At 44.8% G+C, this 72,089-nt stretch overlaps 1 protein-coding gene across 1 annotated transcript; it reads right to left on the bottom strand.

Moving 5' to 3' along the window:
• Positions 1 to 31,090: 31,090 nt before the first annotated feature.
• Positions 31,091 to 61,983, bottom strand: PTGES3 (prostaglandin E synthase 3). Its single transcript, XM_044285640.1, has 8 exons — positions 61,769 to 61,983; positions 54,010 to 54,123; positions 40,160 to 40,229; positions 38,962 to 39,060; positions 37,564 to 37,653; positions 37,362 to 37,424; positions 34,586 to 34,610; positions 31,091 to 32,365 (listed from the first exon to the last, which is right to left on the bottom strand). Coding segments are annotated over exons 1-8 (483 nt in total). The 5' UTR covers positions 61,771 to 61,983; the 3' UTR covers positions 31,091 to 32,345.
• Between the last annotated feature and the right edge of the window lie 10,106 nt (positions 61,984 to 72,089).

Raw genomic sequence — 72,089 nt, 5'->3', positions numbered from 1 at the left:
GTACCCCCCCTCCTACGCAGTGGCGTAGGGATCGCCATAGCAACCATAGCAGTGGCTATGGGGCCCTACGCCACTGGGGGCCCGTCCGGACCGCATAATTATTATTATTTTTATTTATTTATTAATACACACAAGCAGCCAGGCCCGACCGCCCGCCCAGTGTAGTGGGCGGGGAGCGGGCGGTCCGCGGCTCGGGCCTGGCTGGGGGGAAGCCAAGGAAGGAGGAGTACTGTAGGCCTGGAGCAGGCGGGCCCGGGGCGCACTGCCGCACAAGGAAAACATGAGGTAGGCGGTGGAGGGGGCCGGAACGGGGGTGTAGCGGAGGCGGAGCCAGGCTGGCACCAGCGCCGCAGTGCAGGAAATATTTCCTCCGGCTCCTAGTAACTAGAGGGAGGACTCAGGAGGCGGACTCAGGCGGTGGAGGGGGCGGGGCCGGGCGGTTGGGGGGGTACCTGTTGTGGAGGGACTAGGGAGGGAGTAGTCCCGCCGGCCGCACTGGCGTCAGTCAGATTCGGCGCTATGCGGCTATGCTATCGTCAGGGCAACAGATATCACCCCCCCAGCCTGTGTGTGCGAGTGCGGCTGTGTGCTGGCTGGGCCGCCCGGCCGGACTCGTAGTCAGGGCAACATAGCAGCAGCAGCTAGGCAGGCAGAGCTAGATGATCACAGATGAATGATAGATATTCATTCATTGGCTCAGCAGCGCGCCGCTCTGGCTGCCACTACTAGTGACAACTCAAGTCACCTGACCTGCACAGGGGGGCATGAGTAGACAGTCACACAGGCAGCTCTAATCAGATTAATCTGATAATTCTGATTCAATTTCTTGGCGGGCGCGGGCCGCGGCTGCCGTCTGAGGTCTGACTCTGCTGTCTGCTGAATATATTATGTCTGAGTGACTGAATGAATTCTGATCTAATTTAGATCAGAATTCATTCAGTCACTCAGACATAATATATTCAGCAGAGTCAGACCGCAGCCGCGGCCCGCGCCCGCCAAGAAATTGAATCAGAATCAGAATTATCATCAGATTAGATCAGATCATAATTCTTCAGTCAGTCATATATATTCAGGCTTCAGCAAAGTCAGTCAGACCTTCGGACAGACGCACACTGGCACTCTGGCAGGCGGCAGCCAGCAGCAGCGCAGGAGACGGCACTCGGCAGGCTTTCAGGACTGGACAGGGGTCAGGACTTGTTAGGGTAGGTTCCAATTGAATTTTTAATGTTATTTTATAATAATTAATATGATCATTTGATTTAAAATTAATTCAAAATGATGAGCGCCAGGGCCATGTGAGCGCAAAGCGCTAGGCTAGCTAGCGCCCACACTGACTAGCGCCAGAGCAGAGGCGCTCAGGATTAGCACAGCATCAATGATGTGTTAAAAAATTTTTATGGGGGGGGGGGGGGTGATGCCGTGCTAATCCTGAGCGCCTCTGCTCTGGCGCTAGTTTGTGTGACCGTGACACTGACATGATGGAGCCTGGAGGGAGGGCCGGGGGGGACAATGTAAATGTCTGTACTCTGTATGTGACATAGGAATGGGGCCTGGCTTCCAGGAAGGGCCCGCTGGAGGGGGGGGGGAATGATGTGCCATGCGGATGGAGGGGTGTAAAATGTGACACAATAGGGGGTAATGATGTGATCATGGATGGGGCCAGAGCCTATTGTGTGTCACATTTCTCCCCCCCCCCGGCCGACCCTTCCTGGCGGCCTGGCCGCATCCCCATGAAAAGAAAAATAAGGTAAAAAAACATCTACCGTATGCACAGGAGGTGGGTGCGGTAGGTGCATTGAGTGTTTGCGTGGGAGCTCTGGAAGGGGTGGTGGGAGGCCCGATAGATATGTGGGGGATGTGGGGGCCATACAAATTTTTTGCTATGGGGCCCATGCATTTCTAGCTACGCCTCTGCTCCTACGGGTGGCCTCAGGACACCCAGGACCGACTTTATCAGGATGCGCCCTGTGAAAGGCCCTCACAAGGCAACTGGCATTCACGTTGGTCGCAGGAACCCACATTCTGTCCTCTGGACCGTAACCCTTCCAGTGCACGAGGTACTGAAGAGATCCACGAAGAATACGTGAGTTCACTATCCTGGCAATCTGAAACTCAATATTACCATCCACCATGACAGGAGGTGGTGGCAGGGAGGACAGTTCAGCAGGTTCAACATATCTTTTCAGCAATGACTTGTGAAACACATTATGACTCTTCAAAGCCTGCGGAAGCTCAAGACGAAAAGCAACCAGATTAATAATGGCAGAGATCTTGTATGGCCCAATAAACCTTGGCCCCAACTTCCAAGAGGGTATTCAACTTAATGTTTCTTGTGGACAGCCACACAGAATCACCCACTCTCAGGTCCGGACTACTCACACGTCTCTTGTCAGCCATACATTTATACTTTTCGCCCATTTTATTTAAATTGTTTTGAATCTTCCGCCAAAAAGAATCTTTCCTCTTCAGGTATACCAGATGTCTCAGTACCAGAAAATGTACCAAACTGTGGATGGAAAACATATGCACCAAAAAACGGCGACTTATTAGTGGACTCCTGTCTACAGTTATTTATGGAAACTTGGCCAACAACAAAAATGAAGAACACTCCTCTTGATTCTCAGAGATAAAACATCTCAAATAAGTCTCCAGATTCTGGTTAGTGCGCTAAGTCTGCCTGTTCGACTGAGGATGAAGAGAAGGACAATTGGACCCCCAGACGAGTATAACATCTTCCAGAATCTGGAAACAAATTGAGTCCCTCTATCAGACACCACATCAGAGGGAATGCCATGCAGTTTCACTATGTTATCGACAAACACTTGAGCGAGAGTTTTGGCATTAGGTAAACCTGATAATGGTATAAAGTGCGCCATCTTGCTGAAGTGGTCAACTACCACCAGAATCACAGTTTTCCCAGAAGAATTAGGCAAATCTGTGATAAAGTCCATGGACAAATGAGTCCAGGGTCGGGATGGGATAGACAAGGGAAGTAGAGATCCTGAAGGCCGAGTATGAGCCGCCACCTTAGCACGCGCACAAGTCTCACAAGCTGCCACAAAGCCCTCAATACATTTACGTAACTCTGGCTACCAGAATCTTCGAGAAATTAAATCCAGGGTGCCCCGTAAGAACAGTATTGCAATGTTCCTTAAACACCTTGTGTCGTAGTTCTGAAGGGACAAACAACTTCCCTGGAGGACAGGAATTGAGTGTCTCTCCCTGGGCCTCCAACACCTCTGCCTCAAGTTCAGGATAAAGGGCGGATACAACCACCCCATCGGCCAATATTGGGGCAGGATCTTCTGAATCCCCCCCACCGGGAAAGCTATGCTTGACGTTTTTAATCCATTTGGCCTGCCTTGGGTTCAGACGTTTAGCCGACTGCAGGTAGGCCAGATTTTTGTGATCAGTAATTACCGTAACGGGATGAATCGCTCCTTCCAACCAATGACGCCACTCTTCAAAAGCCAATTTAATGGCCAACAACTCTCTATTACCTACATCATAATGTCTTTCGGCAGAAGAAAGTTTTTTAAAGAAAAAAATCACAAGGGCGCCATTTGCTAGGAGAAGAACCTTGCGACAAGACTGCTCCAACCCCTACCTCTGATGCATCAACTTCCACAATAAATGGTTGTGACACATACGGTTGCATCAGAATAGGAGCAGAGGCAAAACATTATTTTATTGCTGGAAAAGCATGCAATGCTTCTTCAGACCAGACTGAGAAATACGCGCCTTTCTTAGTCAGTTAATCGTTTAACAACAGTTGAATAATTCAAGATAAATTTATGGTAGTAGTTGGTGAACCCCAAAAATCGCATGAGTGCCTTCTGATCTTTGGGTCAATCCCAGTCCAACACACACAGACTTTTTCCGGATCCATACGAAAACCCAAAGATATGAGTAGGTACCCCAGGAATTGCACTTCAGGGACCGCAAATTCACACTTCTCCCATTTGGCATACAATTTATTCTCTCTTAGTATCTGTAAGACCTGTCTCACGTGATCCTTATGCGTCTCCATATGAGGGAAGTAATTTAAAATATCTGCCCACCAGATGATGAAAGATGTCCTTGATGAAGTGTTGAAAAACCGCAGGAGCATTGGACAAACCAAAAGACATGACCAGATTCTCAAAATGACCCTCAGGAGTATTAAAGGCCACTTTCCATTCGTCCTCTTCCTTGACTCTTATCAGATTATATGCCCCCTCAAATCCAACTTTGGCGCAGAAAATCTGATTGAAAAAATCTGGGATCAAATAAAGGGGATAGGGATCACGGATAGTGAAGCTCACGGAAGTCCAAACATGGCCTAAGAGTTCCATCCTTTTTTTTAACAAAGAAGAACCCTACCGCCATTGGTGATTTGGATGGTCTAATATGACCTTTAGCCTAACTCTCGGTGATATACTCTCACATGGCTACTCTTTCGGGTTCAGAAAGATTATACAACCGAGACTTTGGCAATCTAGCTCCGGGAATAAGGATGAGAAGGCAACTCCTGGTCTCCACCCTTAGAGAATACATCTGAAAAATCCAAAAGGAAAGGAGGTAACATTTTAGTAGTTACAACAGAAAGCGACGTGCTAAGACAGTTGTCAAGGTAGAAATCACTCCAATCGAGAATCTGTCTCGCTTGCCAATCGATAGTAGGGTTATGTTTGGTTAACCATGGTAAACCTAACACCAGAGGAGCAGGCAAACCCTACAGCACAAAACATGAAATGGATTCAATATGAGAATCTCCCACCTTTAGGCGAATGCCCTGCACCATTTGAGACAGACACTTTTGAGAGAGAGGGGCGGAATCAATCGCAAACACAGAAATATTTTTGTCTAATGCACTTGTTGTCAAACCATGCATACGGACAAACTGGCCATCCACTAAGTTAACCCCTGCCCCACTGTCAATAAATACTTCAATTTCCACAGTTTTGGAATCTAGCGCCACCTTGGCAGGCAGAGGAAATCAGGTACTACCGGTAAAAGACAAAAGTACATTCTCAACTTCCCCATCCACACTACCAAGAGTAAGAAGAGGACTAGACACATTAGGACTTTTTTTCCCCTTTTCACATTGAAGTTTAACATAAGGACATACGTTAACAAAATGTCCTCCTTGACCACAGAAAAAACTGTCTTTTCCTAACCCTAAAGTTTTTATCACCTGGTCCAGGTGTGACATGACCCAATTGCATTGGCTCATTACCAGACACGAGCGCGAGTGTCTCTTTGCCCAGAGTGTCAGAAAAGACCGCTTCCATGTATGATAATACGGCCCGAGCGAGAGGAACTTTAGATCTCTCCCTCAGGCATCTATCAATACGCACCACCAGAGACATGACGGCCTCCAATGACTCTGGATTTGTGTGAAATGCCAAGGCGTCCTTCAGGTTCTCAGACAGTCCTTGACAAAATTGACTACAGAGAGCTGGGTCATTCCACTCCTTATCAGTTGCCCATCTCCGCAATTTAGAGCAATAGGACTCAGCTGAATGCTCTCCCTTCAGCAAGCAACGCAACTTAGATTCGACCAGGGAAACCCGATCTGGGTCATCGTAGATAAGTCCCAGAGCTTTGAAAAATTCATCTACCGACCGGAGGGATTGTGAACCAGTCGGCAAAGAGAAAGCCCAAAACTGAGCGTCACCTTTCAGCAACAAATTAATAATCCCCACTCTCTGACTCTCGTACCCAGAACAGCTAGGACGCAGTCTGAAATATAATTTGCACGATTCCCTGAACCAAACAAAGTTGTCACTTCAGTAAATTTAAATAGTACTTTGCACTACTTTACTTTATTGGTTCTTTGCATGAACCCATATGTTTGAGTGCCGGTCCAGTACTATTTAAATTTACTATTTAAATTTACTGTCTTTGAAGGGGTGATTCATTTTTGGACATTGGCACCTATCCGTGTACACTACGTGCAGAATTATTAGGCAAATGAGTATTTTGACCACATCATCCTCTTTATGCATGTTGTCTTACTCCAAGCTGTATAGGCTCGAAAGCCTACTACCAATTAAGCATATTAGGTGATGTGCATCTCTGTAATGAGAAGGGGTGTGGTCTAATGACATCAACACCCTATATCAGGTGTGCATAATTATTAGGCAACTTCCTTTCCTTTGGCAAAATGGGTCAAAAGAAGGACTTGACAGGCTCAGAAAAGTCAAAAATAGTGAGATATCTTGCAGAGGGATGCAGCACTCTTAAAATTGCAAAGCTTCTGAAGCGTGATCATCGAATAATCAAGCGTTTCATTCAAAATAGTCAACAGGGTCGCAAGAAGCGTGTGGAAAAACAAAGGCGCAAAATAACTGCCCATGAACTGAGAAAAGTCAAGCGTGCAGCTGCCAAGATGCCACTTGCCACCAGTTTGGCCATATTTCAGAGCTGCAACATCACTGGAGTGCCCAAAAGCACAAGGTGTGCAATACTCAGAGACATGGCCAAGGTAAGAAAGGCTGAAAGACGACCACCACTCAACAAGACACACAAGCTGAAACGTCAAGACTGGGCCAAGAAATATCTCAAGACTGATTTTTCTAAGATTTTTGGACTGATGAAATGAGAGTGAGTCTTGATGGGCCAGATGGCTGGATTGGTAAAGGGCAGAGAGCTCCAGTCCGACTCAGACGCCAGCAAGGTGGAGGTGGAGTACTGGTTTGGGCTGGTATCATCAAAGATGAGCTTGTGGGGCCTTTTCGGGTTGAGGATGGAGTCAAGCTCAACTCCCAGTCCTACTGCCAGTTTCTGGAAGACACCTTCTTCAAGCAGTGGTACAGGAAGAAGTCTGCAAGGTAAGAAAAACATGATTTTCATGCAGGACAATGCTCCATCACACGCGTCCAAGTACTCCACAACGTGGCTGGCAAGAAAGGGTATAAAAGAAGAAAATCTAATGACATGGCCTCCTTGTTCACCTGATTTGAACCCCATTGAGAACCTGTGGTCCATCATCAAATGTGAGATTTACAAGGAGGGAAAACAGTACACCTCTCTGAACAGTGTCTGGGAGGCTGTGGTTGCTGCTGCACGCAATGTTGATGGTGAACAGATCAAAACACTGACAGAATCCATGGATGGCAGGCTTTTGAGTGTCCTTGCAAAGAAAGGTGGCTATATTGGTCACTGATTTGTTTTTGTTTTGTTTTTGAATGTCAGAAATGTATATTTGTGAATGTTGAGATGTTATATTGGTTTCACTGGTAAAAATAAATAATTGAAATGGGTATATATTTGTTTTTTGTTAAGTTGCCTAATAATTATGCACAGTAATAGTCACCTGCACACACAGATATCCCCCTAAAATAGCTAAAACTAAAAACAAACTAAAAACTACTTCCAAAAATATTCAGCTTTGATATTAATGAGTTTTTTGGGTTCATTGAGAACATGGTTGTTGTTCAATAATAAAATTAATCCTCAAAAATACAACTTGCCTAATAATTCTGCACTCCCTGTATATAGAGAGTGAGCCGTCCCATTATTATTCATTTACCCAAAGTTGTCACTTCCCCCGGAAAACCTATCTCTGAAACTGTGCAACAGCCGTGTGGAGGTGAGCCACCTCCAAAGACAGCCCCTGCATATGATCGACCAGTGCAGAAACAGTATCCATAGCTACACTGATAAAACAAAGGATACCGGTTTGGGCGGTTGATAATGTCACAGGTTAAGGGGAAGGGAAAACACCAAATACACACCACAACGAATAGACACCAATCTAGGCCTCAAAAGCTAAGGAAGAGGAGATGACGTCGGATGACGTGATGACGTAGAGTACGTTGCGCTCTCCGCCTCCCCACGGCTCAGCTGTCCTGCCGCCTTGAACCTCCTGGCGTCCTCGTGTTGATTTTTGCTACCACCCTCCGTGCGATAAGCGCTACTGCGACTGCCCCGACTGTTGAGTCCGGACGTGGGGCCTGCTTTTAGCTTCTGGCGATCCTGCTGTTCCTGCCGCTCCTGTCGATCGCTTTTTTTCCCCTCTTCTCCTCCTTACCGTCCCGTCGAGGTCAGTCCTGTGTGTGGAGCTCGTCTCTGGAGTGTGTCTTCAGTCCTTGCTGGTCCGCTGCTCTCCTCCTGGTGTCAGTGTGAGTAGCTCTCTTGTGCTTCCTCTACCCGATGGTCTGCGGGACAGGTTGATGAATCATACTTAGGATTCCAGGACTGCTGCCGATTCTCCCTGCTCTCTCCTCGTGCCACAGTACCTGACCCTCTCCTTGTGTCTTCAGCTTTCCCTGATTTGTTCCCTCTCCTCCATGATGTCGTTTGTGACTAACTTCCATGTGATTGTTAATTGTTAATTCTAACTAATCTTGAGTGGAGATCGACAGGCTGCTGGAGGACTCTTCAGAGGGCTATGATTCCCGTGATATATTTGAATCTCTCCTTGTGCCTCTAGATTTTGTCCATTATCCTCCCCTTTTCCTCTACACTACTGGGATTAACCGCATGAACCTTACGCTGATAGGCTGCTGATGCCAACACATTTGAAATAAAGTGAGGTGCCTATGAATATAAAAGGACTAAACTATAAAATATAAAGTATAAAGCGGAAAAAGTGGAAAAAAGAGAGGAAAAAGGAAAAAGAAGGGGAGTAAGAGCATAAAGAAGAGGGGACAAAAAAAAAAAAAGGTAAAAAGAGGAAAAGAAAAGAAGAACAAATAAGAAGGGAGAAAGAAAAAAAAAAAAAAGGAAAAGAGGAGGGAGGGAAAGCGAAGAAGAAGCGATACATACTCAAAAAGAGAGAGGGAGGAGGAACAAAGGGGAAGGGGGAAAAAAAAAAAATCTGTAAAAAAAAAAAAAAGGAACGAGGTATGGCTCCAAAAGCTAGTAGGCGCTTGACTGACCTCTCAAATCAGAAACTCGGGTCCAAAACTGTTGAAACAACAAAAATAGACCAGTTCTTGAGGTCTCCGAGGGTTAATACGAGGGGCGGACAAAAGGAATCTGTCACCAAAAAAAATGACGACTCAGAGATGACTGAGTTAGAAACACAAAAAGCCTCTAGATACCCCGAAGAAGAAGACGGTATAATGGGGGAAGTTATCCCTAATGACAACTCCTCTCCGCTAGAAGAAATACTGCTAGCGGTAAAACAGAACGGGGATTTAATACAGGCGGTCACAACCCAACTCGGGTTTATCCAAGTCGATGTGGGACTAATAAAAGACGACTTGTCAAAAATGCGAGACAGAGTTAATAACCTTGAGAGCTCCGTTGCCCTTATACAGAATGAATTAAAAAAAAAATATACTGAAGTCTCCACATTTAAACTAGAATATAACCTTCTGAAGAAAAAGGTGGCGGACCTTGAGGACAGGTCACGGAGATACAACGTGAGAATAATAGGGATTCCAGAGGGTGCGGAAGATAAAAATCCAATCCAATTTATACAGAAGTTAATCCTTGAGAACTTTGGGAAAGAATCGTTTTCTTCCTTTTTTTTGATCGAAAGAGCTCATCGGGTCCCAGGGGGAAAACCAATTCCAGGGAGACAACCTCGGACATTCCTTGTTAAGCTATTGACTACAGGGGACAGAGACATCCTTTTGAGAAGGGCGAGGGAATGCTCACCGGTTGTACTTAATGGGAATAGACTGGCCTTTTTTCCTAGACTTCTCAAAAGACATACAAGAAAAGAGACGCACATTTATGATTGTTAAAAAGAGGCTAAGAGAAAGGGATATTAAATATTCTCTCATATTCCCAGCAAAACTGCGGATTTTTTTCAATGATAAAACTCTTTTTTTTGACACCTCGGAAGAAGCCGCGGACTGGCTCGATCGAAATAATCGATGATTTAATTGGTTTATGACTTGGCGGGAATAATAATTACTACAAGGGGCTTATACCCCTAAATGTATTTCTCTTTGCTTCCTAATGGGGGTGGCTGAGTGGGGGGGGAGTGCGGGAGGGATGGTCATAGGAAAGAAATCTACTACAATATGTGGTGGATTGTTTGGATTAGGGGGGGGGGCGGGGTTGGGCTGTGGTGCGTCAAAATAGGTGTGATTTTCCCTTTTTTTTCTTTTTTTTTTTAATCTGTTTTTCTTCTTTTTTTTTCTTTCTCTTTTTCCTTTTTTTTCTCCATCTAACCGTTATTGATAATGCTGACTAGAATTATTGCTTGGAATATTCGTGGTTTGGGAGATAGAGGTAAGAGACAAGCGGTTTTTGACTTGACTCAGGTCCATTTACCAGCAATAGTATGTTTGCTAGAGACCCACCTCACTGAGGAGACCTCTAGGGTGGTCGACAGGGGATGGGCTGCGCACACTTATCATTCCACCTTCTCTAATTATTCGAGAGGTGTTACTGTTATGATACATAGACTTATTGATTTCGTTTGTGAGGCATCCTCTGTTGACCAACAGGGGAGATTTATTTTTTTATATTGTAGGTTAAGAGGGGAAGATATGTATTTTGGCCTTTGTCTATATTCCACCGCCATTTTCCTTTTCGGTCCTTAACTCTCTGGTATTATTTATGGATAAATGGCCAGAGTGTCCAACACTGATTATTGGCGACTTTAACTGTGTTATTGATCCTGTACGTGATAGGGTCTCCACGAGTGTCAGGAGTGACAGTCCAGTCCAGGGGTCTCCCCTGGCACGGTTTTGCCTGGAGGCTGGATTTGAAGATGCTTGGGAATATCTGGGACAGGGGAAAAGGGCTTTTTCATGTTTTAGTAAAGCAGGTAAATCGATGTCCAGAATAGATCTTGCATTGATAAGTAGTAAACATCTGAAACTGGTAAAGCGAATGAAATATGAAACGAGGTCAATATCGGATCACTCTCCGCTAGTGCTTGAACTCTGCTTATCTCAGGAAAGATATACACCAAAACCTCCTTTTAGACTAAATCCTTATTGGCTATCAGTCATAAAGACACATGATATAATTCAAAATGAAATAGGCCGATTCTGGGATAATAACTATGGCTCAGCAAAAATCCAAGTGGTATGGGATACTTTTAAGGCGTATATGAGGGGATTGATGGTTAGTAACATCGCGAACCTTAGAAGGGAGTACGGGAAAAAGCAGAAAAATCTAGAAGAACGTGTAGCGCTGGCGATAGATTCCTTTCACATTAACAAGACGGAGGAGAATAGGGAAAATATGCAAAGAGCCACACAAATGTATGCTAAGTTCTTATTGGATAAGGCCCAACAGAGCCTTTTCTTCAAAGGGCAAAAATATTTTACCGAGTCAGGGCGACCCGGTAGATTCCTGTCCAGAGTAATTTCAAATCAACAACCCAAAAAACATATAGATAAGGTTCGACTGATTGATGGTAGGATGGTCACTGGACAGGGCCCGGTGGAAGGGGCCTTTGTTGATTATTTCCTTGATCTGTATAAAGCCGATTCTAACATTACAGATGATGAGATAGATTTTTATTTAGACAGGATTAACTTTCCAACTATTACTGAAACGCAAAAGAGAGCACTTGAACTAGAGGTCTCAATTCAGGAACTTGAGGGAGCTATTAAACTATGTTCAGCCAATTCCACTCCTGGTTCAGATGGGCTTCCATATGAATTTTATAGTAAATATAGGGACTACATTCTTCCCAGACTGCTGGAGGTCTTTGCTGAATCAATGGAGGACGGGAAGTTGCCAGATTCAATGATGGAGGCTACAATAATATTAATTCCAAAAAAAGGCAAGGACCCTTTAGATTTAGAATCTTATAGACCAATCTCACTGCTTAATGCAGATGTAAAGCTTCTTGCGAGGGTCCTGGCTACAAGGCTTTCTAGGGTCATTTCCTCTATTGTCCATCCGGATCAGAGCGGCTTTGTCCAGAACAAGGGCACACATCATAATCTGCATCGGCTTTTCTCTAATATTCAGGCCCCTGGGGGGACCGCTCGCTCCATCCTGTCATTGGATGCCTCCAAGGCCTTTGACAGGGTGGAGTGGCGCTTCCTCTGGAAGGTTCTCGCAAGGATGGGCTTTGGGGAAAAATTTATGCGTACTCTCAAGCTACTGTATAGATCTCCAAGGGCAAAATTGAGTCTTAATGGAATCTTGAGTAGTAGTTTTGATTTAAATAGAGGCACGCGGCAGGGCTGCCCACTATCCCCCTTGTTATTCGATATTTATATCAGGCAGGATGATCAGGTCAAAGGATTTGGTACGTTAGGAGTACAAGACCGTATCTCCCTATATGCGGATGATGTTTTGTTTTTTATAGACCATACGGATACTACTCTTCCTAGGATTATTCAAATGGTTAAAGCATTTGGTGAGGTGTCTGGTCTTCTTATAAACTGGGCCAAGACCAGTTTGTTGCCAATAGACCCACTGCCACAGAAAGAGGTTCTTGTGACACAGTTAGACATTGTTGACACTTTTCAATATTTGGGTTTGACTATATCGCCTCGGGTTGAAAATTTTGTACAACTCAATTTGATCCCCATAATGGTAAAGACTAGAGCTAAAATAGGGATCTGGCTGAGACTTCCCCTATCTAGAGCTGACCGAGTTTCACTAGTTAAAATGGTGATACTACCACAATTTCTTTACGTGCTCAGGAATACACCTATCTGGATACAGGATAAATATTTCAAACTCATGGAAAGAATAATTAATGATTTAATATGGGGAAGAAAGCGAGTTCGAATAAAGCTGGAATATTTGTACAAATCAGTGGAGTGCGGGGGCTTAAATCTCCCTTACTTTAAAGGGTACTTTATTGCAGCCCAGTTATTGATGTGCTATGAATCAGAGAACAGTGCATTGCTGGGGAAGTTGGTAACTAGTCATGCCCACAATAATATTTTTACATTGTTGGAATCTGGTTTATTGAAGAGTTATGAGCGTGGTTACAGAGAGACTATAAAATTACTCCTGAAAGTGTGGGCTACAATTAGGACATGGTTGAAGGTTAAGGGTTCACTCACATTTACGCCCCTCTGGCATAATTTATATTTACAAAGGCTGGAGGAGATTGCAGCAGACACATATTGGCAGAAGAATAAAATTTTATATATCTCACAGGTAGTTAAAGATAGAGAAATTAAACCATTTATAGAAATGACACATAATATAAGAAACCTTTCATGGTTTAGGTATTTTCAATTGCGTTCAGTACTATCCAGCTTGGATGATAAATGGGTGTTGGATATAGATAATTCATCTTTTTTGAATGATTGGGTAGGGGGTACACTTTCTAGAATAAAAATCTCAAATATATATAAGTTATTACTTAAGGCACGGTTTAGTGATACACAGTCACCAGGACAAAAAGCATGGGAGGTGGATTGTCCGAATTTACAAATAGAAGGGTGGGAGAATATTTTTGGGAACTTACTCTCACTATCCCAGAACTTCAACCATGTTCTAATACAATTTTATATTTGTCATAGATTATATATTACTCCCCTATGGATGAATAAATGTGGGTTAAGAGACAAGTCCAATTTCCCCAAATGCGACACTGTAGGAGCGGACTTTCTCCATATGATATGGACTTGTCCAGAACTCATAAACTACTGGAATAGTATCAATAATTGTATTATCTATAAACTAAAAATTCAAATCCCTTTTGAACCACAAGTATTTGTGCTTAATGATCTTTCCAAATTAAATAATCACAAGTATCAAAAGATTTTTCTGAGCAGAATATTGATGTTGGCTAGAGTTTTGATCAGTCGGACCTGGTTTGCCCGATCCACTCCAGATATAAATACATGGATAAATTTAATTGATAAGGTAAAAAACTTTGAGAAAATTATGTACAAACAGAGGGAAGTTGAGGACCAGTGGATTAAGATATGGGGTGGATGGAGGATTGATTAGTTGAGGTCAAACTGTTTTATTATAGGGGTTCTATTTTGACGCACCACAGGCAGGGGGGGAGGGGGGGGGGGTTGGGGGGGGAATTGTATTCTTTTCTTTATTTTTGTAATGTTTTGATATATTAATCAATAAAGACAATTAAAAAAAATAAAAAATAATGGCCTCCTATCTCTAAAAAAAAAAAAAAAAAAAAAAAAAAAAAAAAGCTAAGGAAGAGGGATGGTGACCTCCCAGTAATCCCTAGGCCTTTCCCTAACTCCTGCCAGTATGAGCAGATCCTGATGGTGGAAATACTCATAATCCCTCCCTCTAAAGACCAATTTAACCGCCTCCGGACCGCCTAACGCAGATTCGCGTTCCGGAGGCGGCAGCCCTGCGCAGAGTCACGCATATATGCGTCATCTCGCGCGAGCCGAGATTTTCTGTGAACGCGCGCACACAGTTGTGCGCGTTCACAGGATCGGAAGGTAAGCGAGTGGATCTCCAGCCTGCCAGCGGCGATCGTTCGCTGGCCGGGTGGAGATACAATTTTTTTAACCCCTAACAGGTATATTAGACAGCGTCTAATATACCTGCTACCTGGTCCTCTGGTGGTCCCTTTTGTTTGGATCGACCACCAGAGGACACAGGTAGCTGTGTAAAGTAGCACCAAACACCACTACACTACACTACACCCCCCCGTCACTTATTAACCCCTTATTAACCCCTGATCACCCCTGATAACCCCATATAGACTCCCTGATCACCCCCCTTTCATTGATCACCCCCCTGTCATTGATCACCTCCCTGTAAGGCTCCATTCAGACGTCCGTATGATTTTTACGGATCCACGGATACATGGATCGGATCCGCCAAACACATACGGACGTCTGAATGGAGCCTTACAGGGGGGGATCAATGACAGGGGGGTGATCACCTCATATACACTCCCTGATCACCCTCTGTCATTGATCACCCCCCTGTAAGGCTCCATTCAGACGTCCGTATGATTTTTACGGATCCACGGATACATGGATCGGATCCGCAAAACGCATACGGACGTCTGAATGGAGCCTTACAGGGGGATGATCACCTCATATACACTCCCTGATCACCCCCTGTCATTGATCACCCCCCTGTCATTGATCACCCCCCTGTAAGGCTCCATTCAGACGTCCGTATGATTTTTCTGAAGAGACCCAGGGTATAGAATCTGCAATTCATATTTTGACCAGCAGGTGGCAGGCCAACATAAGAAATCAGCACTTCTGTACAAATCATGGGTCTAAAAGACCCATGAGGGTTCAGAATAAAAAAAAGGGTTTTGTAGGCTCAAATATGAGCTTCAAAATCATAAAAAGCTGCTAAAAAATATATAAAAACATTGAAAAATATAAAAGTTGAAATCACCCCCCCTTTCCATAGAATAAAAAAATCAATACATAAATAACATAAAAATATAAATATCATGGGCGGTGATGCGTGCGAAAACGCCTGTACTATTATAATATAAAAATACTTTTCCAATACATCGAATGGCGAAACGGAAAAAAGGGTTAAAGTGGCCAATTTGCCATTTTTTCATTGCTTCTCTTACCCCCAAAAATGTAATAAAATGTGATTGAAAAGTCACACACACTCCAAAATGGTATCAATAAAAACTACAGATTGTCCCGGAAAAAAATTTGCTGCCACACCACTCAGTAGATATAACTATAAAAAAGTTATGGGGATCAGAATATGGTGATATAAAAAAATGTCAAAATAAAAGTTTAAATTTATTTTTACACTATGTAGACATAAAAAACCTATACATATGTGGTATCGTTGTAATTATACTGACAGATCAGTTTTGCCGCAAATAGAATGCTGTGGGAACAAAACACGTAAAATTGTCGAGGAATTGCCTTTTTTTAAATCAATTCCACCCCATTTGGAATTTTTTCCCCACTTCCCACTACATTGTATGCCATATTAAATGGAGGCATTAGAAAGTCCAAATTGTCCCACAAAAAATAAGCCCTCATACAGCTTTGTGAACTGAAAAATCCGGTATACTAAGGGTTAATTCTATCTCTATTATATTACTTTTAATATTCTGTATAATAAAGTTTCCCTTGTAATGTAGTGGGTTAGAGAAGTACCCATCCCCCCATTGTGCTGATAAGACCACATTCCCGAGTGATCTCAGAGACATGCGTGGTGCACACTGGAGGAGGGGCTGATGGGAATAACTCTGGTTTTCACACATACATTCAGGGGACTCCACCTAGAACTTCATCCTAGGTAGGATGTAAGTATTGATTTGGCCTATCTCTTGTACACCCTGGGATGTCGGTCATTTGTTAAAATGTGGTAGACAGTCATGTGTTATAGCATGATCAACAGAGTCTCACCTCATGATATTGCATACTTAGGCTAGTGATGTATTTACTTTTTATTCAGTATGTGATTTGTCTGCACTATATTTAATCACACTTAGTAAATATATTTATTCACTTAGCCTGGGTAAGCTTATTCATTCTCAAATCTTTTGAATTCATGTTATGAAACAATTAGCCTCACAGAAAGGCTCCAGTATCTGAGTCAGCAAAGAAGAGAGAAGATCACAGAGGAGCTGTGTTATAATGGGAACAGAGTACAGGAATGAACTGTACTGATATGTGAGAGGTGGTGAAGGTAGCAGCATCCTAGACACAGAGATACAGCATGAATTACTGTGAGGGACATAACCATATGAAAAAGTCTAAAACTAGGAGCAGCTTAGATACTGCATATTGGGGGTCTGAAAATGAATGAAGAAACGAAGACTGCCACTAGAAACCTATTGTGACTTTTCAAGTCAAGTTAGCCACAAATGTAATTTTTTTCATGTCAAAGATCATAACCTTCAAAACAGGCCTGTTATGATGACAGATACTGTAACGGCACCCCGGGCATAAAAGGGAGTAAACGCAGTTTAAGAGATATTCCCTTTCCAGATGCAAAGGCAGCTACTAAAGATGCCAATCTCCCGAATTGGAAACCATATGAATGCTGCATACAGCCGAATAGGAAAAACATATGAAAGGTTTACACTCCTAGCAGTCGAACTGGGACAGCATACAATCCCCCCAAGAATGAGACCAAGCTCTGTGTTGAGGGTAAAGCAGTGGACAGCCAGAGCTGTGTGTTTATTGTTCTTATATACACATTATTACACATTAGTATCACCCACAGGGTTATGTAAAACAACCAGTAACCCCGTACAATACACTCAGACACTCCCACACAAAATCCTCCCCTCTGCCTGTGATACAATTACCTTACACAATGGGTTAATGTATGTATCACAGGCAGGAGAATACACAGTTTTACACAATGTCTTCTGTCCTAGAGACAATTGGGAAGTAATCCAATTTATCTCCAAGGGCAGAGGCAAAACTCCATTAGCCACATGGTAGCAAAAGACAATAAAATACATAAGAATATTTAACTGTGCAGCTATTGCATAAAACATAGGTATTTAGCATATCCCCAGATGGCTTGGATCTGAGCGCTCAATATATCCGAACAGTGCTCAGATGACACAAACACAGTGAAATCACCATGGGGTTTAAGTTTAGCATGGGCTGATGAGAGGGCCCATAATCCTGGGGCAAGAGGCTGGCAACCAGGCTTCTCTAGCACCCAGTGGCGAGGTTGGTTTCGCCACAGATACTCTCAAAGGACCTTGGTAAAGTTTGAAAAATAGCTCCTAATGGACTCTCAGAATGTGAGAAACACGATTATATGGTTTCATGAAACCAAGATTGAATTTTCCTCCAGATATGACACTTTTTTGTCATGTCTGGAGGAAAACAGGCATTGTTCATCATCTACCCAATACCATCTCTACATTAAAGCATGGTGGTGGTAGCATCATGGGGGTGTTTTTCAGTGGTTGGGATACTGAGACAGATTTGAGGAAAAGCTTAATGGAGCAAAGTAGAGAAATAATCTTAAGGCTAGGGCTACACGTTGACATGTGTTGCAGAAAAGTCTACAACAATTATTATAATCATAGTCAATGGTGTTGCGCTGCAACTGCGACCAGTCTATTGCAAAAAATCAATTTGTGTTGCAGACTCGCAGTATGTTGCAGTGTGCCATCATTGACTATCATTTCAAAAAATGTTGCACAATATTGGGGCAACACGAATGTCGCTCAACACATGTCGCAATGAAATTGTACCACAAAAAATGCGCTCAACTGTCCATATATTTGTGCGACTGTATGTCTGTCCCACAAAAATTTTAATAGAACATATCTATAATCATTCTTTTTTATTTTGCGGACAAGAATAGGCATTTTTACAATTGGGTGGGATGGGAAAGTGTGGGATGCACGCAGCTTGTATCTGTGTTTTGTGTTTCCCTGTAGGATATTTAAAATAATATAAAAATGATTATATTTTTTTAAAGACATAATTAGAAATTAGGTATTAGAAGGTATTTACACCAAATTTAAGAAAAAATTGGGACTTTACAAAATACCTCAGCCCGCAAGCCTACGTCAAGGGTCCTCATTCTCTTGCGAGTCCCTAATCCAAACTACAGGGGATCTAACTAAATTAAGAACATATAAATTTAATTAAAACTTAAAATAAGATTCCAGCTAAATTCAACAACTTCCACGGATGGCGTCCAACTGCCACAACAATGCCCTCTCAGGACTGCAGAAGTAGTCGACATAGAGTTCCCAAACAGCTAGTTCAGCCATTCCAGGGCGTCCAGGCTGTCTCAGGTCTAAATTGACAGAAGATGTCATATTTAGGCCCAATTCTGCATCTGTGGAGGCATTGTGAATCCTGGTGAAGTTGTGTAGGAGTACACAGGCCTGTATCACCAGGGTGGCATTGTCCGGAATCATCTGTATGGATGACATGAACACTCTCTACTGACTTGTGGACAGTATTCCCAAAGCGCACTCCACATATCAGTGGGCGCGAGTCAATCGATAGAAAAAGATGTGCTTCCGATCATCCAGATCGCGTCTAGGGAAGGGCCGCATCAGATGGGGTAACAATGCGAATCCTTCATCTGCCACGATCACAAATAGAGCTGGCGGACCTGCAGATCCGGGAAGTCTACTGGGCTCTTGCAGGGTAAGCTGGTTTGTCTGAAGCCGTTGACCCATTCTGGAAGCACTAAAGATACGGGCATCTGAAGTGCTCCCTTAGGCCCCGATATCCACAATTACAAAGTTTGTTAGCCAAGGCCATCAGCACTATTTATCCAATACAGCAAACTTTGTAACAAAAAAAAAAAAATGGCCAGTTCGCCAATTTTTCATTGCTTTATCTCCCAAAAAAATAGAATAAAAAGTGATCAAAAAGTTTAAAATGATCATACCACAAAAAATAAGCCCCACACAGCTCTATAGACGTAACCATAAAAAGTTACGGGGATCAGAATATGGCGATTAAAAAAAATAGTTTTTATTTTTTTCAGTATTACAAGAAAAACTATATAAATGTGGTATTTTTATAATCGTACAGACCCAGAGAATGAAGGTAACAGGTAAGTTTTACTGAATAGGGAACACTGTAAAAACTGTTTTTTCCCCCCAATTCCACACCATTTGGAATCCTTTTCCAGCTTCCCAGTACATTGTATGCAACATTAATGGTGCCATTGGAAATTACTACTTTTCACGCAAAAAAACGAACCCTCATGCAGGAGGTAAAAAAGAAACACTGAAAATGGGAAGGTCTTGAAGGGGTTAAAGTCAATCAGTATCACTACAAAGTCTCTATGTAGCCCTAGCCTAAGGCCTTATTCACACGTCAGTGTTTTGGTCAGGGATTTCTATCAGTGATTGTGAACTAAAATCAAGAGTGGAGGCTACACAGAGATAAGGTGTAAGGGAAAGATCTGTACTTGTTCTGTGTTTAGACCAGCACCAGGTTTTGGCTGCAGGGACAGACTGGGAACTTAAAGTGGCCCTAGAAAAAAAACTAAAAGTGGCCCATGTTGTAGGCGGGTCCAACCTAGGTGGAGCAACATAAGTAGGCGGGGTCAACAATACCATAGTGCTAAATACCATCCCAGCAGAACCAAATACCAAAGTGCAGCACAATATACTGTCCCAAAAGTTGTACCTCTGTGGTGGCCATTAGTGATGAGCGAAGTATTCAAAAATTCACTTCACCTGCTTCGAATTTAAAAAAAAATAATAATAGTTTTGTGATGAATTACTTCATCTCGAAGCACTTTTCTGTAAGTAGTGGGTGTAATGACAGGGAGCAGCAATTGCGTTGCCCCCGTCATTGTACCCCTTAGATACTGCGTTCATAGCTGCACCTGACATTGATATTACTTCATTCACTTGATTGCGAAGAGCTGGCTGCCGCCATCTCGATTGAAGATCTAGAGTGAAATCTCACGCGGCCCATGATGAGATCATCATGTAGGCCTGTGTGGTAACGTCATATGTCACCACGCAAGGGATTTCGTGCAAGATTTTTAATAAAAAATGGCGGTGGCCGGCTCTTCGTGCTTAAACTGATGAGGTAAGTATGATTTTTTAATTTTTTTTTACTGCCATTCAGGGAAAATCGATTTGCTAACATGAAGCACGAGGAAATTCTGCTTAGCGTCGAATTGAATTTTCCCTGAAATTCGGATCAGGGAGTTCGTGGAGTTCGATTTGCTTAACACTAGTGGCCATCAATAGATTCTATTTTATGTCCTCCTTCTCCAGGTGTCTTTGATTAAGATATAAAGCAGGGGGCTTAGGAGGTGGAGGCCATAGCAGTTGAATTCAGGAGGACATGTGCAGTCACTGGCCAGGTAAATGAGTACCTGACTGACAGCGTTAGATACCTCCAAGTACTCATTATGTACCCAGCCAGCAGCAAAGAGGAGGACTGGGTGGACCCCTGGGGCATAAGCCCACTGGGAAATTTCCCTGTAGGGCCTATGGCCAATTCATCCCTTTGAAATCACTGACCGAACACTGACTTTGTGAATAAGGCCCCATGTAATGTAATGTGGGTGTGTTTTGGCTTCCGTATTACAGCCGCAAATCCTGCTTGACTGCAGTCTAATGACCCAACAAATAGTTGTCCCTAAGTAGGATGTGACTTCACAATCTGATATATTGAATAAAAGATATGTTGTTTGGCAAGGACTATTGCTATTAACATGTTATACACTTCATTTGTTAGAACAATTTTGAATTTAGCACATAAATAAGAAAAAACATACTCAACACGGACATGTTCCCCAGAAAGCAAATACCGGAATATACAAACGGTCAGTGTGAGTATAATACGCAACAAATGGTCTGTGATGCTAATACTTTATCTGAGAGGCCTTCTGTAATGGACCCTTTCAGCAGACAAGGGGTTAAAATCTGTTTAGGCGATATGCCCCTTTCTGAGAGACAGGCACAGCTACTGCAGAACACCAAACTCCCGAACTGGATACAAAATAGCACTCCAAACTGGAACCTTGCGAATAGCTGCCAGCAGACGAACAGGAAAAGCATACAATCAGCTTACACTCCTGGCAATCAGTCTCTCACAGCATACAGGGAATCCCCCCAATAACGAGACAAGGCTCCGTGTTGAGGGTCAAGCAGTGGTCTGACGTGCTGGCACACCCAGCCTGGTTTTTATTACAGTTGTTGCAAATACAGAACAGATACAACACATCCCCAAAATGCATCATGGTTTCCTCCTCTCTGTCCCGGAGACAACCGAGGGCAATCCAATTATCTCTCAGGACAAAGGGAGATCGCCAATACACATGTGGAGACAACAGGACAGACAACACCATTTAAACACATAATGGCACAATGGGACAATAGAAACACACCCACACAAAATCATCCCCTCTGCCGGTGATGATTATTGAACACGATGGCGAATATAATTATCAAAGGCAGAGAAATACAGTTTTATAAAACATATCACAGGAACCCCAAAACATGCAATAACCCCATAACCAATATATCCTCGGAATCGGGGGATCTGGGTGAACCACATATCCCAAATTCACCCTTATCCGTTCAGTAGTTTGGAAGATCCAGTTTTATGCCAGTTACACCGAAAATATACAAGTTATACAGAAAATAGTCACTAATAAATGTGTCCCCTGTTTGGTAGTTTCAAACTACTGAATGATGTCTCTGTGTACCAAATACAGGAAAGATAGCACCGTGTTGAAAAGTCAGAACAGTGTCTGTGAGTTAAAATGGCCGCTATCTATTGTTCTCACCATGTGCTTCATCCATTGTTCTCACCATGGGAATAGTAAAATCCAAGCAAGTAAGGCAAATGATGCAATCCAGGGACAGATGGCTCAGTCCCAAGTGCCTTAAGACCCAATAACTTAAGGGATAATAATCCCAGGGCAGGAGGCTGGCAAACAGCCCCCTACAAAACACTGTGGTGAGGTTGGTTTCGCCACACCTTCTACCAGTGGCCATGACTCACCTAAGGGAGTGCAATGATCAATTATGTCGTGGGTGTAAGGATGAAGTCATATTTTCAGTAAAATGAAATAATTGCATATAATAATCAAATCTATGAAATGTTATACTGTATGTGGGACACAAATCTAGTGCAGTAGAGGGGTCACACGCTTCTGGACTTCAGCTACCATGTTACTATATGAAAATAATAACACTGCACGGTACTTCTGTGCTAGGTTTCATCGGTTATGTTTGCTATTTCACCAAAAATAGCAATAAGGCGAAAGGGTACATAATGTGTGTCTGGTTTTTCTGGTCCGTTAACTATCTGCAGTATTAGTTTGCAGTAGGTCAGGGTGACCAGATCTTTCTGGTGAGCAAACTACAGTGTATCAAGCAAACTAATTTACTGATCACTGACGAACCGGCCCTGACCTCCCAATAGTGAACAAATGTACAAGCAATACGGGTCTTGCTGTGAAAGTTTTGTGTTATGATGGTCCCTGATGTTCCTAAGGCCGGATTCACATGTCCATGTTCCGGATGTATTATACATCCTTATTACTCGAATTTGCCATGAATACACAGCATCATAGAGATCAAGCTTGTTGTGAGTTTGGGTCAATTAAACTAAGATGAACATATTTTGATTTCCAAACAGGAGGACACTTGGGGCAGGATGGTTGCCAGTAGAGATGTGCGAATTTCATATTTTGAAATTCGTTCACGCTTTGTTTGGTGGTAAAATCAAAATTGCGTTATGGATTCCGTTACCACAGACCATAACGCAATTCTATGAAGGAATGCATAACGGAAGGTTATTAGAGGCATTCCGTTATTCATTCCGTCATAATAGAAGTCTATGGGCTGCGAAACGAAGCCGTCCAGTTTCCGTTACGCAGGAGAGGTCTCCCCTGCATAACGGGAACGGGACGGATCCGTTTTGCAGCCCATAGACTTCTATTATGACGGACTGAATAACGGAATGCCTCTAATGACATTCCATTATGCATTCTGTCATAGAATTGCGTTATGGTCCGTGGTAGCGGAATCCATAACGCAATTCTTATTTTACCACCAAACGAAGCGTGAACGAATTTCAAAATATGAAATTCACTTCATCTCTAGTTGCCAGCACTGCGTCCTAATGCTGTATGCGGTGAAAACATAGGCCAGGGAGCATCGAGTGAAGTGCATATTCACCGCTCCTTGGGGCCTGGCATCCTGTCCTCTAAGGCTGTACTAATGAACAGGGCCGAGAGAAAGTATTGTGCCCTAAGTAGAGCAGGCAAATTAGTATTGTGCCCTAATAAAGAGATTTAAACACATTTTATAGGAAACAGTTACAGTTATACCAAATGTACCGTATTTTTTGCCTCATGACGCATTCCCCCCCCCAAAAAAAAGTGGGGGGAAAATGTCCCTGCATCTTATGGGGTTAATACTAATTAGAGCTTCCAATATGGAAGCGCTCATTAGTACAGGAGGACCAGGAAGCGGTGAAGGCTCTGTACTCACCGCTTCCTGGTCCTCGGCTGTGCTGTGGCTGCGCACAGCATGAGGGTGCTCTGTGACATCATGCTGTGCGCGTCAGATCACAGCACAGCCGGCAGCAGGATGAAGAGGATCGTGCTGTGGGTGAGGAGCGGTGGCGTCCGGGAGCAGGAGAGGTAAGTGTTTTTTTTTAAAGTTCTCTGTGGCTTGGGGGCTGCTAAGAGGCATGGGGGCTGATGAGAGGCATGATGGCTCATATGGGGGCTGATGAGAGGCATGAGGGCTCATATGGGGGCTGATGAGAGGCATGAGGGCTCATATGGGGGCTGATGAGAGGCATGAGGGCTCATATGGGGGCTGATGAGAGGCATGGGAGCTCATATGGGGCTGATGAGAGGCATGGGGGCTCATATGGGGGCTGATGACAGGCAATGGGGGCATCTGAGGTCTGATTGTGGGTCATTCACATTGGTCTTTGATCTGAGGTCTTATTAACATTGGGGTCTGATAGGGGCTGTGACTGCTGGTCTGACTTGAGGTCTAATGAAAACATTTTTTTCCTGATTATTCTCCTCTAAAACCTAGGTGCGTCTTATGGGCCGGTAAATCTATTGCCTTACAGGTGACATCTCCATGGATTTGTGTTGTTCACCTTCACTTTCTTGTCCTTTTGGTCCAGACCATAATGCGCAGATGTCTTTGGCCAAGAGTGTACTACCCCCTTTGCTATTGTCACTCAGCCCAGCTGTTGATTAAGGAGCTGATCAACCTTCCTATTTAACTGATTGTGGATCCATCTTCTCCCTGAGCTTTGAGGTTGTCTAGTCTCTAGTAACCAGTGAAGGTGATCTCGTCTGATTACTCGTGTATTGTACCTTGTCTGTCTACGAATTCTTCTCCTTGCTACCTACCCTGACCTTGGAACTGTGACTTGAACTACGCACGTACTCTGCCTGCCCCGACCTTGGAATTGCTATTTGGAATACACAAGTACTCAGCCTGCCCTGACTTTGTACTGTGTTCAGACTACGCTTTTTGCCTGAATCCTTTTCACCAGTGTCTCTGACCCCCGTGGTTCAGCAGCCAACTATACCAGGACTATTCCAGGAGGTAGCAGCCTGGTTGGCTCCCTGCGGCAAAGTCTAGGTCCCTGTACGGGAAACCTCCAGGAGAACACCCTTAGGTTTAGCCCAAAGTCAAACTGATTAGTTGGCACACACCCACTGTCTGTTACAGCTATATAAGAAACCAGTAATAATAAATGGCACACTGTAGATGGGGCATGTTACAGATTTTGCATTAGGGCCCAGGAGATTCAGATTACATGTTTTATTTGACTCATTGCTTCTGCAGTCTATCCCCACACTCTATAGCAAAGACACCCCCCCTTTAAAGCTGCCCCTTTAACACCGCCATTCTGTAGTTTCCAACAGTACTGTGCCTGCTGCTGTCCCATGTCCCCACATTGCTGTACCAACGTGCTGCCAATAACCCAAAATAATGTACTGCTAAAATAAAAGTGCCAAAGGACACAACTACAGAACTAGAAAATGATGAGCTAAAAAGCAGACTTTAGGCATCAAACCCCAGACTAAACCCCAAATTCCGACCTATTGACAGACCTTAAAATACAGACAGCAGATTAGCTCAAAATTCATACAAACCGCAGATTAGACTCCAAATTTATACAGACCTCAAATTCATATGCCCCCCTATAACCTTCTTTGCTTAAAGGGAACCATATTTTAAGGGATGGTTGGGAGGGGGGGGGGGGGGGGGGTTTAGGGAGCCACATTTAATTTGTGGTCTGATCTGAGGTCTACATTTAAAGGGAACCTGTCATCGGGATTTTGTGTATAGAACTGAGGACACGGGTTGCTAGATGGTCACTAGCACATCCGCAAAATCCAGTCCCTATAGCTATGTGTGCTTTTATTGTGTAAAAAAACCCGATTTGATCCATATGCAAATTAACCTGATGAGATGAGTCCTGTCCCTGACTGATCTCAGGTTAATTTGCATATGGATCAAATCAGTATTGCGGATGTGCTAGCGGCCAACTAGCAACCCATGTCCTCAGCTCTATACACAAAATCCCGGTGACAGGTTCCCTTTAAATGTAGACCTCAGATCAGACCACAAATTAAATGTGGCTCCCTATAATGCCCCCCAACCATCCCTTAAAATACACCTCATGGCAGACCTCAGATCAGACAAGAATAAATGAAACAACTTACCTCTCCTGCTCTGGATAGTGCCTCCACTCTGCAGATTCAGCTTGCTCTTCTTGCAGCACTGCACTGTGACCAGACCTTGCCTAGTGTAGCATCATAGTGCGCAGCTGAACGCTGCGGCAGCCGGATAAGGACGAGTAAGTTGTGAGTAAAGCCAGCGCTATACTCTCTGCTCCCTGTGACTCGCAGCTCCTGTGTACTAAGCAATGCTTCCACAATAAAAGCACTCATTAGTAATAGTGCCCATCCTGCTGCGTCCTACCATCCTGAGAATCCCGGACATTAGTTAAATTTTAAAAATCCGGCCGGACAGTTTTCTTATGTCCGAAAAAGAGAACATATTAGGGGGAAAAAGAGGACGGATGATGACCCTAGTTAAACCTCTGGTCTGGCAGTCCATGACATATCCGAGTAAGGCCCCATTAATTTCTACAGGACCATGCACACATCCTAATTTTATGCAGATCTTCGTGGCTGTTATGCAAATTATAAAACATGTCCTATTCTTGTCCGTCCTTCTTTTTGGTGGGAGTGAGAAAAATGAGGAATGCACAGCAAATTTTGTGGCTCTGGTGTTTGCGGACCGAATATCGAATGCAGCCCTGTGCATGGATGTATAATACACCAGGAACACGTGTCAATTCGACTAAAGAGTTTCCATTTAAGGTTCTCACTAGGGATGAGCGAATCAACTTCGGATGAAACATCCAAAGTCGATTTGCATAAAACTTTATTCTAATACTGTACGGAGCAGGAGCTCTGAATAATATTAGAATGTATTGGCTACGATGAGACTTCACACAATAACTTCATAAATTAATTTGTGCTGTACAAAACCATTTCCCGAACTCGGGTTCGGTTCCAGCAATAACATTCTAATACTGTACAGAACTACAGCTCAGTACAGTATTGGAACGAAGTTTTATGCGAATCGACTTAGGCTACTTTCACACTAGTGTTGTTTGAATCTGGCGTTCAATTCCAACACCGGAACTGCCCGCTGGATCCGGAAAAACGTGTGATTACATTTGAATCCTGATCAGGATTTTGATCACAATGAAAACATGCATTGGAAAAAACGGATCCGCCATTTATGGTCTTTAACTTTTTTTTCAAATTTTTCGGGTTTAACATGCAAAAGCCGGATCCGGTTTTACGGAACACACAGCGCCGGCATTCAGTCAAAGTGTTCAGGATTTTTGGCCGGAGGTTAAAATACAACATGCTACGGTTTTCTGAAAAGCCTGATCAGTCAAAAAGACTGAACTGAAGACATCCTGAACAGATTGCTCTCCATTCAGAATGCATGGGGATAAAACTGATCAGTTCTTTTCCGGATTTGAGCCCCTAGGACGGAACTCAGCGTCGGAAAAGAAAAACACTAGTGTGAAAGTACCCTTAGGCTGGGTTCACACGGGCGTGTCCGGATGCGTCCCGGTGTATTGCGGCAAACCCGCGCAATTAGGTATGCAATTGCAGTTTTGACTGCGATTGCGTTCCGACGTTCAGTTTTTATCGTACGGGTGCAATGTGTTTTGCACGCGCGTGATAAAAAACCGACTGTGGTACCCAGACCCGAACTTCTTCACAGAAGTTCAGGTTTTGGTTCGGTGTTGTGTAGATTGTATTATTTTCCCTTATGACATTGTTATAAGGGAAAATAATAGCATTCTGAATACAGAATGCTTAGTAGGTGGTCACTGTGGTGATGGACCATGTGATCCGACGTCACCACAGGTCCTTTAGCTGGTAGTTCATCATTAAAGAAGAGACCGGGAACTACGCGATCAAGAGAAGGTGAGTTAATTTTTTTTTTAACCCTCAATTGATCACCTACTATGCATTCTGTATTCAGAATGCTATTAACCATGTTATAAGGGAAAATAATACAGTCAATAGACTGTCATCTTAGCAACCATGCGTGAAAATCACACCGCATCCGCACTTGCTTGCGATTTTCACTCAGCCCTATTCACTTCTATGGGGCCTGCGTTGCGTGATAAATGCACAAAATAGAGCATGCTGCAATTTTCACGCAACGCACAAGCGATGCGTGAAAATCACCGCTCATGTGCACAGCCCCATAGAAATGAATAGGTCCGGATTCGGGGCGGGTGCAATGCCTTCACCTCACGCATTACTCACTCGCAGAAATCTCGCCCGTGTGAAAGGGGCCTAAGGCCTCATGCACATGAACGTACTTTCTTTCCATGTCCGTTCCGCTTTTTTTGCGGACCGTATACAGAACCATTCATTTCAATGGGTCCAAAAAATAACAAATTGCTTTGTGTGCGTTCCATTAAAAAAAATAGAACATGTCCTATTATTGTCCACATTACGGGCATGGATAGTACTGTCCTATGAAGGGCCAGCTGTTCAGTTCCGCAAAATACGGAATGCACACGGAAATCATCCATATTTTTTGTGGAACACAAAATACATAGTCATGTGCATGACGCCTTATCAGCACTCTGCTGCCGGCAATCGATTCTGCATGGTGATGAGCGCAGGCATATGCAATCGCTCCTCCCCATACTGAGGATAAAATAGGAACACTTCACTGCTAACAATCACCTGCAAAATCTACAGGTGTAATATTACCTTACAACCCTAATGATGGAAACCAGAGGATGTAGGAATAACTGACAAACTGAGGACTTGATCAGAGCTGTCATGGACACTGTCTATAGACAGGCCCAAAAAGGTACTGTATTAACCCTGACTTCTGGTGATTTAGTGATGACGTGTCTCCAGAAAGACTACATTTTATTTTTTATGTGTTAGGGGAGCGGGTTGGGAGCCTTGGTGAACCAGTTATCCAGGTAGGGAAAGCTGTGAATTTCCTTGGACCAAGAATGGCTGCCAGAACTGCCATCTTTGTAAAGATTTGCAGAGCACAGAGATTCCCAAAGGGAAGAATTTCAGCTATTTAACATGACCACTGCTGGAGTGAATCTGAGTAATTTTCTGTGTCCTGGATGGATCGCCACATGTAGGTATGCAATTCTTGGGCCCAATTTTGCCATAACATCACCCCTTTCAGAGAACAAGTCACAGATATCAAAGTCTAGTTTCTGAATTTATTTACTTTTTACAGGAAAAACCAGAGACTAGAACCCATCGTAAAAGGGTTTTTTGGTGTCATTAATTTCCGATCTGCAGTACAATTCCCAGCACCCCTGACCATCTCCATTGTACCAGTCGTGCAATTTAAACTTGTCCATGAGAGAAGAGACTTACAGGTTTTTGTTTGGATTGACAATATATCTTGAAGACAGGAGATAAGCAAACTGGGAGATATCTAAAAGGGTTCAAAATGCATCTGTGGCAGATGTCAGGCATACTGGAAACAAATGAGTGGAACTGGAGAAACCCATCACCTGGATTTTGGTATAGCGCTGAGGACATGGGCTGCTAGATCGCCGTTGGCACATCCGCAATATCCATTCCCCATAGCTCTCTGTACTTCTATTGTGTTAAAAATAAATAAAAAATAAAGTGTAAAAGGCTACTAACATTTCCGGAGCCCAGCACCTACCCGCATACTCCGAATCTCCTCCTATCTCCCCGATGTCACAAAGCTAGGGCACCATAACCTCGCGATGCACAGTGTCAGCATAGTCTTCCTTTCCTGTGCTGGCATCGGCCTCAGGGAACGAACTGCGCTCACACATTGCAAGATTATGGCACTCTAGCTTTGTGACATCAGGGAGCAAGGAGGAAGTGCGGATGATGCGGGGCAGTACTGGGCTCCTTCACAGTGGGCATGGCTGGGCTCAGAGTCAGAACGCTGGACTCATTCATGGTTAATTTACATATCTTTAAAAAAATAAATTAAAAAAAGCAGCGCTATGACACATTACAGATGTGCTAGCAGCAATCTAGCAGCCTATGTCCTCAGCTCTATACCCAAAAATCCCAGTGACAGGTTCTCTTTAATTCCAGGAAGCCATCTTCCTATGGGATGCAGCCAAGTTAGTATCCTTTCTGTAACACTGGTTCCTCTTAATGAAGGGTGACCACGAGAATGCCACAATATAGGACAGGCACGTAGCAGTAGAAAGCCTACAGGACACTGTGGGGGTGGGGGCTTATAAAGGGGTTGAACGTTGTCTTGACTGTTGCTGCTTTAGAACATTCTGTCCTTCAGCAATGATCCTAGGCGCTGCCAAGGACTATATGCTCTAGTAAAATAACTAGGTCATTCATAGAATGAGAACCTGTCACCATGAAAATGCAAAATAATCTGCAGGCAGAATGTTATAGAGCAGGAGGAGCTGCGCAGATCGAAGTATAGATTAATTGGAAAACATTCAGCATAACTTGTATTTCATTCATTTAAATTCCTGTTTATTTTGGGCTGTGACGTCCCAGAGCCGGTCCTATCAGTGATTGTCAGCCTTCCCTCTATGACCATGTATACACAGACAGCTGTCAATCACTGATAGGACGTCTCCTTGGCTTCACAGCCCAGAATGAGCAGGAATTTAAATTAATGAAATACAAGTTATACTGAATCTTTTCCTATAAAACGACAGTATATAATCAATCTGCTCAGCTCCTCCTGCTCTAGAACATGCTGCCTGCAGCTCAAACACCATGTTCAAGGTGACAAGTTCCCTTTAACGTCTCATCTCCATTTTCCACCACTTAAAATGAACACTAAAATGTAGGGGGAAAAAAAAACAACTCCGTAATTTGCAGAATTCTCTTTCACAATACTGTTTCTGGCAGAACAGCAGATATGCTTCAACCCCTGGCTAAAACCCACACACTGCACTCATGTCTAAGCCAGAAATCAAAAGGAATACACAGGAAATCAATTTGCTGCAGAAACTGCAAATTCATTCTCCAGACAAACATCAGGCATGTTTGTGTCTTGTGTGTATCATTCAATTTCTACATTTAGTGTTCCTTTAACTTACATAAATGCTACTGTTCCATGGCATTGTGTCAAAAGGATTAAACACTCAAATGACTGAATCTGTATGGTCACAGTATAGGATTATCGCTTATGGGCTGCACTATTACATTCACTTTATATTGTAAAGAAAATAAAAATAATGAAGACCAAGTGGTATGTTTTTTTTTAATACATAAAATAAAAAAATCATAATTAGGTCTCTTAATCGTTTATTAGAAATAATGCAGACAATTAAAAAAAATCCCCATCAATTCCAATACAACCTAGGCTTTTCACCCGATAAAAAGAAAACAAACAAAACAGTATAGTGTATTAACATTGTTACTCTTTCCTTTTTAATATATACTGTGACAGTGCAAATACAATTTGGTCTAAATGTACAGACTGATGAGAGAAACAATGTACAGCTGTCTACACTCTTCCAAGGTGGAAATGCAAAGGGTCAGACCAATTGTACAGGAGTCATAGTTACAAATAGGACAGTCTCATAACCTCACTTTGTATCCAGAAAACCAAAATCATTGCAAAAGAAGCGCAACTACTGAAGGACACCCGGGACTTAAAGTCTACTGGGTTTTACTAGGAACATATGTAACTAATAATGGGGGCGTACTCTTGATGTCAGTGTTAAAAGGAACCGTAATCCCCTTAGATCAAATTAAAATTTTTATCTATAAAGAAATCCAGATTTGGTTTCTGTAGACCAAGCACTTTTTCAGTGACAAAGGAAGAACTACAGAACTCACTTCCTTGGCAGAGCAAGTACAGAGCTCAGAACAGTATAGCTGGATACTCCATGGACTTTAGAGAATCAAAATTATTTTAGGTCGTAATGGTTCTTTCTGTAGGTTTTAATTCAGCATTTTAGAGAACGTGCTCTCATGTAAACCAAGGGTACATAAAAACTTCTTATAACCACAAGTAGTGAGATAAGGAATACACAACATACTTAAAGGGTTTGTGCCAAAGATCAGACAGGTGCGTGTTCCCCCTCAGAGACCTATACCCATCTCGTAGAAATTAATGGAGAACGCACCGCACAAGCGCGGCCCCTACGCCATTAATTTCTCCCACAGAAATTAAGAGGATGGCAGCTCTCCGCTCACTTTAGGGGCCCAGAGGTTGGACCCACACCCATCTGACATTAGTGGCATATCGCTAGGCTATGCCACCAATGTCTAAGATTAGACAACCCCTATAAATGTGTTACGGTTGCCATTTAAAAAAGCAGCTCTGTTGTATTAAGATTTTATTGATTTTATTGATGTCCTGTACAATTGTAACTCAACACCTGGTAAGCGCCATTCGGTGATACACGTACAAGGCTGACTGGAAGTACTCTGTATTTACAACTTAACTTGGGTATCGGCAACTGTTGCAGTGTGTTGAAATATTCTTTCCACCCATTCTCCCACCCTCCTCCCACATTTTAGGTTGATGTATCTTCTTATTCCAGGTCAGGCATTTCTAGAGAAAAAGAATTAAAAATTAAATGTTTCAAAAAGTTATAGGATTTACTCTACTCACAAAAAGTTTGGGATATTTGGCTTCCAGTTACGTTGAAAATGTAAAAAGTTCACGCTACAGCGATATTATATCATGAAAGTAAGGCATTTAGGTAGAAGCAGCATTGGTCTTTTCCTCATCTCAAACAATTTATTGAAACAAAACCTAACAGTGATGGGTATACCCCCACAAAAATGTCAATGTCTCAATAACTTGTAATGTGGCCTTGAGCATTAATTACAGCTTGACAACATCTCACGCTGTCAACAAGCCGACTTATTGTCTGCTGAGGCATGGCATCCCACTCTTCTTGAAGGGTGGCCCTCAGGTCATTGAAGTTCTAGGGTACAGAGTCATGAGCCTCTACACTGCGAATCAGCTGATCCCATAGGTTTTCAATGAGATTCAGGTATGGAGAAAGTGCAGGTCACTCCATTTGAGGTACCCAAGTCTCCAGCAAACGTTCACTAATGATTTAACATCGATAAGCTGGGCATTGTCGTCCATGAAGATGAAATTAGGCCTGATCATGCAGAGGCACAACAACTGGATTAATGATGTTATTCAAGTAGTATGGGCTTGTCACTGTACCATTCACAAAGCGTTGCGCAGTTCTGTATTGACTAGATACACCTGCCACCACTAACACCACCAAAGGCTTGTCTGGTGACAACAGTGGCTGATGCATAGCGCTCTCCTTGACGTCTCAAACATCGTTTGCGGCCATCATTTCTGCTCAGCGTGAATAGACTAATAGTGAACAGCACTGAGGACCATGGGTCCCTCTTCCAGTGTAGATGATCCCTGGCCTATGCAAGACGTCAGGTACATTTGCAGGTCATCTAGCATGCAGACCACACTGATGTAAACTGTTTCGATTGGTCTGATGTAAGACTTTGGTGCCTTTCACCTCCCTTAAATGTGTCTGGAGTTGTACAGCATTCATTGTCTGGTTCCGCAGGGCATTGTTCACAATGAAGTGGTCAGTGTTGGATGTGGCCAGAGGACATCCGCTTCTATGCCTGTGAGACTCTTCCAGTTTCTCTGTTGCAACCTGCTGATGACACTCCGTGACACTAAGTTCAGTGGCCACTTCCGTCTGAGAACATCCTGCTTGAAGCCTTCACAATGGCAAGGAATTGTTAGGCGTTGTCTTGGTCTCATGAGGTCAAAATGTGAACAGCATGATGGAGGACTGTTTAAATACCAATTCTAATTGAACCAGGAAATTTATTGGGCGATTTATGGATCAAACACCTGTTGTGAATGTTGCCATTAAGCTCCTTGTTAGAGAACAAGTTGTGCAAAAAGTACTGAAACATTGACCAGTTGCATATGTGCATTCAAAAGTTTAGAGAGGGTCACATTACATTCACCTGTAAAGGTTATAGTGCATTTTACGTTCATCCTGAAATTTCATCCACAAGCCAAATATCCTTAACTTTTTGTGAGTGTATGTTTAACACGAAAGGAAGCTTAAAATGAGAACATCTCAGGTTGTGTAGTGACAGACACTCTGATTTCAGCTTTCACTTATGTGGATGTGTTTTTTCTAGAACTTACATATTAATGAAGCATCTAGCCAGCATCGACTGATAGTCATGAGATGCGGCGACTCCTCCCTCCCCATGGTGATTAACAGTCCGCTGTGCATACAGAAAAGCCTGTCAATTAGCGGCTGAACGGAGCCTGCATCTTACAAATATCATTGACTTCATTTGACTCCTTGCTGGTGAAGGTAAAAGCCCACTAAAATCAGCATGTTTGTCACTACGCTATTCTACCCTCAGGAAAGGCAGAGTAAGGGCCCATTCACACGTCCGTAGTGTATTGAGGATCCGCAATACACCCGGACGGCACCCCCATAGAACTGCCTATTCTTGTCCGCAATTGCGGACAAGAGTAGGACTTTTTTTTTCCGGAGCCGCGGACCGGAAGCGCACTCTGGAAATGCAGATGCGGACAGCACACTGTGTGCTGTTCGCATCCATTTCTGGCCCATAGAGAAGGCAATTTGCAGAACGGATGCGGACACATTCTACGGAAATGTGAATGGACCCTTAGGGACATAACAGGTTCCCTTTAATACAGGAGAGCATGAAAAGCATAATTAAAACATAACATAACATTTCATTCCAGTTTGTGTGCTTCGACATGTAGCATTAGAAGACTAGAACTTACTTTCATCATCACTGTCTGGTGAATCCTAAAGAGAAGGAAAAACAAAAAACTTCAGCACTTGTGACAGAAGAATGGGGAAACCACTGCATGTTAACAAGTGTATAAAGTACTAGGAAAACAATGGTGCCTTTATCCTTCTGCCTGTCACCCATCTAAATGCTGCACTTCACTTGTGAAAAAGGGAAAGAAGCGGACAGATCCATACTTGTACCATATCCTAATACATAACCGCAATGAAACAGCGACCCAGTCTGTGCACTACTGTTTACCATGTAAAACTTCCCTGGCGATTTAAGAAAGAGGAGTTTATGTCACTAAGGGCGCATGCACACGAACGTATGCATTCCATTCCCGTATGTCCGTCACACAAAAAAATAAAATAGAACAAGTCCTATTATTGTCTGAATTACGGACAAGAATAGTACTGCTCTATTAGGGGCCAGCTGTTCCTCAAAAGACATACAGTTGTGTGCATGAGCCGTAACTCAGATGGTAGCGTCTTCTTTTTTGGCAAAAAGACAGGGTTAATATTTTACTCTGTACTGGTTAAAGACTGTGCTCTTTAATATATTAGGCATGGCAGCCTAATATAAAGTGTTATCCGTACCCCTGAAGACTTCCTCTTAACCAGTTACGCTATCAATTTACAGGGTGCCCTGCATCTCATCTTTGTGTAGGCTCCATCCCTGGTTTCGGTTTACAGTCACTGATGGAAATCACGGACCAAGGCTCCATTCACACGTTCGCAACGTGTTTTGCGGATCCACAAAACACGGAAAGCAGCAATGTGCCTACCGCATTTTGCAGACCGCACATTGCCGGCACTATAGAACATGCCTATTCTTGTCCGCAATTGCGGACAAGAATAGGAAATGTTTTATTTTTTTCGGGAACGGAAGTGCGGGCCCGCACATTGTGCTGCCCCATAGGAATGAATGGGTCCGCAATTCCGTTCCGTAAATTGCGGACGTGTGAATGGAGCCTATAACACCGATGTGTGAAATTGGCCTAAGACTCACACACTTTTTGGCTACATATTTCCCAAAACATTGTCTTATAATAAAAAATAAAATAAAAAGAGGCAATGCTCACTTGCTAAAGATGGAATTGTTGCCCTGTTCATACACGTAGGGCTGGATCTGCCATATTTGGAAATCCCACAGGAGTGAATGGAGAAAGACAAAATGCACAGCATCCTCTCCTTTGATGGCAGGGCCCCATTCTTCAGATAGGAACAGGTCCCACAATATCGATACGTCATAAATGTCTAGATGTGTCAATCCCTTTTAAGGGAACTTGTCACCACAAAATGCAGCTGAATCTATAGGAAGCTTGTTATACAGCAGAAGCAGCTGAGCGTATCTGTATATAGTTTTGTGGGAAAATATTCAGGGGATTTAATCAAAACTGGTGTAAAGGAAAACTGGCTTAGTTGCCCACAGCAACTAATCAGATTCAACCTTTAATTTTGCAAAGAAGCTATGAAAAATGAAAAGTGGAATCCGATTGGTTGCTAGGAGCACTTATATAGCGCTGCTATAATCTGCAGCGCTTTACAGAAATTATTCTACACCAGTTTTTAAGTCTCCCTTTAGTTTATTTCCATTTCTTTGCACTTTTACAGCAGCAAAACAAAAAAATAAGTGAAGCCGAGTTTCTTTCAATGATGGAAAAATGCCATCTGACAGACCGCACTGACTAAGACCTTTCAGGTTTACACTAGAAAACCTGGTGTTTTACTGGACATAAAAGTGCAGCATGCGCTATAATGTGAAATATTTTTTATGGAGCCTCCGAAACAGATGTGATGCCTAACATGGATTTCTGTGCATGTTATCTTTCCCACAACCCAATCAGAAAGCATCCGTTCGTCTCCATCAGAAAAGGAGTGAGTAGGCGAGTGCATGCTGGTCTAATCACCCTTCTACGACCAATTATACACCATGGCCAATAAGTTTACCAGCATCCAGGTCACGGTGTCAAATAAGTCGCACCCCACACAAACATTAATCAACTTTACATCTTGCACAGTCCCTTATCCAGGCCATACCCCAGAAGGGTCTGATATATTTCTGATAGAAAGAAAATTTATTTTCTGACAATCACTAAGGGCTCATGTACACAAATATTTTCTTTCCGTGCCCGTTCTGTTTTTTTGAGGCTCCAATGAAATGCCTGGTTCTGCATACAGTCCGCAAAATAAACTGAAGGTACTCAGAACATTCCGTTTCCGTATGTCCGTTCTGCAAAAAATAAAACTAGAACATGTCCTAATCTTGTCCGCATTACAGACAAGGATTGTACTGTTGCATTAGGGGCCAGCTGTTCCGTTCCGCAAAATACGGAGCGCACGGATGTCATAATACATATGGTCATGTGCATGAGCCCTAAATGTTGCAATAAAGGATTGTTTTAAATTAGTCTTACAAACCTATCCAATAGGGAAAACCAGGGAAAACTGGGCTCCTGCATAGTGCAGCACTGTGGGTGTATGTTCCTGGTTATTTGATTCTCCATAAAAGCTCATTCATTAAGATCTGTTCACGCAGCATTTTATTTTAAAAGCATGATCAATCCACTGGTTTTAAACAGCCTGTGTTACGCCATGCCCCCCCAAACTCCTTTTTACCTGTGTGAACTTGGCTACAATTTTTTGTTGGGAAAGGTGGAAAAATTGTTACAGAAAATTCAAAAATCTGCAAAATTATACTTGAGGAAATGCCATTACATGACAAAAAAACAATGATTCGTACTAGTTTAAGATACTAAAACTTACATCATCGGCACCATCTACTTCAGGTAAGTCTACATCTTCATCTCCTCCCATATTGTTCATCATCTGTAAAATAAACAAACAGTCACGAGGGCATGCAATGTATTATATCTTATATAAACATGTTCAAAGAAAAAAAAAAAAAAAAAAAAAAAAAAAAAAGAAAAACCCCCCCACAAAACTAAAAAAGGCAAATGTCACTAACCTCTGAAAAGCGGTCAAAATTGGACAGATCTTCATCTGAGTCATCTTCCCAATCTTTCCAGTTGTTAAAGTCCACACTTAGCCAGTTGAGCTTTAAGAAAAAATGCAAATACAGTCCAATATATCAATGTTAATGCCTCACTTGCACACGTGGGGACACCATGGGTGCGATCTAGAGATATATAGAATATATATATATATATATATATATATATATATATATAGAGATATATAGAATATATATATATATATATATATATATATATATATATATATATACACATACATATATACATACACACATACACACACATATACACATAATATATACACACATACATAATGATATACTGTATATATGGGCATATACATATCTATAGGCATATGTTCCTGGAGGCACTGTGGAGGCCATTTATAATAGTGGTTGTCATACTGAGGGCACAGCAAGTGTTGGCATTTAACCAAAAAAGTACTGAAAAGCAGTGACTGGTGTTTTAGTACAGGTGGATACACAAACACAAGGACACTAAAATAATTTTAAAGGCTGTGGACATAGGAAAAGTTACTTTTACATATTAGTGGTGGTTACTTCGAGTAATTGAGTAAAAAAAAAAAAAAAAAAAAAAAAGTGTTTCAGGCTGCATTCTTCATTCCCTCAGCCTCATGCACACAACCGTAGTTTTGGTCCGCATATGATCCGCATTCATTTCAATGGGGCTTGCAAAGATGTGGACAGCACACTGAGTGTTGTCCATATCCGTATTTCCGTTTCACAACCCCGCAAAAAAGATAGAGCATATCCTATTCTTGTCTGTGTTGTGGACCAGAATAGTCATTTCTAACAGAGGGCAGGATGTACTGATCAACAAAATGCAGAACCAACATGGCCGGTACCTGTGCTCTGCGGATCAGCAATATTTGGACTGCAAAAATGGATAGTCGTGTGCAGAAGGCCTTATGTGGTAGTATCAATAGTATGATTCTGTAGAAGTAAGGTCAAGCAGAGGCACACAGCATTATAAATCATGATAATGCATGTGCGCTCCTGCAAGTCCAGAAGGAGGATCACGCTGACACACGGAGCGTGCAATGGACTCATTCATGTGAAACGGCCCTAAGAGAAGAGACAACAAGAGAAGTTTCTGGCATTTCATGGGAGCGAGCAGCAGTACCTTAGCATGGCCACTACAGTGAACAATGTTTGCTACTTCCAGCAGGATTCACTGTATAGTTCCTGGCGGTGGTGGCTTCCCTGAACAGCTGATTGGTTGGTGGGGATTGATGTCTGCTCCCAACCCTCCCCCCACCAATCTGAGATTTAGCATTTAGCAAACAAATAATAAATACATTAGTGCAAAGGTCCCCATAGCCTTTGAGGGGGAAAAAAAATAATAGTTACCTTTGCCTTCTCTTTTGTCAGTCTCGGCCAAGACTGGCTAGATTCTGCTTTTCGTAAACAACACAAGACAGATCTGTCTGTTCTTTTATGTTTAGACTCCTATCAGGAGAAAAGAAAAATGTTCATGGATTGATTTCCCAGTTACAATACTTGCACAGCACACACCCACCTAGCAGTATTACAAACTACAGTTCTAAGGCCTCTTTCACACGGGCATCAGTTTTTTTGCCCGGATAAGAGGCGGGTGCGTTGCGGGAAAATGCGCGATTTTTCCGCGCGAGTGCAAAACATTGTCATGCGTTTTGCACTCGCGTGAGAAAAATCGCACATGTTTAGTACCCGAACATCTTCACAGAAGTTCGGGCTTGGGATTGATGTTCTGAAGATTGTATTATTTTCCCTTATAACATGGTTATAAGGGAAAATAATAGCATTCTGAATACAGAATGCATAGTATAATAGTGCTAGAGGGGTTAAATTTTTTTTTAACTCACCTTAGTCCACTTGATCGCAAAGCCGGCATCTCCTTGTGTCTCCTCTGCTGAACAGGACCTGGGGTGAGCTGCTGCATTAAATAGAGGTTAAGGACCTTTGATGACGTCACTCCGGTCATCACATGGTACGTCACATGATCTTTTACCATGGTGATTCACCATGGTAAAAGACCATGTGATGACCGGAGTGACGTCATCAAAGGTCCTTAACCTCTATTTAATGCAGCAGCTCACCCCAGGTCCTGTTCAGCAGAGGAGACACAAGGAGATGCCGGCTTCGCGATCAAGTGGACTAAGGTGAGAATTTTTTAATTTTATTTTTTAACCCCTCTAGCGCTGTTTTACTATGCATTCTGTATTCAGAATGCTATTTTCCCTTATAACCATGTTATAAGGGAAAATAATAATGATCTGGTCTCCATCCCGATCGTCTCCTAGCAACCGTGCGTGAAAATCGCACCGCATCCGTACTTGCTTGCGGATGCTATGAGATTTTCACGCTTCCCATTCACCGCTCATGTGCACAGCCCCATAGAAATGAATGGGTCAGGATTCAGTGCGGGTGCAATACGTTCAACTCACGCATCGCATCCACACGGAAAACTCGCCCGTGTGAAAGGGGCCTAAATATCTACTTCCAGCGTACTAGTCTTTACTGGTTTTTGGTAGATGACATACAATTAGAGAAGAAAACAAGAACTTACATTGGGATCAATGGACTTATACAGTTCGACTTCATTTAAGTATTTAATGTTATCGGCTCCTCCCAGACATCTAAAAAAATGAAGGGGAAACAATGATTACCGGAGTCTGCAAAAGTCAATAGGCGTTTCCTCCATTCAAGAAATGAATACACTTATCAGAGGATCAGATGTTACTTTCATGCGACCTACAAAAGGAAACATTAATACACCTCTGATATTAAGGTGGTTGTCTGAATAATATATAATGTGTAATGACCTCTAAAAATATCACATAACCTAACCCCTCAGGTGAACACCGTGAATTAAAAAAAAGAAAAAAAAAAAGTGTCAAAGTAGCAATTTTTGGTCACCTTACATCACAAAAAGTGTAATACAAAGCGATAAAAAAAAATTTAAAAAAATCCCGCACCCCAAAATAGTACCAGTCATCTCATCCCGCAAAAAATGATACCCTACCTAAGACAATCGCCAAAAAAAATAAACTAGGGCTCTCAGAATATGGGGACACCAAAACATGATTTTTTTTATTTATTAAAAAAAATGCTGTTATTCTGTAAAACAAAAACAAAAAAAATACATATTAGGCATCGCCACGTCTGTAACAACCAGTTCCATAAAAATACCACATGATCTAACCTGTCAGATGAACATTGTAAATAACAAAATAAAAACTGTGCCAAAACAGCTATTTTTTGTTATCTTGCCTCACAAAAAGTGTAATATAGAGCAACCAAAAATCATATGCATCCTAAAATTGTACTAACAAAACTGCCACCTTATCCTGTAGTTTCCAAAATTGCTAATTTTTTTTTGGGGGGGGGTTTCTACTCTAGGGGGTCTTCAAATGTGACATGGCAGCTTAAAATTATCCCAGTGAAATCTGCCTTTCAAAAACCATATGGCGTTCACTTCCTTCTGCGCAATGCCGTGTGCCTATACAGCAGTTTACGACCACATATGGTGTGTTTCTGTACAGAATCAGGGCAATAAATATTGAGTTTTGGTTGGCTGTTAACCCTTGCTTTGTTAGTGGGGGGGGGGGGGCAAATCTGGCAAAAAAGTGAAATTCTGAAATTTTATCTCCATTTCCATTAATTCTTGTGGAACACCTAAAGGGTTAAAGTTTGGAAAAAGAAAATCAGTTTTGAATACCTTGAGGAGTGTAGTTTCTAGAATTGGGTCATTTTTGGGTTGTTTATATTATGTTAGCCTCACAAAGTGACTTCAGACCTGAACTGGTCCGTAAAAACTGGGTTTTGAAAATTCTGGAAAAATTTCAAGGTTTGCTTCTAAAACTTCTAAGCCTTCTAGCATCCCCAAAAAGTAAAATGGCATTCACAAAATGATCCAAACATGATGTAGACATAAGGAATGTAAAGTAGTAACTATTTTTGGAGTTATTACTATCTATTATAAAAGTAGAAAAATTTAAATTTGCTAATTTTTCCAAATTTCTGGTGAATTTGGTATTTTTTGATAAATAAAAATTATGAGAAAACTATCAGAATGGCCTGGATAAGTAAAAGCGTTTTAAAGTTATTGCCACATAAAGTGACATGTCAGATTTGCTAAATATGGCCTGGGCAGAAAGGTGGAAAATGGCTTGGTCCTGGAAAGACCAGGATCAGTGCTAGCCACGATATATCGGGAGTTACATCGCTTACAAAAGGGTCCCAGTCAGGGCTGCACATACATGCAGCTCTAATTTCCTACCCGGTTTCTAAAGGCTAAATTTGCTGATGCAGAGCAGCTAGCAATGCAGTATTAGCCTTGTTTAAAAGCTTAGATCTGCGGCCCTCCAGCTGTTGTAAAAGTACAACTCCCACAATGCCCTGCTGTAGGCTGTTCAGGCATGCTGGGAGTTGTAGTTTTGCAACAGCTAGAGGGCCACAGGTTGAGCATGCCTGGCTTGGGCTACTTTCCAACTAGCGGCACGGACCGCCGGCAGGCTGTTCCGTCGTGTGAACAGCCTGTCGGATCCGTCCTGCCGCTAGTGACAGTGTGCCTCCGGACTGCCTCTCCGTCCCCATTGACTAATGGGGGCGGAGTAGAGTTCCTGCAAGAGGCTACCGGAAGAAATGTCGGACATGTCGTAGTTTTATTCCAGCAGCCTCTCGCCGTGCCTTGTCGGAACTCTGCCCCAGCCCCCATTATAGTCAATAGGGATGGAGCGGCAGTCCGGAGGCACACAGTCACTAGCGGCAGGACGGATCCGACGGAACAGCCTGTCGGAGGGCCGTGCCGCTAGGGTAATATTAGCCTAAGACTGTCCCACAGGTGTAGTTGCTACACAGCCTGAGATATGCCCTGATAAAGCAGCCCCCCCTTCAGCCGCCTGAGACATCAGTCAGCTTGGAGGAGGAGGGGGTACTTGGGGATGAGCTAACAAGCATCAGGAGGTTAGAAGACCTCTCTCTCCCTGTCTAACTGTAAATGTCCCCGGGGGGAGGGTAACATGGATTTCTGTTTATGTTTGTTTCAATCTCCCTTTCCCCAGAAAAGGAGGGAGAACATGAGTGCATGCTCATCTAATATACCCTCTGCATCTAATTAGGCCATTATGGATGTCATGATCCAAGCGTTCATCAGCGTCTGCATCACAGCACCAAGTCAGTTGCACCAAACACACCACAACCACCATTAAAGTTTACATTGTCCCCTTATCCTGTCCATACTTGATCTTTAGAGTAAACTGCTTCTCTAGCAATACTAGTTACCATATAGCAGTAATAGCGATATCAGTAGATAAGAATCTAGTATATTTCCGACAGATTGAAAAGATCAGTCAGAAACCGGAATGCACCAACCAACATTTGCATACATTATATAGAATCTCATTTGCATCCCCCTTCAGAAACTGTAATCTTAACAACGGTAAATTGTAAATCTAATACATTAGCTAAGGGCACTTTCGAATTAGTATAAAATAGGAGCTTTATTGCTCCTGTATTATGGGCACAACACCTGAACCTCCTGCAGTTCATCCGAAATGGAGTGGAAGCACAGTACGCGTGGCGAAACATGCGAAGAGTGGATGTTTCATTTGTAATGTGGGCACAAAAAATATCCTCTGTATTACACCCCAAAAAAATACAGGGCTTGAGAACAATTTATGGTGACCGTGAGTAAAAATGTATTTTTTGCATTTCTTTTAACACATGCCGCATTGAATGTAGACGTGTGGTATGTATGAACTCCTCACATCTTAGTTTTTTTGCAGACTACATTTTTTTTTTTTTTTTTAATTGTTGCAAATTTGAATTTTCGTTCATTTTTTAATATAACCACTGTTGTGTGTATTAGGGTATAGTATTATACATGGTATGCTGTGCACTCTAAGAAAATGTAGATTTTGGTAACATGGCAGCTGATGTTGTGTACAGTATACATTTGTGGATAGGCAAATATAAGCATATCCTCCATTTCAATATTTTTTTTTTTTAAAACATGCACATTGAATCCTGAACTGTATGGACAACCAGTACAATGACTGGCAAAGGGCAGAAGAATCGGTTAGACAGATAAATGAGCCTGGCTGCGGCATTCATGATAGATTGGAGAGGGGAGAGTACCGATAGGTAACGAGTAATTTGTTTTTGTTTCAACAATAAGGGGTGAATTCTAGAGATATTTTTGAGATGCAGGCAGCATGAGCAGGCTAAAGATTGCATATAGAAGGTGATGGAAACATTAGTGTCAAACATAACAGCGAGCGTGCTGCATGGGTGTGATGGTAGTGCCACACAGATCGAGATATCAGGTTTAGGTAGTTGGGAGAAGAAGAAACACACACACACACACACACACACACACACACACCAGTAGTTCAGTTTTTTAAAGATTCTGTTTCAGATAGACAGGACATGATGGTAGAGACCGTGGACGACTACGGGTGTTCTATAGTACAGGGGTGATATCACAGGATGAGGTATATAGTTGGGTGTCATTGGCAGAGTGCTGGTACTTAAATCCGAATCTAGTGATAGTCTGTCTTATAGGGGCTGTGTAGGGAGAAAAGAAGGACCTAGGACTGAACCCTGAGGAACCCCAACAGCAAGAGGGAGAGGAGGGGGAAGTAGAGCCAGCAAATGACACACTGAAGCAGCAGGAGATGGGAAGAAAACCAACAGAGTGGTGTCCTCACCATGCTCCAATCTACCAGCCGTAGGCTACATGCACACAACCTCTGTTTTTTGCGGCCCGCAAACATGGATGGCATCCGTGTGAGTTACGAAGTTTGCGGAACGGCACGGACAGCCTTTAATATAACTGCCTATTCTTGTCCACAAAGCGCAGACAAGAATAGGACAGGTTATATATTTTTTTGCAGGGCTACGGAATGGAGCAAAGGATGCGGATGCTATCCGCATCTTTTGCAGCCCCATTGAAGGGAATGGGTCCGCATCTGAGCCGCCAAAAATAATGGCTGTGTGCATGAGGCCTTAGGCTACTTTCACACTTGCGCTTGATCAGATCCGTTCCGAACGGATCCGATCATATTAATGCAGACGGAGGCTCCGTTCAGTACGGATCCGTCTGCATTAATAACTTAGAAAAATTTCTACGTCTGAAAGTAGCCTGAGCGGATCCGTTCAGACTTTCAATGTAAAGTCAATGGGGGACGGATCCGCTTGAAGATTGAGCCATATGGTGTCATCTTCAAGCGGATCCGTTCCCATTGACTTACATTGTAAGTCTGAACGGATCCGCTCGCCTCCGCACGGCCAGGCGGACAGCTGAACGCTGCAAGCAGCGTTCAGCTGTCCGCCTGGCCGTGCGGAGGCTGAACGCCGCCAGACTGATGCAGTCTGAGCGGATCCGCTCCATTCAGACTGCATCAGGGCTGGACGGAGGCGTTCGGTTCTGCTCGTGAGCTCCTTCAAACGGAGCTCACGAGCGGACCGACGAACGCAAGTGTGAAAGTAGCCTTAAGGAGTAAGATGGTGGTATACAGTGTCAAATGTTGCAAAGAGATTGAGAAAAATTAGAGAGAGTATTCACTATTGCAGTTAGCTTATTTAATGGGGAAGAAAATAGTTACCATTCCCTCTATATGGTCAGGCCATCCAATATAAAAGTATACATAATTATTTTATTTAACCCCTTAGGAACACAGCCTTATTTCACCTTAAGTACCCAGCCATTTTTTGCAAATCTGACCAGTGTCACTTTAAGTGGTGATAACTTTAAAACACTGACTTATCCAGGCCATTCGGAGATTGTTTTTGCGACACATATTGTACTTCATGACACTGGTAAAATGAAGTAAAAAAAAAAAACAACAATTTTATTTATAAAAAAAATACCAAATTTACCAAAAATTAAGTAAAAAATTGCAAATTTCCAAGTTTCAATTTCTCTACTCCTATAATACATAGTAATACCTACAAAAATAGTTATTACTTTACATTCCCCATATGTCTACTTCATGTTTGGATCAATTTGGGAATGATATTTTATTTTTGGGGGATGTTATAAGGCTTAGAAGCAAGTCTTGAAATTTTTCTGAAATTTTCAAAAACCCACTTTTTAGGGACCAGTTCAGGTCTGAAGTCACTTTGTAATAGAAACCACCCAAAAATGACATTATAGAAACTACACCCCTCAAGGTATTCAAATCAGATTTTTTACAAAGTTGTTAACTCTTTAGGTAATCCACAAGAGTTAATGGCAAATGGTGATAAAATTTCATAATTTAGATTTTTGGGCAAATTTTCCATTTTAAGGGAATCTGTCACTAGCATATTAGCAAAAACGAGATTTTTGTATAACTTACCAGTAAAATCTCTTTCTCGCTCTTTCCTTGGGGGACACAGAAGACCTTGGGTATAGCTCATCTCCCTAGGAGGCGTGACACTAAGTAAGAACTGTTAAGCCCCTCCTCCACAGCTATACCCTCAGCCTGGAGAGAGAGACTGCCAGTTGCGTGTCCAAGTAGTGAGAAAAGGCAAAGTCCAAAAGTGGAACCAACAAGCCAACTACCCAACGGGTAAAACAAACTCGGAAACAAAGAATGGGTGGGTGCTGTGTCCCCCAAGGAAAGAGCGAGAAAGAGATTTTACTGGTAAGTTATACAAAAATCTCGTTTTCTCGCCCAATTTCCTTGGGGGACACAGAAGACCTTGGGACGTTCAATAGCAGTCCAAGAGGGGAGGGACCACAGCACCAGGGCAAAGCACCCGAAGGCATCAAGAAACCGCCGCCTGCAGACCAGGCGGCCCAAGGCAGCAGACGCCGAAGCCCCAGTGCGCACCCTGTAGAACCCAGTAAGGTGTGCAAGGAAGACCAGCGACCGCCTTGCACAAAAGCATGGCCGAAGCCTTATGCCTCCGGCCCAGGAGGCACCGACCGCTCCGGCTGAAATGAACGGTGACACCAAAAGCAGAACCCTGCCCTTGGTGCGGTAACCACAGCAATAGACACAGAGCGAAGGAAAGCCACCCTGGAGGCCGTCAACTCTTTGCGCGGACATCCTGGAAACACAAGAGACCGAACGCAGACAAGAGCCGGAGATCTCCAAGTAACAACTGCAAAACCAAACAATCTCCAAGCGGTGAAGCGCCCGTTCCCGGAGACGGGAAGGGGATGACCAAAGCCTCGTAGATAAGAAGGCAGATACCACCCTCAGAAGGAAGGGACGGGGAAACAGCCCCGTCCTGGAAAAGGACAGAGGGCACAGAACACGAAGGGCCACCCATCAGACATGATGGCAACAGAAAACACAACTGTACAGGACAGCAGGAGTAGGGAGAACGTCTACAACGGCACCAAGGGAAAGAGTGGAGCGCCAAGAGCTCAGTGTGTAGTTCCCAGGGCGGTACCAGGGAACGGTACAGAGGAACCAAGAGCCACTCTGTGGAAGAAGGTCATGACAGGCCCAGGAGGGCCAGAAAACGCTGCAAGGGAAAGGACAGCGCCGACACTTGACACTTCAGTAACAGAGTCCCAGTCCTAGGGTCAGGCCGGACTAGAGAAAGACAGAACCAAGGGAGAGAAAGCAGAGTGGGGGAATGCCCCACTTACCACAAAACCTAGTCAAGAACCCTAAGTCCGACAACCGAACCCGGACGAAGCACAGTCGGGAGCGAACACCAGCGCGCTCGCAGGAATCGCCTGGCAAGCGGGAAAAAAACCCAATGTGATCAGGCGCAGACCAGTAACACGGCCCAAGGGTCGGAAGAAAACTCCCGTCGGCCCCCGAACAACATAGTCCCGTATCCAACCGGAGTGGGTGAGCAGAAGGACAGACGGAAGAAACCGGAAGGGTCCGCCCAGCAGCCGACAGATGCCAGGACAAGACAGGCCAAAGTCCAAGTCGACGTAGCCACCACAGGAAGGAGTTCTACAGTCCTGGTGAGGGAAAGTCAAGGACAACCGTGACCGAAGGGTAGTCCTCCCAAGTTACCGAAAAGGTAAGTCCAGCAGGACCATATGCCCAGAATGGAAGGCAATCTGCACCCAGCGGGAGGACAGAACGCAATAGGCCTGGCAAACAGGCACACAGCTAGTACTGCCAGCGAAAACGAGGGAGACGGTACGAGACCACAAGTAACCCCCGGAACCATCCAAATGAACAACCATGCTCACCCCCGAAGGGGAGGGGGCAATGACGAAAACAGCCTCTGAGGCCTGGCCGGTGCAGAAGCCACCTCGGAGTGACAAACTCAGAGAGGAAGCCAAAACAACCGAGCCAGCGAGGAAAAGCAGTCGAGACAGAGGCCGGCATAACACCCTCCAAACCGAAAGGAGGAATGGCAAACAGGGAAGCCACAGGACAGTTCAAAAGCCGAATACCTGCTACTCTGTGAGACGACCTGCAGATCGCCTCGCAGAAGGCGAAAACCCTGAAGAACCCAAAAGTGGAGGTCCCTCAGACCTGGATAGACGAGCACCCAAGAGAAGTTGGGTGACCCTACCCGAGAGGAGCGGTCTGTTCCTGGTAGCAGATCAGACTGAAGTGCAGAAGGCGCCAAGACAACGCTCTTGACCCGACGGCTTGCGCGGGGAAGCAATGTCACGGGAGGACGAACGGGTACGCATCAAGGTACCCCGAACACCCCCCAGGTGGAAGGGCCAATGAACATGGCTGGTGCAGTCACAACGGGACCACACCAGAGAATGAGTGCCACCCAGCTCGGTGCAGTAGCGAGCCAGCAGAGCCCGTCTACATATATACAAGTTATACAGCGGTGAATACATTGGGCATTCATTTGTTGTGTGTTGGACAACACCTTAGGCTCATACAGGTGGACAGAATGACCTCTTCAGAAAAGAGTGCAAAGCTAGCGACAAGCAGCCTCACCCCAAGAGAAAAAAGTATGTCGCAGGAGGAAGGGAGGCATACGTACTAGCAAACCGCAGGCAGCGAGAAGGCCAACCCACCCACGGGAGGAGAAGGCAAACACGGCCCAAACAACGCACAGAGCGCACAGCCAAGCATCCCACAGTATCCATGGAAGTACAAGTGCAACCCGAAAGGAGTTATGCACAAGGCTAGTACAGGGGGCATGCTATGGAACGCAAGCAGTCCGCCCAGAAAAGGGGGGAGAAAAGCACCTGGCAAACTCTGCAGACGGCAAGAGTGCAAAGGCCCGCACCAAAGGACCTAGTGAAGGGGGAAGGGCATGCACAGGATTATCCGGGCATTAAATTATTGTGCAATAATCCACCCAACACCGAATTTTGTGAGAGTGCAACGAGTAGTTCGCCAATGAAAGGGGAACGTCCAGTACAGCATATAGAAGGACAGCCGTGAATCTCATGAGCGCGCAAATTACCGCCCACGGAACGAGAAGTGGTCATGCACAAGGCCAGCACCGTTTCTAAAGGGAGTGCAAGCAGCGCACCCATGTTTAGAGGGCCATGCTCCTGGCCAGCAACGTATTCAGTGAGGGTGCAATGAACCGCACACGGCAGCATCGCATCCCAGGAGAGCGCGAGCACCCCGCCACGGACGGGGCCATGCACATGGCCAGCAACGTACTGGCGCAAGAACAAACACCGTCAGTGAAGGTGCATGTATGTCGCCTGAGGAGAGGAGGCATGCCCATGCCGGCAGCAAAGCCAGCGAGAGTGCGGTACACCGCCCAAGGAAGGGGGGGGGGGGCCATGCCTATGACTGGCAGCGGATCCGGTGAGAGTGCAAGCACCCCGCCATGGAAGGGGGTCAAGCACGTGGCCAGCAACCTACCGCGAGAGAACAACCCCAGCCAGGAAGAGTATGTATGCCGCCCGAGAGAAGGAGGCATGCTCAAGGCTGGCAGCGAAACCAATGAGAGTGCAGCCTACCGCTTATGGAAGGGAGTCATGCACAAGGCCGGCAGCGAATCCATTGAGAGTGCAGCGTTCCGCTTATGGAAGGGGGACGTGCACATGGCCGGCAGTGAACCCAATGAGTGCAGTGTTCCGCATATGGAAGGGGGACGTGCACATGTTTTATACCCATGGCCGACAGCGAACCCAGTGAGAGTGCAGCGTACCGCCATAGAAGGGGGATACACACATGGCCGGCAGGAATCCAGTGAGAGTGCCGTGCTCCTTGAGGGGTCATGTACATGGCCAGCACCGTATCTGGTGAGAGTGCAATTCTTCTGCCCCAGAAGGGGGTCATGCACCTGTCCGGCATTAAATCCAGTGAGAGTGATGCACATGGCCAACCTGTAACTGGAGAGGCGACGTTCTGCCTATAGACGGGGCGCCTGCCTTTGGTCAGCGCCGCATCCCGGGAGATGGCAAGGGTCCGCCTAGAAGGGGAACATGTAGCTGGCCAGAACCGCAGCAGAGGAGCGCAACATGCCGCCTACGGAAGGGGGGCATAGCGTGCGGCCAGCACTACTGCATCAGGCTGCAGCGTCCTGCGCAACCATTCCGTTATTTATTAACTTTTTTTTTTTTTCTTAAAAACACAGCCACTCTGAGGCAAAAAAGGGGCCACCATACAGGGGCACAATCTCACACAGGCCCACCAGGAAGCCCAGAACATAGAGGGTGTCCTCTAGATGGGAGCCGGCCCCTGGTGGCCGGTACCCAACAGGTTAACAAAACATCCGGCCTAGGGGGCGGCGCTGCGATCCCCTGGGGGCGGGGGACCTCCAGGCGGGAAGAATTCGCGCCGCGAGAAGTTCCCGCCCCCTCCAACTGAGGCTGGAAGTTTGTGGCCTAGTAGGCCGAGAAGCCGGGGCCTAGATTTTCGCGGCGCCCGGCCGACCGGGAGTACCGGCGGTCGGCCGGGACCGGGAGGGAGCCGGCTGACGCATGCACTAACGGCCCGCGGGTGCCCACCCCGCGGGCCGGCAGAGACAAAGGGCCGGATTGCGGCCGTGCAGGCCGAAGCCTGGGTCAAAGGTTTGCGGCACCCGGCCGGGAGCCGGCAGACGCATGCACTAACGGCCGCGGGTGCCCACCCCGCGGGCCGGCCGAGACAAAGGGCCGGATTGCGGCCGAGCAGGCCGAAGCCTGGGTCAAAAGTTTGCGGCTCCTGGCCGACCAAAAGCCTCAACAGTCAGCCGGGGCCTGCTGGAGCATCGCGCTCAGTACATGCAGGCAGTGAGGGCCTTGCGTCCGGCAGCTTCTGGAGCCGGCAGCTTCTGGAGCGGGCCCTTGGCCCTAGACACCGGTAAGGAGGGCGGGGGGGGGGGGGGGGGGGGACCCTGAAGTCCAGCACTGCACCCCCTGCCCTAACGGCGCCCGTGGAGGAGGGACAGGGCAGTCAGCGAGGGCCCCCTGTACTGAATCTGCGACCGGTAAGGGGGAGGGCCGGCATAACCCCTGTGTCAGAGGCAGCTAGGAGCGGGTCTCCGGTCCTAAAGCAGAATTCCTCCACAGCCATCCATTGCTCACCCCTGTGCAATGCCCTATGAAGGGGCAGTGTATAGTCGCCCCGCGGTCACCAGTATGGTGGTGGTGTGGGGCTATATGATTATTGGGCAACAGCTGGATATGAGAGACAGCCCTGGAGCCAGAAAATGGCTGTTCCCAACGACACCTCAGGGTCCAGCAGGGACCAGTATGGGGGTCCAGCACGCAGGAGACCGGGGAGGGAATGAGGGGAACGTAGGGCTGGAGAAGCCTCTCTCTTACCACAGCCGTCTTCACCCTCGGTCCGTTCCAGCAGGGTCGCCCCTTCAGCTACTGGCACCGTAGTGGCAGGACGCTGGAAGAGGGACTTGGCGTGCGGGCGACCCTTGCGCTGGCGGGATGCAGGGGAGCTGGGCTGCCCTGGTCCACCTTGCCTTCTGTGGGGGAGGCAGCAGTGCGGATGACCGGCACTGGCGCAGCTCGACCCCGGGAGAAACAGAGAGGTCTAGTGCGACTCTGTTGTCCCTGATGATCTGAAGAAAAAGACAAAAGCAAAAAGCAAAAATCAAAACTAAAAACCAAACAGGAGAAAAACAGCCCTGCAGTAGCAGGGAGTGTCTTGCCTCCTTGGACACTAAGCAAAAACTGGCAGTCTCTCTCTCCAGGCTGAGGGTATAGCTGTGGAGGAGGGGCTTAACAGTTCTTACTTAGTGTCACGCCTCCTAGGGAGATGAGCTATACCCAAGGTCTTCTGTGTCCCCCAAGGAAATTGGGCGAGAAATTTTTTTTTTTATGAATCCATGTGTAATAAAGTACCTTATTTCCATGTCTTGTCATTTCTTAAAAAAAAAAACAAAAAAAAAAAACACGCTTTTTATGATCTTCAAATGAAGCTGTAAGGAGCCCAGAGGGGCGTTATTCTTTGTCCACGGTGCCCAGGAACACTGTCGGGTATATAAAGCAAATGCTTTATATCCTCTAAATTTGAAAACTAAGAACTCCAAGATTTTTTTCATGGATTCATGAAATTTTTTTTTGATAATATGCTAGTGACAGATTCCCTTTAATCAATTTTTGCCAGTAACAAAGCAAGGGTTAACAGCCAAACAAAATGCTATATTTATTGCCCTGATTCTGTAGTTTGCAGAAACACCCCATATGTGGCCATAAACTACTGTACGGCCACACAGTAGGGCGTAGAGGGAAAGGTGCGCCCGTATGGTTTTTGGAAGCCAGATTTTGCTGGACTGGTTTTTTGACACCATGTCCCATTTGAAGCCCCCCTGATGCACCCCTAGAGTAGAAACTCCAAAAAAGTGACCCCATTTTAGAAACTACGGGATAGGGTGGCAGTTTTGTTGGTACTAGTTTAGGGTACATATGATTTTTGGTTGCTCTATATTACACTTTTTGTGCGGCAAGGTAACAAGAAATAGTTTTTTTTTATTTAATTTTTTTTATTTACAACATTCATCTGGTTAGATCATGTGGTAATTTTATAGAGCAGGCTGTCACTGACGCGGTGATACCCAATATGTATACAATTTTCTTATTTATGCAAGTTTTACACAAGGATTTAATTTTTGAAACAAAAAAAAAAGTTTGTGTCTTCATAAGAGCCATACTTTTCAGTTTTTGGGCAATTATCTTAAGTAGGGTCTCTTGTGGCATGAGATGACGGTTTGATTGGCTCTATTTTGGGGTGCATATGACTGATCGCTTGCCATTACACTTTTTGTGACGCAAGGTGACAAAAAATGATTTTTTTTTCACTTTATTTTTTTTACGGTGGTCACCTGAGGGGTTAGATCATGTGGTGTTTTTATAGAGCCGGTCGATACGGACGCGGCGATACCTAATATGTATACTTTTTTATTTATGCAAGTTTTACACAATGATTTCATTTTTTAAACAAAAAAATAAATAAATCATGTTTTAGTGTTTCCATAGCCTAAGAGCCATAGTTTTTAGGTGATTATCTTGGGAAGGGTATGATTTTTGCGGGATGAGATGACGGTTTGATTAGTACTATTTTGGCGTACATGCGACTTTTTTGATCACTTTTATTACCCTTTTGGGGAAGTAAGGTGGGCAAAATGTCAATTTTCTCAACGTTTTTTTTCCCCGTGCGGGGAAAGTAACATGATCCTTCTATAGATCAGGCCGTTACGGACACGGCGATACCTAATTGTGTAGTGTATTTTATTTTTATTCAGTGATAAGTGTTTTTTTTTTTTTAACTTTACTTTTTTCACTTTTTTTACCCAGAACCACTTGGTTCTTGAAGATCCAGGGGGTCTGAAGTCTGTATAATACAGTACACTATATAGCGTATTGTACTGTATTTTACTTACACTTTGGGACTTCAACTTTTGGGGGTTTGATCCCCTTTACAATGCATTCCAATACTTCTGTATTGGAATGCATTGGCTGTATGAGTATTACTAATACAGCTTCCTGCCTATGAGATCCAGGGGGCAGGATCTCCCAGGCTCTTCACCGGAAGACAGCGCCGATGCCCAAGGAAAGCATCTCGCTGCCTTCCATGTCATCGGGTCCCCATTACAGCACCACGGGGGACCAGATGGCACTGCCGATCCCCACCGGAACGACCCGTAAACCGCAGGTCTGAATTGACCTACGGTTTGCGGCGATCGGAACTACACATGACGTATCGGTATGTCATGCGTCCTTAAGTACCAGGATATCATGACATACCGATACGTCATACGTCCCTAAGAGGTTAAACATTCTATCAAATCTGTTTTAGAGGAGGCATAATCAGCTGTCCTGGCACTGTACTTTGGAAACATGGTTTGGCACAAGTATTTGGGTGCTTTGTAGTCATCGATGTATATGGGGGTAGGTAGCTGTGGCTTTAGTTTCATTTTATATCTACCACTTGACAAAATAGGGTACATGGGTAGGGGTTGTCATGAGACAATCCCTTTAACAAGGAGTATTATGTGACACATGTAGTTAATAAGGCTTTACTACTGGCAGCTCCTTGACACAATTCTCCAACCGTACAAGTTCTCACTGACAGCACTTACCTGAAGCCTAGTTTATCTTTTTGAAAGTCTACTTTCACTTCTTTGCTGTCTTCAACACAGAATTCAATAAAGACATAATCCCTCCTATCGTACCACTTTGCAGATGCCGCTTGCCTGCGGACAAATAAACAATTACTTAATAAACAAGGTGTAAACTAATCAACAATGCAGCAAGTAGTAAGTGTGTCTCAGGTAGATTTGACACTTTAAGGCCTGGGCTGCAATAAATTATGATGCTGGTTCTCAGCAACCACTGACTTTTAGCTCATGAGTGACACCGCTGAAATCAGCATTTGTCACTAATTTATGATGCTCTCAGTGAGGTCAGCATAAAGTTGATGACAGGTTCCTTTTAATGAAGCGACTTTTTCATGCACTTATTTTTTTCAGTTGTCAAAAGCCATAACTTTTCTTATTTACCCATCTATGTAGATGGAAGAGAGCTTTGGCGGATGAGATGTAATTTACAATGCTTACATTGCAAGCGTTTTCCATTACCTCTTTACTTTGCACTTCTGTAGAGGAATTCAATTCATCTGTGACATAAAAATGTTTATAGTTCTCACTTTATTTTGTGTTGCTATATTTCTGATGACAGTTGTGTTTGTGTGTGGGGAGGGGGTTGGGGCTAGTGTCGTCAATTTTCGTTGCCAAAGCTGTAGTTTTCATTGGTACCATTCCATTTTTACACACATGGCTTATTACTTTTTTGGCAGACATGATGAATAAAAACCAAATCTAGTGTTTTTTTGTTTTACAGTGTTTATAGTGTGTTGTAACATGTGACTATAACATTTTATTTTACTTGGGATTTTCCTTTTACTACCTAGTGCAGTGTTAGGTTGCCTGTAGAATACTGACAGGCAGACATATCAGACTCTGCCCTGGGACCCAATATGCATCTGAACACATATGGCGAGAGACCACCTGTCCATGCTGCACTTCATGGAGCAGGAAAGGGTTAACTGTAGAGATGAGAAAAATCTAGGAAAATCTTAGTCTCATCAAAAAGAGTTGTTTCACTGACAGGAGCTGTTCTGGTTGCTGCAGAAGCTCTCCCTTGACTGACAGGGATGGACCTCTTGCTGACTAGATGAATCGATTCACTCATCCCTAGTTAAGTGTCGTGTTTTATGTACTTCTTATAAATCGAAAGGTAATTTCACAGAATCAAACATCCCAATTTAAATGGCGCATTACTGTCCCCATCAAGGGCAACATATGTATTCGATTAGGACTGAAATTTATACCAGAATTTACAGATTAGTCACATTTTTTAATATAGAATTACTGGCAAATCTAAAACTTAACTAAAACATGTAATTAACTCATCCAAAAACTGCAGCTTTAAATGTTACCATATGTAATAGAGAAACACATCTCCATGACAAAGCTGGTGAAACCTATTGAGCAACGAGCTGCAGAAAATTGTGGAGACCAGAAAACACTTGCTGAAAGCATGAGAGCCAGAAGGTAAGACTGAGCCATACAAACCTGATGGTCCGGGATTCGGATCAAAACACCAGGACAATGCAAAGTCTACAGATATTTAGGTAGAAAACTGATAACGGGGGAGGCCATAAGCAAACAGAAGATTATCTTGCCCTTAATGTCTGTCTGCAGCATTTTCAGCATGATCTAAAAACAGACTTGTAGAAATCCTGCAGAACACATAGGGGTTTAACACCTGCTACCAGTTTCATCTTTGGCTGGAGACCTACTGAGGGGGCGAGGCGAAGGCTACTTTCACACCAGCGTTTTGGCTTTCTCTTTGTGAGATCCGTTCAGGGCTCTCACAAGCGGTCCAAAACGGATCAGTTTTGCCCTAATGCATTCTGAATGGAAAAGGGTCTACTCAGAATTAGGGATCGACCGATATTGATTTTTTAGGGCCGATACCGATACCGATAATTTGTGAACTTTCAGGCCGATAGCCGATAATTTATACCGATATTCTGGGAATTTTCATTTTTAAAAAAAAAAAAAATATTCCCACAAATCTGCTGAAAATTAATGTTTATTGTTAATGTGTATTTTTTTTTGTAAATCTTTCTTTTTCATTTATATTTAATATTTTGGTGTTTTTATTATTTTTTTTTGTAACTTTTTTTTTTTTAACTAACTTTTAGCCCCCTTAGGGACTAGAACCCTTGTCCTATTCACCCTGATAGAGATCTATCAGGGTGAATAGGAGCTCACACTGTCCCTGCTGCTGTGTGCTCTGTGCACACAGCAGCATGGAGCTTATCATGGCAGCCAGGGCTTCAATAGCGTCCTGGCTGCCATGGTAACCGATCGGAACCCCAGCATTACACTGCTGGGGCTCCGATCGGAGGAGCAGGGGAGAGGGGATCCTGTGGGGGGGGGGCGCACCACTGCTTAATACTGGGGGGGAGGGGGGGCGCACTGCGCCACCAATGTCTGATACTGGGGGGGAGGGGGGGCGCACTGCGCCACCAATGTCTGATACTGGGGGGCTTGGGGGGGCGCACTGCGCCACCAATGAAGCTTAATCTCTAATTTATTAATATACAGGAGGCAGGAGCTGGCTGCAGGATCACATAGCCGGCTCCCGACCTCTATGAGCTGTAGCTGCGATCCGCGGCACCTGAGGAGTTAACTACCGCAGATCGCAGCTACAGCTCATAGAGGCCGGGAGCCGGCTATGTGATTCTGCAGCTCCCGCCTCCTGTATATGAATGAATGATAGATTAATCTTCATTGGTGGAGCAGTGGCCATAGCTCCTCCCCTCCTCCTGTCCCCTGTACTTTTATTGGCTGCAGCGGCAGGAGCAGCACAGGGGGAGGAGACACTGCTCCTTCTCCCCTGTGCTGCTAAGGGGAACACGGAGAGCGCTGACAGCAGCGCGATCTGTGTTCCCCATACACTATCGGAATATCGGCAAAATAAATGCCGATACCGATAGTGTTCAAAATCCTGAATATCGGCCGATAATATCGGTAAATCCGATAATCGGTCGATCCCTACTCAGAATGCATCAGTTTGCCTCCGATCAGTCTCCATTCCACTCTGGAGGCAGACACCAAAACGTTGCCTGCAGCATTTTGCTGTCTGCTTGACGAAACTGAGCCAAACGGATCCATCCTGGCACACAATGTAAGTTAATAGGGACGGATCGGTTTTCTCTGGCACAATAGAAAACGGATCTGTCTCCCATTGACTTTCAATAGAGTTCATGGCGGATCCGTCTTGGCTATGTTACAGATAATATAAACGGATCTGTTCATGACTGATGCATGAAATTGTATTATTGTAATGGATCCGGTTTTGCTGATCCATGGCTTGCTGATCCATGGCGGATCTGCCCAAAACGTGAGTGTGAAAGTAGCATTAAGCTCATTCTTCTGCATGCAGAACTCAGAAGGGAGGCTGCTGCTCCAGCCAGTTGTCTTACAGCTAGACATAGGTGTTTATTTTGTTGATTCAAGACTCGATTCACATATGACGCTTTTTCTTAATATGCAAATTAGGCCAACTAAGGCATCACCATTTCTCTTGTTGCACCCAAGTGCCATTCTTTTCAATGACCAGCCCCTCCCTGGCTGCTGTGGCCAAATCAGGGAGGGGGTTGGACACAGGAAAGAACAGAGCTTGGGTGCAACAAGAGCAACAGTGATGCCTTCATTGCACCAAAGGCCAAATTTGCATATTAGGAAAACTTTGTACCCAGGAACAGAGCCTTCGATCAACAAAAGAATAACAGTGTTTTTGTACGATACAATGAAAATTTGGATCTATGTATCTTGTGCTTACAATGGATGTAGCAGATTCAAATACTTGAATAAAATTTGGTTAAAAAAAAAATAAAAAAATGAATAACAGTGTTTTAATTAGGAGAACCGCAGTTATCCCTGATGGATAGGGAGGTCACTGGTGAGATTCGCTTCAAGCAGCATATCTTCTCAGCAGAATTGTACCAGCAAGAATGAGGTTATGAATTTGAACTTTTTTACAGCCATCATGTTAGGTGTCCTACAAATGGCCATAATGCTGGCACATTTTAGTGTCTATATTAAAAATTGAAATCCTAGCTAAACTAGTGTGACCCAAATTAACAGGCCAGGGTTCTTGGATGCTTTGGATTATTAGACCACCAGTGGGCCTGGGAGGATATGTGACTGTAATACAGACAATACAATGCATGACAGACTTCTGATGCCTTATTATTTTCACGGGTATAAAAGGAGCAGTCCTATGACGACTTAAAGGGAACCTGTCACCAGGATTTTGTGTATAGAGCTGAGGACATGGGTTGCTAGATGGCCGCTAGCACGTCCGCAATACCCAGTCCCCATAGCTCTGTGTGCTTTTATTGTGGAAAAAAACTTATTTGATACATATGCAAATTAACCTGAGAGGAGTCCTGTCCCGGACTCATCTCACGTACAGGACTCCTCTCAGGTTAATTTGCATATGTATCAAATCTGTTTTTTTCCACAATAAAAGCACACAGAGCTATGGGGACTGGGTATTGCGGATGTGCTAGCGGCCATCTAGCAACCCATGTCCTCAGCTCTATACACAAGATCCCGGTGACAGGTTCCCTGTAAAGGGGTTCTGCAGTTTTTCTAAACCAGGGTGGATTTGATTTAAATCAAACTAATTTAAATCACAAGTCAGTAAGGCTTGATTTAAATCATAGTTTTCTACATAAAGACTAATTCTTGCTGGTATAACTTATAATATGCAAGTAGATGAACAACTTTTCATATTAGCTTGATTCTGCATTCATAGGTTTGTAGAAGTTAGGATTAAGGTATTTTTCTCAACTCTGTTGATTTTAACATTTTTGCTGTAAAGAGGCATGTGATCTCTGCTGAGTCAAATTGAGTTTTGAGAACTGCAAAAGTAAACCAAGCATCTGTGATATCTTGTAGGCAGAGAAACTGCCCAATATTCTTACAAAAACCTCTGGAAGAGCATGACATTGTGAATGGATTAATGGAATTTATTTACCAAAAAAATTAAACATATACAGCCTTATTCTACATAATTAAAAAAAACTAATCTTTATTTCATGATGGAATAACCTTTGGATGGTAATATATTTTCCTCAAAAAGCATTTTGTATATAAAAAAAAAAAAATCATTGATTTTTATCCACCCTGTTCTAAACTGATGATCTATGTTCTGGATAGATCAGCATCATCTGATCGGCAGAGATTCGACACCCGGGACCCCTGCCGATCAGCCGTTTGAGAAGGCAGCGCCGTTGCCTTCTCACTGATTACCACTGACGTCACGACTAGTAGCCTGTAAAACAGCGCTAAAGACTGCCCATTTGTGTCGGTGACATCACCGGGCTCATTGCTAGCTGGAAGTCTTTGCCTAGCATACGCATGTGAAGCCTGGTACTTCACCGGCAGTAAAACAAAAGCCCTTAGGCTAGTTTCACACTAGCGTTCGTCGGTCCGCTCGTGAGCTCCGTTTGAAGGAGCTCACGAGCGGACCCGAACGCCTCCGTCCAGCCCTGATGCAGTCTGAATGGATGCGGATCCGCTCAGACTGCATCAGTCTGGCGGCGTTCAGCCTCCGCTCCGCTCGCCCGCCTGGCCGTGCGGAGGCGAGCGGATCCGTTCAGACTTACAATGTAAGTCAATGGGAACGGATCCGCTTGAAGATGTCACTATATGGCTCAATCTTCAAGCGGATCCGTCCCCCATTGACTTTACATTGAAAGTCTGAACGGATCCGCTCAGGCTACTTTCAGACGTAGAAATTTTTCTAAGTTATTAATGCAGACGGATACGTACTGAACGGAGCCTCCGTCTGCATTAATATGATCGGATCCGTTCAGAACGGATCCGATCGAACGCTAGTGTGAAAGTAGCCTTAGTAGCCTTACCCTGTGCGATGCATGGTAAATGAGTGAATGGGGTCTCATGTCCAGGTTCAGCTCTGAACCCGGACAACCCCTTTGAAGGAGTTTTTGATAGAGGCCAGAAATGTTTGTTAAATGAATAAGCCTTACTCCCTGCAGCAGTCTTTGTTTCCAGAGCTGAAGTGATCACTTCACATGAGGCAGTGACTGGCTGCAGCGATCACGAAGTAGTCTGTGACCTCATTGCTTAGGCCCCAGAAACAAAGACTGCAGGGACCACCAAAGCTGGACTGGCATGGAATTAAGCAGCGGAGAAAGGCATTTTTATTTTTTTCTATTCATTTAGAACATTCTCCAATTTTTTATCTTTAAAATACCTTGAACATAAAAACTTGATTTACTGATGACATGTTCCTTTAATAGGCTGAAAGTACAAAGACAAGTGATCAACGAGTTTCACTTTCTGGAACATTCTAGATGTAAATCTATGCTAAGCATCACGACCTTGCACGTGTTTCTGGGGCTTTCAGACACATCATTCACATCTCCATGGACCGCTGCCTCCTGGTAGGCTACAACTCAAGATGTTAGCAGGTCACCTTGTTACAGACAACCCCTTTAATTGGAGGCTCCCTACAGTCAGGAGAACGGCTGATTTGCCTGGAGAAGATGCAGCCAGCTATACATTTCCTCTACAGGAAAAGTGTAGTATTATATATGGTCTCCAATCTGGCTCTCAGAAGTGTCCTGAGCAGGGGAAAAACTTATGTTACATATTTTAAAGAGGGCATTTTATTTTCATATACGGGATAGGTCATCAATATCAGATTTTGGGGAAAGGGGGGGGGGGGGGGTATGGCAGTTCAGCTCCCAGTACGCCCTCTGATCACCAGCCCTCCTGCATGCTGTCAGCGCGATTACAAGCTTCCTCTCATACACCACCGGTACGATGGAGACCAGCCGTGCACGGACAACCAAGTCTCCAAAAACACATAAGAATGCAGCCCAACACAATCCTCTTCATAAATGTGTGAAAAGATATAGCATGCAGATCATGATTAAGGACTAGTGTTGCCCGAAACACGTTGACCAGGGGGACCCTGCGGATTTACATTTTTCTGGTTATACTGAGCCAACATTGCTTGGAGGATATTTTTAAAGGGTTGAGAATGGGTCATCAATGTCATGAAACTGGAATGCCCCTTTAATGCCAGGTTGCCGTACATATGAAACACACGACATTTATTAGGTCAGACACAGGGGAGTTCAGTGCAAGACACTGGCTGCGTGTCAGTGTGAGGTGCCGATGAGAGGCAGCTTTTGTGTTGTGTGAACAGAGGCCTGAATGAGCGGCATGTGCTTCTCCCCAGCTCTTTATGACTCAGCAGCCGCAGGTTCGGATACATATGTGGCTGATCACACTGCATCAGGAGCCACTAGAGACTGGATGTTCTGGGAGGTTCTATAGACACAGCCCTCCCAGGCACACACGTGACTGTGGCCCCAGCACAGGGGGCCCAGTCTCTGAGCACACCTATACAGCCGGCTACATCCTGACTAGGGAGGCTGCTGGGTGCAGGCAGGTGCCATCACATGGCTGCACCCACAGGTGACGGAGCAGAAATGGAGATGCGCACTGCAATGAATGGGGGAGTAAGCGGATTACACGGGCTGCCTGACAGAAGCTTCTGGAGACAAGGGCCGGGCGGCTCCTCCTCCGGACTGCGAGCACCACTGCTGGGGGACACGAAAGCTGTGGAGCAGGGCGGTCCGCCATGCTGCTGCAGGGTCATAGTGCACGCGAACACCGGCTCAACTCTGCCGGTACCTCAGATGCGGTCGCCGACCAGCAGCCCTGAGGAGGAAAAGCCGCTGCGGCACCGCATGCTTATACGCCCTCCGCTTCGGTAACTCACATGTTGCTGCGCTTCTCCCGGCTTTCTGCTCCACGCTGCTTCGCTCGTCGTGTCCGCCGCACAGCTCCTCCTCCAGCTCTCCCGGGCCTGTAGTGTGACGTCACCGACGGCGGGTGGAGACTGGCCCCAGCCTCATTCTGGGGGAGGAAGCGCGCGTAGTCTCGCGGCAACACAAAAGAGCTCAGAGGGCGGCGGAGAGGAGCGCGGGAAACTGTGGAGCCCCTCCCCCCAACAACGGGAGGCGGAGTTCACCCCCGCTGCTGATGGCCTGTGCCATCTTTATTAACAGACAGTAGTCTGAAGACCCGGGCCGAGTGCCCGTACCGGACGGCTGTGTCTCAGACCAGGAGTCTTACCTCAGAGGACGTCGTGACCTTAGCGAGCGCTAGGGCAGTATTATCACGAAACAACGTTTAATTATTTTAAACATTCTTATATATTTTTTTTAATTTCGACACAATTCTGAGCTTTTAGATTCAGTAGCAAAGTGCAGTTTTCATATTGTCCACTAGATGTCAGCACATGAGACCCCGCTGAAAAACCTGCGTTGTCAAAGGCCGGCCGAGTCCTCACGCTGGGTTCAGACCTGGGCTCGCGATGGAGCGCTCTGTATGCGCGATTGTACAGGCGTTTGCAATCGCGCATACAGAGACAAGCGAACGCCCATTGTCGCGCGTTCCCGCTGAAGTCTATGTGTGGGAACGCGCGACAAGACGCCCCAAAGAAGCTCATGTACTTCTTGGGCGTCGGGCGTTTTACAGCGCGATCGTACGCGCTGTAAAACGCTCAGGTGAGAACCATTTCCATAAGGAATCATTGGTTCTTGCCTGTTGAGCGTTTTACAGCGCGTAGGAACACGCTGTAAAACGCTCAGGTGTGAACCCAGCCTTAGGCTGGGTTCAGACCTGAGCGTTCTGAAACGAGCGCTCTGTATGCGCGATTGTACGGGCGTTTACAATCGCGCATACAGAGACAGGCGTGCACACATTGTCGCGTGTTCCCGAATATCTATGTGCGGGAACGCGCGACAAACGCCCAAAAAAAAGCTCAAGCACTTGTTTGAGCGTCGGGCGTTTTACAGCGCGATCGTACGCGCTGTAAAACGCCCAGGTGAGAACCATTCCCATAGGGAATCATTGGTTCTTGCCTGTTGTGCGTTTTACAGCGAGTAGGAACGCGCTGTAAAACGCTCAGGTCTGAACCCAGGGTTAGGGTCCATTCACACGTCCGTTGTTTCTTTCCTGATCTGTTCCGTTTTGTGCTGTCCGTTTTTTTTCAGGACCCATTGAAAATGAATGGGTCCAGATCTGATCCAGATCTGTTCAGCAAAAAACGGAACAGATCAGGAAAGAAACAACGGACGTGTGAATGGACCCTTAGTCTTGTGGTCACTATGGCAGTGAGCGCCCAGCTACACAGTCATAGGGCCGGCTCGGTGAATAAGTCGTCTTTACAGCCTTTATGTACATAGCTGGCCCCTCTGAAGCGGCTTGCTGGCCGTGTAGATGATTAGCCACTATCCATTAGGGCTCATGCACATGACTGTATGTATTTTGTGGTCCGCAAAAAATACCGGTATTCCGTATTTTGTGCAACACAACAGCTGGGCCTTCATAGAACCGTACTATCCTTGTCTGTAATGCTAACAATATTAGTACATGTTCTATCTTTTTGCGGAACGGACATACGGAAACGTAATACACTCAGAGTAACTTCAGTTATTATTTTTTTGCTGACCCATTGAAGTGAATAGTTCCGTATACGGAACAGACATGGAAAGAAAATACGTTTACCTGAGAGAAAATCAGGGAGTAATATTAATATAGAGGGTATAACAGTGCCAGTGGTTTTACTAGTCATGTAGTTATCTATCACCAGTCTGATAGAAGTATACAACCTGCTAAGGCTGTGTTAAAAGGGTTATCCAAAGCTGTAAGCCCCCACCCCCAATGCCCGGGCCCCTCATACAGAGAATACCTGGTCCCCGACACCTGTGTCCTCCTTGATCCCTCCATGGCTGTCGCTGCACCTCCCCATCCTGCAGATCACAACATCCAGTGACAGGGGGTGCAGCCAATAGCAGGCCGCTCCCCTCTTGTCATGGGTAATAGTGGGCAAACGTCACTGCCAAGCAGGCCACTTGCGTACAATTTCTCACCTTCACCCAGCCAGCCAGGAACCCAGCTAATGGAACAGGAAAGACATCTCTGTCAGGGAGTCTAAGCCCTTCACCACTTCAATTAAAGCAATCAGACATTTTGGAAACGGCGATTAATAAGGAATTATGAATTGCTCGTGCATCACATACATAAGTCAGTTAGAGATTTGCGATCCTGTGGCCAAGACTGTCAGGCTCTTGCTCTTGGTTTGGTTATTACCAGGGGAGGGGGGGGGGGGGGGAGGTATACAGTCCTGGTCAAAAGTTCAAGACCACTTGAAAAATTGCAAAAAATCATATTTAGCATGGCTGGATCTTAACAAGGTTCCAAGTAGAGCTTCGATATGCAACAAGAAGAAAAGGGAGTGAGACAAAACATTTTTTTGAGCATTCAATTTAATGAAAACAACGAATAAACTGAAACAGGCTGTTTTTCAGCTGATCAAAAGTTTAGGAACATACCTCCAAAAAAAAAAAAAATTGTTTCGGCATGCTTGATGCAAGCATTTCCATGAGGTGAGTGGGAACATTTCTCCAAGTGGTGAAGACGGCCGCACGAAGGCCATCTACTGTCTGGAACTGTTGTCCATTTTTGTAAACTTCCCTTGCCATCCATCCCCAAAGGTTCTCAATTGGATTTAGATCAGGGGAACACGCAGGATGGGCCAAAAGAGTGATGTTATTCTCCTTGAAGAAGTCCCTTGTCCTGCGGGCATTGTGTACTGTAGCGTTGTCCTGTTGAAAAACCCAGTCGTTACCACACAGACGAGGGCCCTCAGTCATGAGGAATGCTCTCTGCAACATCTGGACATAGCCAGCGGCCATTTGACGCCCCTGCACTGCCTGAAGCTCCATTGTTCCACTGAAGGAAAAAGCAGCCCAGACCATTATGGCGCCCCCTCCACTGTGGCGCGTAGAAAATATGGGATGGGATCTGCTTGTCATGCCAGTAACGTTGGAAACCATCAGGACCATCAAGGTTAAATTTTTTCTCATCAGAGAATAAAACTTTCTTCTACCTTTTGAATGTCCCATGTTTGGTGCTCTCTTGCAAAGTCCAAACGAGCAGTTTTGTGGCGTTCAAGGAGACGAGGTCTTTGAAGACGTTTTTTGTTTTTGAAGCCCTTCAGTCTCAGATGCCGTCTGATGGTTATGGGGCTGCAGTCAGCACCAGTAAGGGCCTTAATTTGGGTCGAGGATCGTCCAGTGTCTTGACGGACACCCAATTGGATCCTCCGGCTCAGTGCTGATGAAATTTTTCGGGGTCTTCCACTTGACTTTTTTGTTCCATAACCCTCAGGATCATTTAAGAAATTCCAAATGACTTACTGCGCCCCCCACCTCAGCAGCGATGGCGTGCTGTGAGAGACCCTGCTTATGCAGTTCAACAACCCGACCACGTTAAAAAAGGGAAAGTTTTTTTTGCCTTTGCCATCACAACGTGTGACTACCTGACAGATAATGACAATGAATCCACATCTTTGCACAGATTTGGCCTTTTAAAGGCAAGTGGTCCTAAAATTTGGATCAGCTGAAAAACAGCCTGTTTCAGTTTAATCGTTATTTTCAATTAATTGAATGCTCAAAAAATGTTTTGTCTCACTCTCATTTCTTCTTGTTGCATGTTAAAGCTCTACTTGGAACCTTGTTAAGATCCAACAATGAAAAATATGATTTTTTGCAATTACACTTTGTAGCAGGCAGGAGGCCGGGCGGCGGCAGCGTAACTCACTACGCCACGTGCCTGCTCCTCCTACTTTATGAATGCAGGCTCATGACGTAGTTAGTTACGCTGCTGCTGCTGCTGCTGCTGCCGCCGCCCGTCCAACTGCCCTGCCTCCTGCGATAGTTTAATACTAGTAAGTTAGGGTCTGGAGTGATTTTGCACTATAAGTAGTTTAACATCCCCGGTGCAATAGAATACAGTGACTGCACCAGGCCCCGCTGCTATTACAAAACCGAAATGCAAGCCCCCACCCCTGTATTGGGGGTCATTCACAATCACTACACAGGGACACTGTTATGGGGGGATCTGTGGATGACACATATGTGTCATCAACAGATCCCCCCCCATAACAGTGCCATCCACAGATGCCCCCATAACAGTGCCAGCCATCCAAAGATCCCCCCCCCATAACAGTGCCAGCCATCCAAAGATATCCCTATAACAGTGCCTGCCATCCACAGATGCCCCCATAACAGTGCCATAACTAAGCCAGGTAATCAGGATAGTAGTAGGGAGGAGTATGAGTCTTGGAGATTGAATGTGCAATAAATTATAAGCTGTACATCCACATCGTCGGAATGTCTCTTCTCTGCAACAGGTAACATAGCGTGTAATAAGAGAGCTAGCCTAAGCCCTGACCATGTGGACATGTTGTCTTTTTTACATTGTAATGCAACATTTTTATAATTATGTAAGTCCTAAAATTGCTTTAATATGTCCTTTGAACATACTTTTTCAAGTAAAATCATATAAACACCTTTTTTTTGTCATTTTGGTGTTTTTTGCCGATTAATCGATGAAATTATAGACAACTAATCGATTATTCAAATAATTGTTAGCTGCAGCCCTACAGGGCACATAACGTTGCATTTAAAGAGGACCTTTCACCAGGGAAAAGTATGTAAACTGACTATACCGACGTGTAGAGCGGCGCCCAGGGATCCCCCTGCACTTACTGTTATCCCCGGGCGCCGCTCCGTTCTCCGGTTATAGCCTCCGGTATGTTCCAACTTAGGCTTCACCCGGGGGAACCTGCCGCGGTCTCTTTCTCCTATGCTGTAGCGCTGGCCAATCGCAGCGCTCAGCTCATAGCCGGAACATACCGGAGGCTATAACCGGAGAGGCGCCCGGGGATAACAGTAAGTGCAGGGGGATCCCTGGGCGCCGCTCTACACGTCTGTATAGTCAGTTTACATACTTTTTTCTGATGAAAGGTCCTCTTTAAGGACTCATGCACACGACTGTTGTCGGACAGTGCATGTATTGTGGCCCGCAAACAGCAAGTACGCAATATACGGGCATCGGTCGTTTGTGCACCACATCACTGATTCGGATCCGTTCACTTGAATGAGCCTGCAATCTGGAAGGTGCAGTGTGAAATGGAGGCACTGAACCCTATGGCCCCTTTCACACGGGCGAGTTTTCCGTGCGGGTGCGATGCGTGCGGTGAACGTATTGCACCCGCACTGAATCCTGACCCATTCATTTCTTTGGGACTGTGCACATGAGCGTTGATTTTCACGCATCACTTGTGCGTTGAGTGAAAATCGCAGCATGCTCTATATTGTGCGATTTTCACGCGACGCAGGCCCCATAGAAGTGAATGGGGTGCGTGAAAATCGCATAGCATCCGCAAGCAAGTACGGATGCGGTGCGATTTTCACGCATGGTTGCTAGGTGACAGTCTATTTACTGTATTATTTTCCCTTATAACATGGTTATAAGGGAAAATAATAGCATTCTGAATACAGAATGCATAGTACAATAGTGCTGGAGGGGTTAAAAAATAAATAAATAAAAAGTTAACTCACCTTCTCCTCTTGATCGAGTAGTTCCCGGTCTCTACTTCTTGAATGAGCTGTGGGCTAAAGGACCTGTGGTGACGTCAGATCACATGCTCCATCACCACGGTGATGGACCATGTGATTGGAGCATGTGATCTGACATCACCACAGGTCATTTAGCCCACAGCTCATTCAAGAAGTAAAGAGACCGGGAACTACGCGATCAAGAGGAGAAGGTGAGTTAACTTTTTTTTTTTTTTAACCCCTCCAGCCCTATTTTACTATGCATTCTGAATTCAGAATGCTATTATTTTCAATCCCAAGAAGTTCGGGTACCAAACATGCGCGATTTTTCTCACGTGTTACAATGTTTTGCACTCGCACAGAAAAATCGCGCATTTTCCCACAACGCACCCGCCTCTTATCCGGGCAAAAAAACTGACGCCCGTGTGAAAGGGGCCTATGGAAGCACTGTGGAGGGCTTTCTTGGGGTTTTCTGTCCGTGCCTGTGAAAAAAATTATGCATGCATTACTATTTCATGGTGCAGACGGTTGCATTGCAGATCGTGGACGCCATTCAAGTCAATGGTCGGTGTCTGTGTATTGCGTATGAGCCTTAAAACAGGTGAATGGCAGCCTTTACTACCATCTGAAAATCACTCCTACACTAACTCACCGGCTGCTGCTGTGTGGAGTAGGAGAAGGAGAGTGACAGGGGAGGTCAGAGGTGAGTACACTTTCCGAGTGGCCAGTCTTTGTATCACAGGCTGCTGGCTTGCTTGTCAGGAGCATCCACCTGGCTCCTTAGCCATGGAATGTCACATTGAAGAGGGGGCAAGCTCTGTGCTCACTGGAAAGGAGTTCAGCTGAATGCAGGGCAGGGCTGCTGTGTATCCATCTACTCCCCGCAAGTTTCAGCTCAGAGGCGGGCAGCAAGTCACACAGGCTTTCTCCTGAATTTCTCCTAAGCTTATTATTTACTAGGGTCGGTTCCTCTACCTTTGGAAACTCCTGGCAGGAAAAATCTGTGTCCCTAATTTCACACCTGAGCGTTTTACAGCGCGTTCAAACGCGCTGTAAAACGCTGAACACGTGAAAACCAATGCTTCCCTATGGCCCTGGTTCACACTTGAGCGTTTAACAGCGCGTTTGAACGCGCTGTAAAACGCCCGACGCATAAACAAGTTCTTGAGCTTTTTTTGGGGTGTTTGTCGCGCGTTTTGGCCATAGACTCATAGGACAACACTGCAGTCAATCACACAAACGCGCGTCAAAAGCGCGTTTACTATTGCAAAAAACGCGCATAAAAACGTGCGACAAATACGCGCGTAAAACACGCGTCTCAGAAACGCTCAGGTGTGAACCCAGGGTGTGAGGAGGGTGTCTGGACTCTGGAGAGGCTTTTCCCGTGGCTGGCTTGCTCCTGTGCTCCGATTCGGCGATCAGATGTCTGTGGGCAAAGTCATGGGCAACATGAATAAAAAAAAACACTTGAGGTTCCAAGGAGAGTTAGGAGACACTGAATGGGTGCCACAAAGAGACATTATACTGTATGGGGGCAGCCACAAGGAGACATTATACTGTATGGGGGCAGCCACAAGGAGATGTTATACTGTATGCGGGAAGCCACAAGGAGACATTATACTGTATGGGGGCAGCCACAAGGAAACATTATACTGTATGGGGGCAGCCACAAGGAAACATTATACTGTATGGGGGGCAGCCACAAGGAAACATTATACTGTATGGGGGGCAGCCACAAGGAAACATTATACTGTATGGGGGCAGCCACAAGGAAACATTATACTGTATGGGGGCAGCCACAAGGAGACATTATACTGTATGGGGGCAGCCACAAGGAAACATTATACTGTATGGGGGCAGCCACAAGGAAACATTATACTGTATGGGGGGCAGCCACAAGGAAACATTATACTGTATGGGGGCAGCCACAAGGAGACGTTATACTGTATGGGGGCAGCCACAAGGAGACGTTATACTGTATGGGGGCAGCCACAAGGAGATGTTATACTGTAAGGAGTCAGGACAACAATTTTTGAAGCCCCTCCATCCTCAGTATAACAGTCTTGTGGCCATTATACAGTTGTAATGTATATTTCTTCTTGCCCTAATGCCTGCTTTTGGAGATCAATGTGCAGCTTGCAGGCAGGAAGGGAAGGACCAGGGCCATTGAAGACAAACCACAACACCTTTATTTCTTTCTGTCTGTGACCACTTGGGCTGGTTATAATCTTCTAACTAAGCTTTATACACTTACTAGGGTCGGTTCCTATAACTTTTTAAACTACTGGCACTGGCAGGCGAACTCTGTTTGAGGAGGCCAGAGGGTGTCTGGACTTTGGAGAGGCTTTTCCCGTGGCTGGCGTGCTCCGATTCGGAGATCAGATGTCTGTGGGCAAAGTCATGGGCAACATGAATTTAAAAAAACACTTGAGGTTCCAAGGAGAGTTAGGAGACATTACACTGAATGGGTGCCACAAAGAGAGATTATACTGTATGGGGGCAGCCACAAGGAGACGTTATACTGTATGGGGACAGCCACAAGGAGACGTTACACTGTATGGGGGCAGCCACAAGGAGACGTTACACTGTATGGGGGCAGCCACAGAGGCGTTATACTGTATGGGGGCAGCCACAAGGAGACGTTATACTGTATGGGGGCAGCCACAAGGAGACATACTGTAAGGAGTCAGGACAACAATTTTTGAAGCCCCTCTCTCCTCAGTATAATAGTCTTGTGGCCATCATACAGTAATGTATATTTCTTCTTGCCCTAATGCCTGCTTTTGGAGATCAATGTGCAGCTTGCAGGCAGGAAGGGAAGGACCAGGGCCATTGAAGACAGACCACAACACCTTTATTTCTTTCTGTCTGTGACCACTTGGGCTGGTTATAATCTTCTAACTAAGCTTTATACACTTACTAGGGTCGGTTCCTATAACTTTTTAAACTACTGGCACTGGCAGGCGAACTCTGTTTGAGGAGGCCGGAGGGTGTCTGGATGCTGGAGAGGCTTTTCCCGTGGCTTGCTGCTGTAGTATGTATGTACTGCTCTGCTCTAGTCTCAGCCTGGGGGCGTCACCTGATTCCGACATTAGACGTCGGTCGGTGGGCGGAGACAGTCACAGCACATTCCGATCAAGCAGGAGGAGCCGCTGGTAGATATAGATATAAATAATGATTGGGGAGGGCAGCTATGACGTCACGAAATATACCGCGGCGGCGCACAGGTATCGGCACAGGTACTAGTATGTCTGGGCGCCGCTCCGTTCGCCCGGTATAGGCTCCGGTGTCTGCAGCTCCCTCTGTTGTACTAGGCGGAGTTTTTGTATTAGGGTTGTCCCTTGCTGCAGGGCTGGCCAATCGCAGCGCACATACCTAATACAAAAACTCCGCCCAGTACAACAGAGGGAGCTGCAGACACCGGAGCCTATACCGGGCGAACAGAGCGGCGCCCAGACATGCTAGTAAGTGCAGGGGGACCCCTGAGTGCCGCTCTGCCCACAGATATAGTTAGTTTTTAGTTTGTAAACTAGTGAAAGGTCCTCTTTAAGATCCTGTGGGCACAGTGGGTGGCGGTAGGGAGGTACTGAATGAGAAACCCCTGCAAGAAGGTTTGAAGTGCTGAAATAAAATAGAAAGGACCAAAACTGCATGCTGCAGTTTTCTCTCCAGCCGAAAATCCTGAACACTTGCCGGAATGCCGGATCCGGCATTCATTTACATTGAAGTGTATTAGTGCCGGATCCGGCATTAAGTGATCCGGCAAAACGGATCCGGCTTTCCGGTCTGCGCATGTGCAGACCTTTAAAAATACAAAAAAATGTAATACCGGATCCGTTTTTCCGGATGACGGATCCGGTATTTCAATGCATTTGTCAGACAGATCTGCATCCGGATCCGTCTGACAAATGCCATCAGTTTGCGTCCGTATTGCCGGCGACGGAACTGCCTGCCTGAATCCTCTGCCGCAGGTGTGAAAGTACCCCAAGTTCCTTGTCGAAACCTTGCAGAAAATCGAGAAATATTCTGAATAGAAGAAGAGCCCTGTTGAAGAGAGTCATACTAAGAACAAAACTTTTTCCAAAACTTACCATATATGGCCGTAGTTACTTTTTTGTGACTTTGTTGCATGGTATAGACTACTTGGTCTGAAAAACCCCTGGCTTTTAGCATTTGTTCCTCAGAAGCCATGCTGTTAATTTCAGTCTGTACACTTGAGGATGCCTTAAAGGGCCCTACATCAGCAGATTTTCTTCTGGAGGGGGAAAAAAAATGGCTCCTCCAGAGCTAGTTTTTTCAACCCTGGAAACCATGATTGTTTTAGCCCAAAAAGTACTATCAATATTAAGGTTACTGGTTCTGATTTGCGCTTCATTAACCGTCTCCCGACCGCTGAACGCACGGATGCGTCCGGGAGGCGGTTGATTTATTCCTCCTGGACGCATCCGTGCGTCATCTCGTGAGAGGCGAGCTTTCCTGTGAACGCGCGCACACAGGCACGGAAGGTAAGCGAGTGGATCTCCAACCTGCCAGCGGCGATCGTTCACTGGCAGGCTGGAGATGCGATTTTTTTAACCCCTAACAGGTATATTAGACGCTGTTTTGATAACAGCGTCTAATATACCTGCT

This window comes from Bufo gargarizans, chromosome 3 (genome assembly GCF_014858855.1).
Source record: "Bufo gargarizans isolate SCDJY-AF-19 chromosome 3, ASM1485885v1, whole genome shotgun sequence".
NCBI lineage: Eukaryota > Metazoa > Chordata > Amphibia > Anura > Bufonidae > Bufo > Bufo gargarizans.
Note: the sequence above shows the minus strand (reverse complement) of the source record. Positions and strands in the feature narration are given on the sequence as shown.

What these genes read in the sequence shown, in the direction of transcription:
- PTGES3 (XM_044285640.1), bottom strand. An exon ending in AAAGATAAACTAGGCTTCAG is followed by an intron (nt 40,230 to 54,009) that starts GTAAGTGCTGTC and finishes TCATTTTTTTAG; the next exon opens with ATGTCTGGGAGGAGCCGATA. An exon ending in ATTTTGACCGCTTTTCAGAG is followed by an intron (nt 37,425 to 37,563) that starts GTTAGTGACATT and finishes TTTATTTTACAG; the next exon opens with ATGATGAACAATATGGGAGG.